The following is a 72,089-nucleotide window of genomic DNA, read 5'->3' as shown; positions in this document are numbered from 1 at the left end:
TGTCTACGAAATTAGTTTGGATTTAGCAATTAGTTTGCTACAGTAGAGTTTGTCGCTAATTAGCGACTATCGTTTAGCCTATTTCTTCTATGAAATTAGCTTTTATAAAAGTGATGGATTTACGACTATCTATTCGGTCGCTAAAAAAACTTTCCAATGAATTAGCGACTGTTGTGTTTGCCTCACTAATCTGCGACTTGTAATTAGCGAGGAAAGCATTAGTTGCTAGGCGATAACTAATTCGTCACAAATTATATTTTGCGTTAGATTAGCAACGATTTTACGATAATTTTTGTAGTAACTAATCGACCTTATTTTTGTAGTTAAATTTTAAAAAAATAAATTAAAAAATAGTTGATTGAATTAAAAAAACAAATAGAAAAACAAGAGACAATAATTTTTTTTAACTAAATTAATCTATATTTATTGTATTTAATTAAAATAAGTAATAAATCTTCTATGTTATTATGTACCTTATAAATTAATAAATTAAAATAATCGATATAATAAATTAAAATTAATTGATTGATATAAATTATAATAAATTGTGTGATATTTAAATATCTAATCAAATCAATTAGTTGATATAATTAATTTATCGTAATGAATTGTATTTAAAGAATTAAAAAAATAAGAGTAAAGGACAAATAGGTCCTTGACCTTTTTTTTCGCAGACATTTTCGTCCTTAAGGAAGGAAAAATACATTCAAGTCCCTTACCCCCAAAAAACGTGGACATTTTTGTCCTTCCGTTGACCTGGCAGAGGTGGCGCTGACCTGGCCGTTACGGAGGCCACGTGGCAGGGAGCATTTCGAAACAGGACATATAAGTCCCTGGAGATGAAAAAGAAGCCGTTTTTGTAACCTCCCCCAATCTTTCAAATTTCCCTGTTCTTTTCTTCTTTCTTCGTCCTTTTTTCCTACCATTCTTCTTCCTCGGCCCCTGCCTCCATCACTGCCGCAGAGCGGCGCCTCCGTCAGCCACCATCAACACCAGCGACTGATGCGTGAGCATCTTGTCTATCTTTTTCTAGTGAATTTGAATCTAATTTGTTGAGTTTAATTAAGAATTAATTATATTTTAGCCATTATGGATGCTATTTTGAGTTTTGTGCAATTTTATTTATTTTAGGTAGCATTCGGAGGGATTTGATGAAGTTTCTGCAGAAAAAAAGAAGAAACCAAAGAGATGACCAGCGAAGACCGACACGGACGCATGGCTCACGCGACCGCGCGGAATGGAGAAATCGCAATGACGCGATCGCGTGCCTGACGCGAACGCATGGACTGGAATCTGCACAAATGACGCGAGCGCGTGGACGACACGGACACGTCACACGCGCGATCTGCAAAAATACAGAAAACGCTGGGAGCAATTTTTGGGCTGTTTCGACCCAGTTTCCAGCCCAGAAAACACAGATTAGAAGCTGCAGAATGGACAAATCAAGTGGTCTTCACCCATCAACTGAAGATCTGTTAATTAATTCGAATTTAAATTTGAATCTTATCTTTTAGGAAAAGATATTATTTTTAATTTTAGATTTTAAACCTATTAGGATTAGTAATAAATAGGAACTCTGTATATTCATATCAGAAACAGTTTACCTAAATCCTAGTTTTCTACTCTGAACCATGAGCAACTAATCCTTCATTGTTAAGATTAGGAGTTCTGTCTATTTTCATGGATTGATTCGTTTGATCTTTTTAATTTAATTCATGTCTTGATTTATATTTCAATAATTATTTTCGTTCTTTATTCTATGAACATTGGGTGGAACGGAAGTATGACCCATGTTCTAATTGAGTTCTTGTAAAACTTGGAAAAGCTCTTTACTTGAACAACAGCTTGAAAACATATTATACTGAATTTTTAATTGTTTGTATTTAAAGGGATACGTGACATATAATCCCCTTATTTGTGGATAATTATGATTCTTTTGGCATATAAACTAGAAATTGATCATCAGCCTCTAATTGGAATTAATTGTCCAAGGAATTGGCAATTAATAAATTTTAGAGGAGACTAGGAAGGTCTAAGGAATTAGGGTCTAGTCACATATAGTTTGCCATGAAAGTAAATCTTGCATGATTAAATTAATTAGTAATAAAAGTTAATCCGGAAATTAGATAACTCTGAAACCTTAACTGTTTTCTCCATATTTTATTCCCAACTTATTTATTTGTCTATCCTTTTGATATTCTGAGTTCGAACTTAAACCTTTTGAACATCTCAAAACCAATTTCTGCTTGCCTAACTAAGCCAATCAATCAACCATTGTTGCTTGATCCATCAATCCTCGTGGGATCGACCCTTACTCACGTAAGGTATTACTTGGTACGACCCGGTGCACTTGCCGGTAAGTTTGTGGGTTGTAAAATACCGCACCAGCGACCTCCTCCTTCCTCTCTTCTCGCGTCTTCTTCCCTTTCTCACTCCCTTACTCCCATTAGTCTCTCTCTCTTCTCACCCTCCTTCCACCCACCATTCATCCGTGACAACCTTCTCAGCAACCCACTGCCGCCGCGCCGCCGCCTCTCTACCGGCGCACTACCGTCGCTATTAGGGCCTAACCATCATTTCCTCTCTCTCTCTCTCTCTCTCTCTCTCTCTCTCTCTCTCTCTCTCATTACCACCCATGTGCTTCCCAGGTCTTCTTTCTCTCTGTTTAATTCACTCTGTTATTATAATTAGTTAATTAATATTGTTTAGTTAGTTTTGTTTAGCTAATTTCAATTAGGTTAGATTAGTTAGTTACATTAGGTTATTAGAGAATCTGGCGTGGATAGTGGATTAGGTCTTGCTTACTTAATGCTGCTGTCTGTGCAATCACTGTTTGTAGTTCATTATATTTAGTTTGTTCAATTGTTCTTGAGTTGTTAGGATTAGGGTTGGTTAATGGAAATTGCTGAGACTGATATTTTACATTGCTGCTGTATAAATTCTCATTGCCTGTTTTGGTTAACAATGAACTCTTATGTGCTCATTTTGCTATCTGATGCTACGTCTCTGTTTTAAAATGAGCTAATTCCTTTAATTCAATGATGCACTTTTGTTAGGTTTCATGTAGCTTACTTTTGATATAATTGTTGAACTCGATGAGAATTGCTGCTTGAATTTGGTGCTTTTGTTCTTTGTGTTGTATTTCAAGCCATTGTGCTATACTTATGTTGATTGTGCTACTTGGTTTTCACTATGCTTGATTATGGTTCATGTTACTTGTTTTTGTTCTTGCTTAGTAATGCTGAATTCTTAATGCATATTGAACTTTAATTTTGATTTAGTGAGACTTGATTATTTGATCTACACTCTCTACCTATAATTGACTGTTGAATTCATTGTTTGTTTGACTTTGGAAAATGTACTATGTACTACTGATATGCTGTCGAATTTTAGAAAAGTTTTATTTTCAAAACTCAATCTTCACTTTGATTAATTGACATGGTATGCACGCTTTTCGATTTGAATGTTGCCAAGGCCAATTAATCACTACCTTGGCTTGTCATTTCTCTGTTTAGTTGAGATTTTCCATTCTTATATTTCACTAAGCTGCTTAATATTCCTTATTTTCACTCATCTTTGAAGAGTTTTTGTGTGATGCTTTGATGTTTGATGTGTACTTCTTCATTCAACCTCTTTTTGCAATGTGAATTACATGAATGGCCACATGTATATTCAAATTTTTACTTGAGGTTTATCAGCTTCGGTTTTTCTGTCAATGTGCATCACTCATTCTTCATTCAATTCCACCACCGTATAGTTTTGAATGGTTGCATTGTATGAGTGTGAATTGTGTAGAGGTCCTACTTGTGAGCTGCTTGTGATCTGCCAAAGGAAAGAAATCAACTGGAAAGGGAAACAACTAGCTAAAGAGAGCACTGGTCTCTTCTCTGATCTCGACATGAGAGTTCCGGCAGAGGACACATCTAACTTTCCGACATCTGAGGAGCAGCCTACCACCACAGCACCACAGCACCACAGCCTTCTACCTCACTACCAGCTGCACCACCTTCCGATTTTCAGGGTCTCATGACTCAAGAGTTAGGGGTTCAAAAGAGAGGAAGGAGGAGGTCGTCGGCGTTGATGGTGGCTGACGGAGGCGCCGATGGAGGCAGGGACCGAGGAAGAAGAATGGAAGGGAAAAAGGAAGAAGGAAGAAGAAAAGGGCAGAGAAATTTGAAAGATTGGGGGAGGTTACAAAAACGGCGTCGTTTTCATCTCCAGGAACTTATATGTCCTGTTTCGAAATGCTCCCTGCTATGTGGCCTACGTAACGGCTAGGTCAGACCTTTTCATCCCGTCCAAACGTCTGAATTCAACGGAAGGACATAAATGTCCACGTTTTTCGGGGGTGAGAGACTTGAATGTATTTTCTCTTTCTTAAGGCTGAAAATGTATGTCTGCGAAAAAAAAAGGTCAGGAACCTATTTATTCTTTACTCAAAAAATAAATTGAAAAACACGCTTAGAAGCATGTCACATCAACTTTGTCATTAAATATAAAAATTCAATTTTTATATAATAAAATAGATTAAATAAACATATCACTGAATCACTTTCAGCTATATTTATTACTGAATTGTGATGTTTATCTCTATACTTTCATTTTCATTGTTAGTGGGGGAGTGTCCCGTTTTACTCAAATTTGAAAATAATTTTTCTCTTATATATCATGTTTTTGACAATCTAAATATTAGTTTTTCTGAATTTTTCGTTAACTACTTTTTAGATCCTCCACTCCATTATTGTTAAAATTTTATATCTTAGCTTTTTCCAACAAAAATTATTAAAATTTAATAAATAATAAATTAACCAAATTATAAGAAAAATAATATTGAATGAGGAGTCAATCATTAAAAAATATGTAATATTATTAACTTTCAGACATAAAAAAAATCTAACAACAAATAACGAAAATATAAATGATTTACAATATATATTATTTAAATCTATTTTATTAAATATAAGAAATAGTTGTACATAATAAATGCTGATAAAATAATTTATCTATTGTATTTGTTATTATTGAATTAAAACCAATAGAAACATTTTTAAATATAATTTTATTTTTAATTTCTCTGTGTTATAAGTGTCAACAAAATTCTTGGTTTTTTTTTTCAAAGTTGATAATTTTATAAAAAATTTAAATTAAATCATGTATAAAGATAATAAATGTTCTAAAAAGAATTTTGAAAATTTTATTTAATTTTACACGTACCTCGTGGGAAGCAAGGCGGTGCATGCAGCTGTTTGTGATAAGCATGCATGATGCAAAATTGAAGAAACAAAATTGAACCAGCCAACTAATAATAACCATATATTATGACATATCATCATTTCAATAATTGTGGACGGACGGGGCGAGTGGGGCTTTGGCCCTCCAACTGTTTTTTAAAAGATTAATAGTAATAATAAATTATTATATATAATTTAATTTTTTAAAAAAATTTATTTAATATTTAATTTAGTATAAACAAAAATTTAATCTAATTTAAATATTAATGATTTCTAATATTTAAAAAGTAAGTAAAAATATTAAAAAAATTTAAAAATTATATTATTACTAATATTTTTTTATTAAATAAAAATTTTTAAATCTTATAAAGTGAATTTTTTTGTGATTATTTTTTTATTTATTTGGTATTAATTCTTTTTATTTTAATTCCTACAACTAAAAAATCTTTTTTAATTATGAATATTGTGAAAAATAACTCAAAAACAAAATAAAGATGAATTTAGTGCTAATTGTCTTTTAATTATATTGAAAAAAATTGCTAAAAAATTTGACACAAATTCTATTATTGATGAATTTTATGATTCGAAGAATCGAACACTTCGCTAGTAAAAAATAGACACATATTTTTTGTATTTTAAAATATATTCTCTATCGGTATATTTTTGTAATATATCTTATATAATTTTTTACGTAATTTTTAATATTATATATGTTATTGACCTCCCATTATAATATTTTTGGATCCGTCCTTATATATATATATAATGTTTTTTTCATAATAATTTTAAATGTATTTATTAAATGTTATTAAAATAAAAAATCATTTTAAATATAATAAATATAAAATAATAAATATTATATATATAAAATTATAGATATTAAATTAAAATAAATAAATTTATATTATTATCTTTAATATTAATATATATACGTATAAAATTATCTTTCTCATCCTAATTTGTATATATGTTATTTTTATATGTTATTTTCTCATATATATGTTTAATTTAGTTTGTTATGTTAATTGAGCTGTTTTACTTGGTTGAAATTTCTTTAAATTAATTGAAAAATAAAAAAATTAAAGTTTAATAAAAATACTTTGTCAAATTAGGTAAAATAATAAAAAATTTAAAATTTTAATAGAAAATTTAAATTTGGCGGTGGTTAAAAACCGCCGCAATACAGTAGTATTGTCCTCTTTTCTGGCATTTAGTAATAGTTATTCTAGTGGTTGATTAAAATCGCCGCTATCCGTTTTGTCGTGCTTCATCTTCCAGCGGTTCATGAAACCGTTGTAAAATATTTCGTGGTGGTTCAAAACCGCCGCTAAATACCGATTTTGTTGTAGTGGTTAAACACTGGACTTTGGTCATGCATAGGTAATTATCATTAATTATTTTACTCCCCTGTTTTATTTTATTTTATTTTTTACATGTCATTGTCATTTTTTATGTATGTTTAAATTATGTGCAAGTACACTTAAATATATTAACACAGGTTAATGTATAACATGGTCCCTAAAACACTACAAGAGGCGCGGGACTTAACAGCCCCAAATTGTCGGCCGTTCTCCCCAACCGCTCCAAATTGCCTTATTTGTTGCGATTTCTGCTGCGTTAATACTCCCCCGCTCCAAATAAACTGAACCGGGGTGTTACCTGCGGTAAAATACCAGCCCTTTTTCTAGAGCACTGCAGTTCGAGTGAGCTGCTGCAGTTCTTCATGCGTTTTGATGGTCCGCCTCCAACAAATCCAAAATGGTTGCGCTCTTTGTCCCAACCGCATCTAATAATAAGGTGGGAGAAGTGGGTTATTTCATTAAAGAACCACAACCAATACATTAAGGCGCCAATAACTTTCCCTCTTTTTGGCGTGAACCCTAGCAGAGCATAGCGCCAATCGCGGGTCTCCTTCCACCACCGTCGTGACGTCGTCGGCAGCCTTCCCCCTTGCCCTTGCCCTGCTGTGCGCCGATCGCCCCCTCTCCCCTCTCTCAGGTTCGTTCTTGTCCCCTCCCCCAATTTAATTTGAGTGGCTGTTCATAAATTAATTTCAACATCAATTTAATCCCTGTGCCATGTGAACTTTTGGTGTCAAAAGCCTGTGAGGAACGATCCTCTCCCTCGTATGTTCCAATTTTCTCTCCTAATTTAGTGAGAAGATTTGATTTTCTTTTCCCAATTTCTGAATCCCTGAGTTTTGATACGTTTGTGCTTAGTGCAATTTCATATTGGAATCCAGTTTTGCACTTTTAATTTGGATTAAACTAATGTACTTCCTGTGGGACTGTGTGGTTGACTAAATTAAGTAGAATCCACTTTTAGTAAGCAAGAATATCTGCCATTTTTGTGTTTCTGTGTTCCAAGTTTGCTCCTCTATTCAAAGTATGAACCTTCCGAAAATAGCTCTATTTATGATGTTTATTGATAGAAAATTAAATGAAAGAGTAACTTTGTGAAGCAGATTTATCAAAGGAGCAAGAGTAAACACACGGTGATAGTAGGATCAATTTAGTGGCACCAAGTGCAAATAATGGAAAACTATAGGAAACAATTTGAAAGATAGCATTTTTGTTACAAGACAATGAGAGAAGGTACCATTTGATATATCTAAGTAAATACAAATAGCTTTCAAGCAGACCTTTACACCTTCAGGAAAGCAAAAGGAGCATAACTCCTTCCGAGGTACTGTTAGCTTCTTTCCAAGAGGATATTTGAAAAGTATCTGCATTTTCATTAAAAGATATTATCAACAATGAACCTTATTGATCCATAGGAATAGGCTAAGTTGAAATGATAAAGAGGGAGGACATGTTTAAGTCTGTACTATCAAATTATTTGCTTGTGACCTCACTTGGAACGTAGCAGCATATTATACGCTCAAAAATTCCATCCATCATCAAAGTGCAGACATACCTCTAATATCCCAATATCTTTCAAAACTCGTGAAATTAATAAAACTCCTAAGAGAACCAAACACCTGACACTAACCATGCCTATAAAACCTATCTTTTACAAAGCTACTGAAATTAACATTAAATATTTATCAATAGATAACTACAAACAACTTTTAAATTATCCTTTATATTTCTGATATGCTGAGATAGGCCAGTTAATTTCTTTATTCTTTGTTTATCATCACTTTCTCTGTTTTGGGGGATATCTCATCTAGCCCTTAAACTAATTTGGATTTTTCTGAGAATTATGATGTTTATGTATTTTATTTAAAATGAAGAGATGATAAAGCATTTTGTGAATTTTTGGCTTTTCTTGTCTTCATGGTAGACCAAGTGAAAGTGACTTGTATATTACTGCAAAAGATTTTATCTTCTTTTCTATTATTAGAACAATTGATAACAAGTTAATGGAATTTGTATAACCCAAAAACTGTACCTCTAACTTAGTGATGTGCATTAAGCCGTTTTCTTAATTTATTGTATTTTATTTTCCTGTTTCAAAGGCCAATGATTAGTTTAGTATTAGCCAGACTCAAGTCTTTGCTAATGACTTACACCTATAAAACTTGTCAAAATTAGCTGTAACAATTATTTTTTGATCAGATGTTTAATGTGGTTAAATGTTCATGTTCATTGATACTCAAAAATCTAATTTCTAGGTTAATGTGATTTTTGTTGATTTCTCATAATGTGGGCATTTGTTTATTTTCTGATGATATGAATCTCCCTTATTTTTCTTTTTTCATTTTCAAGGAAAACAATGAAACAAAGAGTTTTGGAGTCCATTGTTCTGCATCTGTCACAATCCAATTGCATCTTTATGGTTATTTTTGGTTGCACAAGAATAAATATATTTATAGTTACTTTCACATGTATGTGATCACATATGACACTTCCATCATATAATGTTATGGGAGGATATTAAGAATATATATATATATATATATATATATATATATATATATATATATATATATATATATATAGCTAGCTAGTTACTACAAAATTAGAAGCTTTATGTGCAAATTTAAAGTTTAAAGTGGTCCTGCACACTTTATTCAAGCTTTATGTGTTATCTGCAAATTTAAATTTGAAGGGTGATTGATTGTGAGTGTTCATGATGTTTGGTGCAGGAAAATTCAATCATGCTTACCAATATTATTTCCTGTTTTGTTATTGCTAAATCTCAACGTGTTAAATAAATTTTTTGTTCCAGTAAAACCGATAATTTCTGGTTTTAGTCTCGTTGTAATTTTTTTTTATTTTGATCCTAATATTTTTAAAGGTGAGTAACCAGTTTTACAGCCTTTTTCTCACTTTTGAAAATATTTGGAACAAAGAAATAAGAAAATCTAATATTGACAAAACTATTAATCATTAATATTATTACATGGATAAAATTTTATTTGAAATAAGATTAAATCAACGTTTGCAACCATACGGTAGATGGGATCCTAGGGAGAAGGTGGGATGATGATATTAGATTTGCATATTTAAAACGAAGAGGAAAAGAGACATACAAACTGTCATGTTACATTACTCAAAGTAAAATCAGGTGGTTGATCAGAGTCTTGTGTTTAATATTATTATTGAGTGGAGTGAATTAGTGTGTTTGTCCATTTCTTCCCAGTCTTTTTATTGGGTTGTTGCCATTTTTAATTTGGTATCCAAATATGCTATGACTATGTTTGCTATTTATTTTTAGCATACTTGCCTTTTTTTTAAACTGAGTATTGCTATACATCAAAAAATTATTTTTATGCTACTTTTATGGCTGATAAATAATTAAGGGTTACTGGCACACTTATTGAATTATAATGACATATGCAAGCTTAATGAATTAGATAGTAGTGACTCTAACAATATATTTTTAGATTGCACTACTAGTACTTCAAATATATAATTAAGTGGTTTCTCTGTTTATAATATTTTTAAAAGTTGGAACATTTAAGATGAATGGCAACAACACTGGTGGAGAAAGTTATGAATGTTTGCATCTGTTTCTTTACTAGATCATTTACCAGTTTAGTAACATCTTTTCCAGAATCTGTTATGAATGTTTATTTTTCATGGTTTTAATCTCAAGATCTCTCATCAGCTTATCAATATCTTGGTTACCATTGTTCAGTGTTTCCTCTAATTCTCGGAGTTAAATTCTGACTTTCTCTGAACTTAATTTGTTTGCATTGAATCAGGTTCTCTGACGAGCGGGTATATCGGAGCTCTGAAATAATTTACTTGGGGTGTATTCCTGTACCTGCAGCTGTGACAGGTATTATCAATAGAGTAGAACCAAAAAGTCTTGCACAAAGTCTTTTCGGGAATTTATTAAGTATTCATTTTTAATCTAAAGACTTATAAATTAATGGCAAACGACTAGTGATTGACTCATTAGTGAGGTTGTATTTCGAATTGGTCCACTTTAATCCTTTTCTTCTTGATTTGGTACCATTTTTCTTTTTTTTTTTACGCTGTATCTATATTATTGTTTCCATGTTTAGTATTTTGCTTTTATTTGGTTGTACTTGTCTGTTCAATATCTACTTTCTCTGGTAAGGACCACTTCTATTACTTGGTGCTCTATGCTTATGTGGTCAGCCTTCCTGGCGACCTAATAGCCTTTTATATGTTGCTGAATAGCTTCTTCCACTCAATGGTTTTGGACATGTAATGATTGCAGGCCATCAATGCTCACGGACTTTATTGTGTTCCTTTGTATGATACCTTAGGTATGTGCAGACACAGACCTTGTTGAGCATTTTTCATGGTGACTCTTTTACTCAACTGCAAGCATAGTTTCGTTTTCCAATATGTTTTCACAGGACTTGTGATAAAACTGAAAAATGTGTGGCCTTGTGGGGCTCATGTAACTCTTACATTTAATAAATGAATTCACTAATCCATTTGCAATTTTTTTTGAATAATTTATCTTTGGTGAACAAGAATTATTCAAGGGCTAATTCACACTTGCATTGGGAACTCCCATGGTTATTTAGCAGTTCTTACATTATTTCCAAATAAAATTATCAAGAAATAAGTTAGTTCACGAATTTGTGTTTTTGAAATCTTAACCAATTTATGAATAAAGCTACATTGTGTTTGGAAATTTTGTAATTATTAAGCATGCACCGAAACCTGTCACACCAAATGTGGTAACTTATCTTTCAAAACAATGACGACATTTAAAATTTAACAGCATGCAGAAAAATTGAAACTCTACATTAAAGAACATCCAATTGTACAGATATTGATAATCAATTACAAGTTGTTTAGGTTCTATATCAGGCTTAAGGTTCAAGGATGGATATATGTGGCATCCTAATACTTTCTCTAATTATAATGACCATTGTTTTTGACACACGGATATGACTTAGGTGCTGTGGCTGTAGAGTTTATTATATGCCATGCAGAGGTATCTGTATCATTTGTAGAAGAAAAGAAAATACCGGATGTTCGCCTATTAAAATACCTTCTTTTTTTATATTGGTTTACTATTTTTGAAAGATTAGCTACTATGTACAATACATTGACTCTTATCTATCTATCTTTTTCCTGAAAATGTTTTAGCTATTGAAGACATTTCCAAATACCACAAAGTATCTCAAGAGTAAGAAGTTTCTTTGATTCTATCCATTCCTTCAGATATTTGTACAGAAAAATATATTCATGAAAAAGAAGCAATCACCTCTTTTTCTTTGTGCAGCGCCTGTGAGCTTTGGGAAGGTTACACCTGAACAAAAGCAAGAAGTTGAAAAGTTTGGGTTGGCAATATATTCGTGGGATGAACTTATAACTAAAAGAGCAGACAAGCAGGTCAGTTATTGGTGATGAGTTTGGAAAAATCTTATTAAATTTTGATGATAAACAAACATTATTAAAATATTAAATTACAAAATTATTAATGTGATCTTAATTCATATTTGCTTAATTAATAATTTTGTTGTGCAGATTTTACCTTGGGCCGGAAAACAAAGATGTTGCTAGCCCAAAATTGAAAATCAGCATTGCTACATGAGGCTGAATTATTAAATGGGCCAGAATAAATATTATTGTTGCAAGCCCAAACAAATACTTTCCTATGTGCTCTATGCTTGATCCGAAATCAATTTTATCAGGAAAGCAAATGTTAACCAAATGGGCTAGTATTAATCTCAATGTTACAAGCCCAAATTCTATTAGTGATAAAGGGTTCCAATCTTGGTCCGAAACCAAGGAAAAATGAAAGCAAAGTGCTTCCAACGGAACCAAGTCTTTAACCATGTGATGGATTTCAAAATCTATTACATTGTTAATTAATGCATGGGGAACATGAGAGAGAAATTCAGCTGATTTGATTGATGGCTATTATGACAAACACGCCACTCTAAGCTAAGGGGAGTAAAAGCAAGCTATTCTCAAATTAATGTGTTTAACCACTCTACATTGCTTTTCTTCAGATTCTTTCATTCTCTCTCATCTCTTTCTTCTTCTTTCTTCGGTCCTTGTCCAGGAAACAATGGAAGAAATGTTCTTCAACCAAGAAAAGGAAGAAGCTGCATGCATCAAGACCATCAAGCTAATGATGGCAAGAAAAAAATAAAAGTGAGCTGTGGCTAAGATACTTACCAAATGTGGTTAGATTTGGTGAGGCTATCTTGAGCCTTACATGCTCAAAAATGGACGTTGAAGATTCGGCCAAGAGGAGAGATTCTTGAAGCATGGCTTGTCTTTGATTCTGCTCAACCACCACAGGGAGTAGCTAGAGTGGTGAAGTGATGGTTGAAGGCAGAGATTGAAGCAGATGAAGTCATCATCATCATGAAGCATCAAGGGCCAGAAATCCATCTTGGAGAGGAAGCAAAGGATGGAGTGCCCAGATTGATGAAGAGTGATGATCAAGGAAGGACTAGAGGTAATTGCATGTTGGGTTTTGCATGGTTATCTCTTCTCTCTCTAAGTGGCCGAACCGGTTTTGTGTTGTTGAAGGAGGAAGAAGTTGGTTCGGTTTTGGCTTCAAGTGTGGAGGCTTTCCTCTTCTTTAAAAAGGGGGAACAACCACTGTTTGAAGCAAGGAGAAAATTTGAGAGTGCAAGGCACAGAGTTCTCAGAGCTACCTGAGCTAACAGTTTTCTCTTCTCCTTCAATGTATTCTGTTTAATATTTTTCTGTTTAATTTTGTCATGTCTTGAGTCTCATGGAAAAAGGCAAACAGTGAGGTTTGTAAGAAAAAGTCATAGAGCGGAAAAAGACAGAGAGTGCAAAATTAAAAGAAAAAGCCATAGATGTCTTAGAGTTCCTTTGTTCATCTATGTTGTGTATCATGATTCTGTGGGAATCCCCTTGTAAGTTGGGTTAGCACTTTACAAGTTGTAATCAGATTGATTATAGTGAAATTCTATCATGTTTGTGATGGAGACTGGATGTAGGCTGCACTGCACTTAGCAGCCGAACCAGGATATATCTGGGTGCAATCTTCTTCTCCTTTCTACTCCATTTCTGTTTTCTACTACACAGGAGCAAAAACCAGAATTATCTCGTGCCAAGTGACGAGACAAAAAGAAAAGTCTCGTGGCAAGGGACGAGACAAAACAAAGTTGCTCGTGTCCAGTAACGAGCAAAAAACAGAAAAGTCTTCTCTGAAGGTCAGCAAGTGTTAGCATCGAAAAAGGGGGCTAAGATTCAACCCCCCTTCTCTTAGCCACTGAAACCATCAATTAGTTATCACCCTTGAATGCTAATATCCATATGTCGTTCAGTGTTGTAAACTCTGGATCATACTTTGACCTTTTTCCTTCCTTTGTTTTTCCTTTGTCATTAAACTATTAAGATAGTTGTCTGATCATTATTTTAGAGGAGCATACTAACAATTCTTTTGACTTTTTTAACAATTTCCAAACAGTCCATGCTCCTGTTAGTGGCTTTTAACAAAGACAGGGCATCTTTACCTCAACCTCTGCTAATTAGAATTTAGGTGAAAATAATTACAACTTCACAAGATGCACAAAATAATGAGTCAATCCTATGTATTCCATACTCAAAATAAGTCATTTCTTTAATTGAAAAGGAAGGCAGTGGAGAATGAAGTAGCAGCCGAGAAGACTAAAAGACAGGCGGTGGAGGATGAAGTAGCATCTGAGAAGACCAAAAGACAGGGAGTGGAGGATGAAGTAGCAGTTGGGAAGGTCAGGATGCAGGCAATGGAGAGTGCTTTGTTATGTCTACTTCAAGGGCAAGGTAGGAAGCTGCCATCAGACGTCGCCACATGGATGAGTGCGTTGGAGGGACAGAATAAAAAGTAGATCTTAGGATTGTGGAACCTTTTCTTCTTTCAGATATATACACTTTTATTTTGTTGATTATGCAACTCTTAGTAAGGAGTACACTTTGTTGATATTCGAATAATTATATTAATTAAATTAATGGTTTTGCTATTGTCATTTACCCTGCAATTTATTTTTTGGGATTTTAAATAATTTAACTTACTAATATTAAGAACGATTTAAAAAAAACGAAAAAAATGTACATTGAAATAAAAAACAGCGTGGATTGCCAGTGTACAAAATAGTATTTTTGCGGCCATTTGACCGGAAAATAGTGGCGGTTGCGTACTAGCCGTTAGAAATTTGAAAAATCAGGTTAAGAGATAGCGGCGGTTTAAAACCGCCGCCAGTTACATTTCAAAAATCATTGGCCGTTAAACCGCGACGTTTTTAAACCGCCGGTAAATACATTAGTCTTTAAACCGTGGCCATTAAACGGCGGTGGTTTCAAACCGCCGAACATTTCGTGTCGATCACAGATTTCCAGATCGCAGCGGTTTTAAACCGCCGCTAAACATTACGACGCTAATCTTGGGTTTTGCGGCGGTTGTGCCAACGGTTCCTGAGAAGCGCCGCAAAATCATATAACCACCCCCTAATAGACGACGCTTAACAAACCGCTGGAATCCCGTTTCGCGGCGGTCGAAAACCGCCGCAAATCACTCCAGGAACCGCCGCTATTTCCCGGTTCCCTTGTAGTGAAAGAATACGAATAAGTAGTCCATTTAATTCCGAAAACAAATTCAACTACTCAATTTTTCTCTAACATTAAAGCGATACTCATGTTAAGTTAGTTTGTTGGCATGTCACTGGTAATTGCTGACGTGTAAGATGAAATTTGTTGCCACAAGTTGGGGGTAATATATCAGCAGAAAATTATTAAAAAGTCTAATTTAACCTATATTAATATGTTTTAGAATAAAATTAAATTGTTAAATTTTTCAAACACTAAATTTTTTTATAAATGCCACCAACTCTACCAATTAGCATTTGGATAAGGGATCAATTTGGACAAATAAAAAATTATGTTTAGTTAAAATATGTCACCTATTAAACAAATACTTATATAAAATTGGTTAAAAATTAAGACAGTAAAAATATTATACGAAATACTTGGGTTTACCCATTTTTGTTGGTAGATTGAAGATGCAGATTTTTAATTTCGCCTAAAAATGTATTTGAAAAAAATCTAAAGAGATGGAAGGAGAAAAATTTTTCAAAGGTAAAAAAAAAGTTCTAATTAAAATTGTGGTCCAAACAATTTCATTTCAACTATTTAGGAGTCTCTGGTAATAAATTGAGAGCTTAATAAGTAATTTTTATTGGGACAGTAACACGGGAAAAAAAATTTATTAGGTTGGCTGGACAAAGCTCTGTAAAGCTAAACAGAAAGCAGCTTGGAATTTCAAAATTTTGAGGCTTTTAATCAAGTTTTATTGGTCAATTAAGTAGGGCTGGCGGCTTATCCAAACACCAGAAACACTAGCTGCTAGAGTACTCAAGACAAAATATTATAATCAGATAACCTTTTTGAGATCAGCTATTCGATACCATCCAAGTTATACATGGCGCAGCATATGGTCTTCAAGATGGGTACTAAATTTAAGAGATTATATTCTTGGAGGATAAGATCCGGTACAACTATTCGTATTTGGGGTGATCTGTGACTTCCTAATTAGAACGATTTTAAAATTTGGAGTCCGTGTTCTTATTTTGATTAGGAAGCAACAGTGACAATCTTATTGACAACGATACCTTGTATTGGAAAGAGAGCCTAATCAGACACATATTTTATGACTTTGAAGCAATACAAATTACAAATCCTAAGTCTACCCATTAACATCAATCAGCAACAAGATGATTTTGTATGAAAAAACACAAACACCAAGCTATATGTAGTAAAAAATGCTATTATCATCTTATACGTACGATCACAGCTGCAACATGCTGCAGAATTTAGTGAACACCATTTTAGGCCTCAGTCCAATGGAAAATGTTATGGATGATACAAACTCCAAGACACACACTTACTTTTGTTTGATGATTACTCTTATAAGGTCTACCCACTAAGAAAAATCTACAAAAAAGAAGTATTAGTAATTCCACCCTATGTCCCAAATGTTATCTTGAAGAGGAAACTGAAACTCACATTTTTAAAGACTGTGAATGGTCTCGTCAATTTTGGTATCTCTCTTCTTTTACTCTCCAAACAGCACACTCTGCAGATCAAATAATACAACAATGAATTAGTTCACTGCTTTATCGTTTTGATAACAATGAGAGAAAAAATTTTTTTGGAGTGCCTTCATGCTTTGTGGTGAAATAGAAATCAAATAATTTTTAAAAACCATACCTTCGATTCAATGCATTTGGTGCGCAATGTGGTACATATGGCCACGGATTACGCCGCTGCCCAACAACGCCAACAAACTCTCTTCCGTAGCACCTGCATCTGACAGTAACAATCACACTACCTGAAAACCACCTCCACCGCATATATATATATATATATATATATATATATATATATATATATATAATCAATTTCGATGCCTCTTTTTTTACGGACGAAAATGCAAGAACGGGATTGGTGGGAGGCAATACCGGAGCAGCGACGATGATTCGCAGTGATGATGGTAACATCATGATTGCAGCAACATAGTTCCTCCAAAAAATAACATCAGCGAAGAAGGCAGAGGCTTCTGCGTGTTTTTTTGCACTCAAATTAGTATTAGATCATGGTTTTTTTAACATTGTACTAGAGAGGGATAATCTTCAAGTAGTGCAAGCCCTAATGCACACTTATCTCCAAAATAATTAATTTGGACTCACTATTTCTAATTGTAAAATTATTTTGAGAGATTTCAGATTTCATAATATTTCACATGTAAAAAGGAAAGGTAACTTAGTGGTCCATAAGTTGGTATGATTGTCTTTCTCTATCCCCAAAGAGATTTGGATATAAATGGCTCTTCACGATATTTTTAATTTGGCCTATTTAGATGTTTTAAGTCACTATATATAGCTTCTTTTTAAAAAAAGTAATTTATATGTGATCTTTTAAAGATTAATAGAAATATGATGTAATATATTGACTTAAGATATATATAAAAAAAACAACAAAAATAATTAAAAAATAACAATAAAATATTATCTTATTATTCGAGATTGGCTACATAGGTCTAATATTGAATCTTATCATGTATTACATGTTTATAATGAAATTGTTTACAAATAAAAAAATTTAGTTAACATATATATATCTTATAAGACCAGAATATAAATTAAAATTGTTATTAATAAAAATTTTAATCTTTTTATTTTAATAAATACACAACAATTACGTTAGAAACTAAACTTTATACATCTTTTCTATAATACTAAACCCTAAAAAAAGTAGAGACATACATGAACGAACTTGTAAGAAATAAAAGATTAATGATTAGTAATTTTGTAAATTAATATAGTCTTTGTTATGGCTATATTCAGCTTAATTGATTGTATGATGAAATCAAACAACAGATGGTAAGAGATAATTACTCGTAAGGAAAGTGTTGAAGCCATTGATGAGGAGATAATGACACCACATAGAAGCTCTACGATGGAGATATCGCGGTAAAGACTAGAAGGTCTTTAAGCTCATCCTTCAAGTGAGTCACAAAGTTGATGGCGGTGCTTATGTTAAATGCACCATTGAATATGAGAAAATTAGGAGGATGTTGAAGCTCCGATCCATATGAAATTATTTGTGATCGACAATGTCACGAAAGTATTTGTCCTAAAATTTTAAATTTATAAAAAAGTATAATATAAATAATTATATCTATAACAAAATTTTAAAGCTCTTCTTTCATGTGATTGAAAAAGAATGATGGTCAAGCTGCCTCCTCAGTTAAATTTACTCTTTGAGTACGAGAATATCAATGAGAATATTGAAACTCCATATAGCTTCTTGGATATCTTTGACAAGACTGCTAAAAATCTTGTTGTTCATCTTCTCAAGGCAGCATAGAGCTCCATGCAACAGCTCTTTATTATGAAGAATCTCGTCAACCAAATAAAAAATGTCTTCTGGTTATTAAGAACTTTTCTCTATTAAATAATAATTACAATAATATAATCTATCTTGGACATGAACAAATAAACAAGGATGTTTGGTTCATCTTTAATTTTCACCATCCTTGGTGATTTGCAGTTGTACTCTCATATTATTCTTATGTATGCGCATTACACTTTAATTTTCTTTTTCAAAAGTTTAAAACTGTTTTAAACTTGTTAGTCTCTTTTTTTTTTTTTATCTTCTCCACCATTATTGCTACCACCTCTTGTTCATCCCCTAAATCTGTTTCACGGTTGCACCATCATCCTACACCACCCAAGATCTGTCGAGTTGTCGACACTATAAAGCTCCTCTCTCTCTCCCCGTCATATTTGTCTTTGTTGCATATCTAGCACCAAATTTGTCAAAATAGACAAAATTCATTGGTCCAATACGTTTATTTTGGTTTAAACGGATAAATTTTTGTCACTAAAATAATAAAAAGATTATTTATACACTAAAATTAATTATTAAAATCAACTATTAATGTATTTGTATATAAACATACGTATAATTTAATTTATTTTTAATGTATATTTTTAATATGTATTTTATATTAATTACTGATTTTAGTGACAAATTTTAATATACACGTAGCATAATTTTTAAAATTAGGCCAGTAAAAATTAAATGCTAAATGACTTCGGTCGATTAACCTGTAAAATAATGAGTTAAAAATGAGCTAACATGCAACTAACCGTATGTATAATCTATTTAATTATTTTACATTTTTAACAAAAAATTAGTCCAATTCTAATTTTTCTTTTAAGTCGATCTAAAACCTGATTCATCAACTAAAAATGTTTTTTTAAAAAAAGAAAAAATATTTTTTTTAATTTAAAAAAAACATAAAAATAAATAGACTAATTTGAATAACTCGCAAATTTAATTAGATAGATCGGATGGACCATCCCTATTTAATACTGTCACAACACGCGTATACAAAGATTGAAAAAAAAAATTCGTTGACGAGCATTGATATCATGCAAAGAAGCAAGGTCTTGACACCTTTGCTGATGTCGACCTTTTCTTATCATCTCTTTCTCTTTTTATGTTTTTTTTTTTTTAACCTAAGGTGTTTTTGTGTTTTTGAACTTAATATAAAGCTTAACAGTCATACAAAAATATAAGGTTTCTGTTGTTTCTTCGTCACACACTTTTTGGGTATATACAGTTAAGGAACTAAAGCCCTAAAGAAATCACAAAATAACAAAAAAGAAGTGTTCCTAACTCCTAGCATTGCATTGCACCCCTAACATCAATTCCCTCTTGGAGAGGCCTAAGTGGCCATGTCAGTTTCCCGAAGAAAGTTAGAATGGTGTTTGGTATGCATTTTTATTATTTTATTTTATAATATTTTCTGTTTTTAGGATTAACATAATTAAAAATTTTAAAATAAAATAAAAAATTTAATTATTCTATCATTTTTTATTATTTTATTAAATTTATAATTAAATTTTTATTTTTTTCAATTAAATTTTTACACTGCTTTTAATTTTATAATTAAATTCTTTCTTAAAAATGTTAGAGTTAAATTTTTTTTGTAAATTAAAAAATCACTATAATTAATAATTTAATTAGATATTTAATTACATATTTTTTGATAAATATTTTATTAATTTTAATATTTTTTTATAAAAATGACTTAATTACAATATTAAAAATAGTGTAAGAATCTAATTTAATTTAAAAAAAGTATATAGAGACCTAATTACAAATTTAGTAAAATTATAAAGATTAATAGAATAATTAAATCTAAAATAAATTGATCTAATTTAAACTATAAACTTTTAATTGATATTTTGATCTATTTTTAGTTTAATAATTATACTTAGTTATATTTTATTAGTTTAAATGAATGAAACAGTAAAATAAAACAGGAGAAAAGTCACAGCCTTATAATCGAACACATTACATAGGTAATAATAATCTTTCTACGATATCGATTCTATATTGAGATGGCAATATTTTTATTTGTTTTAAGGTTTGCATCGTTTGAAAGCCTTCAACCACATCTTTGGTAGGTAGGAGTGGTGGACTGGAGCATCATTCAATTTCTAAATCTCATCTGTTCTGAAATTTTCATTGAAATTCATGTGCTTATATTTCATTCAATTTACGTGCTTATATGAATAGAGTCTTGTTGTTACTTGTTAATGAGTGTTGTTAGAGAATAAATTAGAATTATTTAGATTAATTAATATTTATTATAAGATATTATGTCTTTATTATTTCGATTTTTTTAGTATTTATAAATATTCTTTTATATTATATTATTCTAGATAATTTGAATACATACAAATTCTTTTTTTACTCTTTTTTCTTACCCTTTCTAACAAGTGTGTTAGGAACAATTATTTAGGCATTTAAAAGAAGAATTAGAAAAGCTAAATTATTAACATTTTTAATGTATTTATTAAAAAAATTTAAAATTTTCTACAACAAAACTCATATTAGTAATGTTATAAAAGATTACTATATATTGCACTTAATAATTATAGACCTAATATATAAAAGATGAGAAATGTTAGGGCTAACACTTTCTATTAATATCAAAGTTAATTTATTTTAATAAAATGATGATCAGCCAACAAAATTATATAGATGTATTGATTCTAATTTAATTACAGGTTTATCCTATTTAAATTTATGTAAATCGAATCAAATAAACTCGATTTATACATTCACACATAAATCAAATAATACAAATTTGATTTATACTTAAAAGTTTGAATTTATATAAATTAAATTAAGCCAATACAATTTAATAGTGTAAGAAAAAAGTACTTGTTTTTTAGAATTTAGAATTTTATTTGCTAATATAAGGTTAAATTGAAAGAGGTCAATTTGACGTACACATAGCAAGAGATGAAGCCAATTCGATTTATTAAGAGTATTTGATCTAATTCAAAATGAAAAAATTAAAATTTAATTTTGATCTCATATTTAATTTAATAATCTTACTTAGCTATGTTTTGTTATTTTAAATTAATAAACAATAATACTTTTTTTTTTTCAGTAATTTGACTCTGAAGAAAATAGTAAATTACATCTAAGTAAATTATTTGTTCAACTTTAAACGTAATTAAGGATGGCAATTTTTCTCAGCGGGGCGGGTATCCGCGGAAATTTACTCGTCGGGGGACGGAGATGGGGACATTTTTTCACCCGTGGGAGGCGGGGACGGGATCCGCAAAATAAACGGGTCCCCACCCCATGGAGACCTGTATAATACCCGCATATACAAAATTACTAAAATATCCCTAGTATATATATATTAGTTATGATTTCTGAAACCCTAACTCCTAACCTCTCTTCTCTACTGGCCGTCACTCACTCACTCTCCTCTCAAAACTCAGATTCTCCTTCTCCCTCTCCATCCCTCCTCCATGCTCATCGCTGCTCACCGCCTTTATCCACTCTCACTGCCTTCACGCTCACCGCTGCTCACCGTTGCTCATCACCCTTGTCCTAGTTCCTTTCCTTTTCTTAGATTTACTCTGCCACCCTCTTCACTTAGACACTCTCTCTGCTACCCTCCTTCACTCAGACACTCTCTCTGCCGTCCAGCACCTTCGTTCGCACTCACTCGCGCGCCTGACATCCAACCCTAGGCAGCGATAGAAGCGTTCTTTGCCGTCGCTGTCTTCATTTTGTTCGCAGAGACGAAAGCTATTTTTCTTCAGTGATTTTGTAATTTTCATCTACTTGAAGTATTTTTTATTTCTTTCATTAATTATCTTGTGGTTTCTGTGATTTTTTTTATTTTATTTGAATTTCAATCAATTATCTTGTGATTTTACTTCATATATATATGTCCTTCTATTTTTTTGACAATTCAGTGGCTAAAAAAAATTGAAATTGATGAATATTTGAAGTTAATTGTTATGTTGTGAGGATATATGATTTATGGATAGTTGAATATTTGAAATATTAATTTTTGAATATTTGAAAGATTTGGTTATGTTTTTTATGAAGGTTGAGGTGGGTTTGCAGAAGATTTTTTATGGTTGATGGGTGGTTTATGAATTTTGTGTAAATTTTGTTTTTGGATTAGTGATGGATGAATGTAAATTGCTGTTTGATGTGGCTGGTTGATTAATTTAGTATATGGTTGTGTTAAAAATGGAAACATGAATATGAATGTTTTTATGGTTTGATTAATTTTTGGTGTTTGATTGATTTGGTTTGGGTATAGATTATGAACTTATGAGTTATGATTAAATATTGTTGGTGATGAAGATTATGATTGTAATGATAATTGAAGATTTTTGTTTATTTCTCTGAATTTTTTACTTTTTAAAGAATCCACGGATATCCGCGGAGACTCCGATCCCCGGCGGATACGGGGTTCCCGTTACCCGTTGCGGGGATGGGGCGGGGACGGAAACGGATTATGGGTGGCGGGGACGGCGGGCGGGAGGCATGTCCCCGCCCCTATGGGACCTGTTGCCATCCCTAAACGCAATATCGCGGCAGAAACGATGATTCTGGCAGCTCTGCGTTTTTGAGCGACGATTCCACACGATGCAGCTGAATTCTAGACGAGAAGCAAAACCAATACGAAAAGAGGATACAAAAACATGAAATTATACGTTTTTACGAGTTGAAACACGATTTTGATTATCCTGACTAAAAATATATTTTAATTTAAATTTAATTAAATAATATTATTTAAATTAAAAGATTGATTAAAGGCTGAATTTTAAAAGACACGTAACATTTTTTATTCAATAATTGGGACCAGCACACGTGATTTTATATGTTTTAGATTCTGCATCGTAAGAAGGCCTTCAATCATATTTTTGTAGATAGGGGTGGGGCGGAGCAGCATTCAAGTGCCAAATCTCATCTTCTGTTCTCAATATTTCATTGAATTCATGTGTTTATTCGGATAGAGTCTTATTAATGGGTGTGTTAAGAATACTTAGCTTGTTAAGATTAATATGGTTTAACAGAAAATCATTTTATGAAAAAGGGTTAGTGACTATGTTAAGAACATTCGTTTGTCTCACTTTTTTTTAAAAAAAATTTACATAATTTTAGTAATTTTTCATATATCCATACAAATAAAAAATATTTCACGTTCATATTTTCATAGTATCTAAAGTCTAAAAAATTAGTTAATAAATTTATAACAAAATAGTGCATAATATAAACTCTTTAAACTTTATATACCAAACATACAACAAAAAAATGGATAAATAAGCTAACTCGTACGTACTCAATTTAAATTTATTTAACTCGTTATAGTTATTCAGATTAAACTAAATTGATCAACTTTTAAATAAGACATGATTTTATTAACTTGATTCACTCGTTTTTATAAGCGAATTGATTCAATTTATGAGTCACTACTCGTTTTAAGGGATTTAAAATAGATGTACATAAATAATTACGTATAGCTAAAAATCTTTATGGCAATATAGTCTTTTTCTATATAAGTCTCCATAAGACTTGAACTTGTTTTACAACCTCTCATTCTAGATCTAGTGATCTCTATCTCTACATTATCTCTTAATTGCTTCATATTAATTATTTGGTTTTCTTGAAACATGGCAATATCTGGTAAAATTAGTGTTGAAGTTGTGATCCAAGTACCAGTTTCAAAGTTCTTCCACATTTTGGCAAAGGAATTCCACACTGTCCAAAACATTTGTGAAAGAGTGCATGGAGGCAACTTGCACCAAGGTGATGATTGGCATTGCACTGATTCGGTCAAAAATTGGACTTGTCTAGTAGGTAATTAAGCTTTGTTTCATTAATAGAAATTATATTTGCATTATTTTAATTGTAGATGAGAGATTCATCTAGAAAAGCTAAAAGATTGATGAAATTCGTCTTTCTAATAATTTTTTATATAATTAATTATGTGAGATTATTTATATCTAGTTTAATTTAGTTTAGTTAAAAAGAGATTCCTAAGATGAGTCTTTTTTTCAGATTACATGAAGATAATATTTTTATATGGTAAAATTACTAAAATTTGTATGAAAATATTGATTATGTTATTAATATTTTGATATTTAGAGAATCAATATACTTTTATAAAATCTTTTACAATTTAAAGTAATTAAAATTTTCTTATAAATAATTAATAATATTTTTTTTAACTTAAAATGATACGGCTTTGGTTATAATCTTATTTTTTTGAAGTAAGATATCTCTCTTATCTTTGGTTATTTATCTTAATTAATTAATTTATTATGTAAAATAATAGATGGTAAGGTAATTACATTCAAAGAAAAAATTGAAGACATCGATGAAGAGAAGAAGTTGATTAAATACAGCATCTTTGATAGAGATATCGGTCAAAACTACAAACTCTTTAAGAGCAATGTTCAAGTGACTGAGACAAACAATGAGAGTGCTAATGTTAAATGGACTATTGAATACGAGAAGATCAATGAGGATGTTAAAACTCCATACGGCTTCTTGGAATTTTTAGAGAAGAGTACTATAGAAGTTGGTGACCATCTTCACAAGGCATAGCTCTCCAACCATTATAATTAAAGGAAAAAAGTATATCATCTATATCTATGAATAATAATTTATGTTGTGTTTGGCTTGAGGTTAAGTGTGTTTATCTAAATAACGCAGTGGTGCAATCATAAGATATGCATTAACAGTTGCTTCATCATCTGTTAATTCATCCTTTATTGGAATGGAATTAACTTATTTCATGTAATGTTAATGGTTTCTTGTTGAGTGTACCAAGTTATGTATACTAAAAAGATATTTTTATCCATTATTCATGTGTGCCTTTTGTGTTAGGTGGTTTTATATTACACTCAAATTGGTTTTCAATAATTTTAGATTTTAAACACTTTGACTTCTAATAAATTTTTATCATTTTAAAAAATCTCCAAACGTCAATTTTTGTGTGTGTTATTTTAATGGTTTAACTGCTATTATATCCAAAAATAATTATTCTAAGAGTAAAGACAGATTTAGAAATATTATCATGGGACTAATAATATATATAATATTAAAAAATTATGTAAAAAATTATATAATGTAAAATGTATTACAAAAATATACTGATAGAGAATATATTTTAAAGTACAAAAATATGTATATACTTTATATTAGCGAAGTGGTTGATTTTTCGTATCATAAAATTAATCGATAATAGAATCTGTGTCAAATTTTCAGCAATTTTTTTAAATATAATTAAAAGACAATTAGCAAGAAATTCATCTTTTATTTTGTTTCTGAGTTATTTTTCACAATATTCATAACTGAAAAAGATCTCTCGGTTGCAATGGTTAAAACAAAGAGAATTAATACCAAATGAATCAAAAAGGACACTCACAAAAAATAAAAAAATTCACTTTATGAAATTTGAAAATTTTTATTTAATTAAAAAATATTAGTAATAATATCTTTTCATATTTTTTTAATATTATTACTTACTTTTTAGATATTAGAAATCATTAATATTTATGTTAGACTGGACTTTTATTTATATTAGATTAAATATTAAATGAATTTTTTAAAATATTAAATCGTACTTAATAACTTATTACTATTAATTTTTTTTTTAAAAGTTGGGGTTAAGCCTCCACTCACCCGTATGTCCGTCCCTGTCTAAAAGATATCAGTCTTAAATCTGATAGAGAATTCAAAGAAGAAAGGAGAAAGTAAATAAGAGAGAATGATACACTATTATTGAACCAGCTTACACAATACAATTACACTATTATTATATACAGCAACTAAGTATAATTAACTAGTGCTGACTAAACATAACAAATTAATTAAATTTAACAACCATCTCATGCTCTAATTAGTATAAGCTACACTTTCATCTATATTAGCTACTGTGAACTCATAAACACTGTTATTTCCCCTCAAACTCAAGGTTGGTGAGGCTGCGACCTTGAGTTTGGCTCTGCAGTCAAGAAGCGATAAGGAAGGAACGACTTTAGTAAAAACATCCGCAACTTGAGTTGAGTCTAATATATGATTGACTCGAATGGTGCATGTTTTTGCATAGTCCCTGATAAAATAGAGATTTAGTTCAAAGTGTTTTGATTTCGAATGTAGAATTGGGTCAGCAGCTAACAACACATCACTTTGATTGTCACAAAAAAGCTAGCTAGGGAGTTGTATTTAAGGGACATTGTAGCTCAGCGAACAGGTTCCTTATCCAAATCATATTAGCCACTGCCAATGCCACGAATCGATACTTTGCCTTAGTTCATGCTTAGAGGACCACGAAACTGGATTGAGACCAAAGAAGACACAGGTACCACTAGTAGACTTTTGGTCGTCAAGGTCACTTCTCTAATCTGAATCACTATAGGTAAAGATAAGCAAATTCTATCCTTTCTTCAAATGTAAACCATGATGAAGGATTTCACTTAGATATTGAAGGATTCGCTTCACCATCTTCTAGTGATGATCTTCTGATGATGACTGTATAAATTGGCACACTCTATTAACTGAGTATGCAATTTTATGTCTGGTCATGGTGAGATATTGCTAGCTATCAACCACACTTTTATACAAAGAGGGATTATTAAAGGCAATACCTCCATTTGCAATGAGTTTCAGAGTAGATGACAAGGGAGTTTTGCAAAGTTTGCAGCTTTTCAGCCTTCTTTCTTTAGAATATCTTGAATAGTTAGATTTAAACCTCCATCTGTTGTCTTTGTCACTTCCACACCAATAAAAAAATGTAATTTCCCCAAATCTTTGAGAGCAAAGTTGAGTTTCGACTGATGAATAACTTGATCAATATCTGAGCTCGAATCACCAATTAAGATGATGTCATTGACGTAGACAAGAACATAAAGTCTGAATTGGATTGTAATCTTTGTGAAGAGTGAAGTATCGGATTTAGTGGGATAAAGCCTAAACGTTTGAAAGCTCCGATCAGCTTCACATACCAAGCTCGGAAAGCTTATTATTTCAGGCCATATAGAGTCTTGGTCAGCTTACAAACTATGGTGGCATCACCTTGTTCATACCTTCTTGGCAGGTGCATGTAAACATCCTTAGCCAAGTCACCATGAATAAAAGCATTGTTGATATCAAATTGTTTTATAGTTCAAGAGTTGGCAAATGCAACAGATAATATGATGCGAATTAAAGGCTGGTTTAACAACAGAGTTGTGCAATATGGTATCACTGTTCAGATATTTTTTATGTTTATGCTAAAAACTTAAAAATATGTATTAATTTATTTTTTTTAGTAGTTTCCAAATACTATGGAATTAACTTTGTCGAACAGGTTTTTGTATACTAAATTTTTATTAACCATCATGGAATTCGTTTACTAATCATATCTCGCCGCATTTGATTACGGTCCCTTATCACGGACAAATCAATATGAGAGTCCAATCAAAAGAGCGCCTCTTCGTGTATACCTATGACCATAACAAATCAATGGCCCATATATCTTCAATCGAGACATAAGTCTATAAAAAAAAAAAACCAACACAGATTGGAGCAAATGAATGCTAAATAGTAAATAGTAATGGAAACAAGACATTATGCAAAAGCATCTAGTTAAATACAAAATGTAAATTGCAAATTAAAATATATAATACCTGAAATAAAAATATATAGTTCCTCACATGCAAAAGGAATTAAATCAAATTAAACACGTCATAAAATATTATTTTTTAAAAAATAAAAAGTATTAGTATTTGAAATCAAAAGAACAACCATGAATAAAGAATTTTTTTTTCCTTAGAAGAAAAAGAAAACAAAAATCATTCATAAAATCAAATCAAAACTTATATACACATAAAAATTAGCAGAAGGGAAAACAAAATTATTTTTTATTTTTTAAATTTAACATAAAAATCAATAGAATCATGTATAGAGAGGAAAAATTAGAAACTCCTTATGTGTGCAAAGAAATTAAAGAAAAATAAGAAGATACATAATAAAAGTAAAGTATCTATCTTAATTGGAGAAGTCTATGGGACCAGCAGATTTGTTAAAATCTGATCAGCACTTAGTCAGCAAAATAAAAATGAATGATTCTCCACCATTAGATGAAATCTCACACCATTAAATACACTATTGATGGCTAATTGATGGCTACAACTCACAAAATCTGCTGTCCCCTAGCACTCCTCATCTTAATTTATCGAATTCTTTTACATCGGTGTAATATTGCTACTGACCACTGTTATTAGAGTGGAAACCATGTTAGACAAAAAAGTGGGGTGATGGTTCTCATATTTTGGGTATAATCAAAGAAACTGAGACATTTTAATATTGTTGCATTCACAAAATCATAAAAATAAGCAAAAGAAATCGTTGGTTATTTAATTTGGACAAAAACAAAGGCAAAAAATGTCTATATTTTTAATGTCGTACTTCACAGAAAGTAATTTCGTGCAACTAAATAATTTAATTGAATTTGGGATTTAAAACTGATTTTAAAAACTATTGTTATTCACTGAAAATACAATAAAATAAAATGGAGTAATTTTTTAAATATGTTTGACAGCTCCATTAAATGAAGCTCTTCTTGAGAGTTGCATCAAATATTTACCATCTTTCTATGATATCTATTCAATAATTGAAATCGCAATATGGCCAGCACGCGTGATTTTATTTGTTTTTGACTCTGCATCGTAAGAAAGTCTTCAATCATATTTTTGTAGATCAGATAGGGGTGGGGAAGCAGCATTCAATTGCTAAATCTCATTTTCTGTTCTGACTTCTGAATATTTCATTGAATTCATGTGTTTATATGGATAGAGTCTTATTAATGGGTGTGTTAAGAACACTTAGCTTGTTAAGATTAAGCTGGTTTAAAACAGAAAATCATTTTGTGAAAAGGGTTATATTAGTGAGTATGTTAAGAACATTCATTTGTGTTACTTTTTTTTCTTTTTTTTTTTAAAATTACTACATAATTTTAGCAATTTTTTCGCTTAATATCATACAAATAAAAAATATCATACGCTCATATACTTTGATAATAAATTATCTAAAAAGTAGTTAATAAATCTATAACAAAGTGCATAATATAAATTCCTTAAACTTAATATAGCAAACAAAAAATAGATAGATGAGCTAACTTGTACTTACTCGATTTGAACTTCTTTAATTTATTAGTTATTTGAACAAAATTAAATTAACCCACTTTTAAATAAGATATAATTTTACTAGCTAGCTTGACTCATTATCTGTTTTTACTAGGGTATACATGATTCGACCTGATCCGAAGATCCGACCTGACCCCGAACATTTTAAGGATTAATTTGGTGCAGCGTGTGATTTCATCGGATTTAGAGTTGGATAAGGATCTCAAAAATAGACCCGGTCATTATTTCGGGTCGGATCCGGACCATAGCTCGGGTCATCCGAATTCGGCCCGGTGGCCCGGTCATCATACACAATTAATATTTTGTGTTATTAGTGATGGATAATGACTATTTTTATGTGGAATTTAAGTATTGTAAACTTTAATATTTTGTGTTATTAGTCATTATATGACAATAAGTTATAAAGTGCATAAGACTTTAGACTAATGGCATAATAATATTATGTTATTTGTATTGATTTAAAAATTTGGTGTTATCAGACAATATTAGCATTGATTATAGCTATGCTTTAATTTTAGAGAACGGTTGGTTCTTGTTATTATATTTTTCTAAGTAATTTTTACCATGTCAAATAATAATTGAAGTATTGGAAATTTGGATACTTTCTGAAGGTTGTGGTAGGCTTAGAGAAGGGGGGGTTGAATCTATGCCTTCCTTTTAATTGCTTTTGTAACCCTTTTAAAACAAATTTTTAATTCAGGTTCTGTTTGAACTCAGCAGCGAAAATTTATGAGACAATTTATTTTTGTCTCATGAATATCAGAAAACAGAACTCAGCAGAGAAGATAAAAGCTAATACCAGCATGTATCCTGGTTCGGTTGCCTTGTGCTATACAACCTACATCCAGTCTCCTCCACAACTATGGAAGAATTTCACTATAGTTAATAGTATTACATACACCAATTTCACACTCAAGTTCTAACCTAACTTGTCATTGGCTATGCTAACTCCTAACTATTTACTCTTAGTGCTAACCCAACTAAGAAAGGGATACCAAACAGGTACAAGATACAAGACACTTAACTAACCTAAAGAAATCAGAAAATAACCCTTGGCTTTTCTCTCAAGTGTATCACTCAGCCTTTTTCCACTCATGGCTTTTACTTGAGCTTTCTCACAATGCCTTTTCTCACAAGAAATTACAGAAAGATAAACATAGAAAAGTACATTACAACCAGTAAAACATGAAGGAGATTGACTTCATCAGCAGCCTCTTTGCTATGTGCAAAACCAGATTTGCAAACCTCAGATATAGTTCTTCAGTGTTGGCTGAATGCTTCTTTGAAAGAGAGCATTATCCAAGTATAGAAACTTTACAGAACACAACTCATAAACTCTGGCTTTCTCTCCTTGTTTTTTGAATGAACATCAAGCTGCTTTTATCTCCTTGCATGTTACTGCGTTCTTCTTCCAAGGTCAACACCTTGAGCTTTGATCTTCACCAACCCACAGATTTACTTTTTCTCCTTAATCTTTAGATTAGAAACTTTCCTTCTGACTTCCTTATCATGACCGAAAGCCATAATGCAGCAACAATAGAAATCTTCCCATTGTCAACTTGATCTAAGCCCTTGAAAACTAACTTGGTCCCCAAGTCTTGTTTAAGACCGTAGATACACAGCAGAGAAGAACAGAAATTCTCTTTCTCTTGTATCCCATTTCGGATAGAACAGAGTGTTGGGAAGAAGAGATGAAGATTTGATGCATGCAAGAGAAAATGGGTTACCTTTAATCAAAGCTAGATTTGGTTTGATCTGGATGATTTGATATTTGCCTTTCTAGCTTAATCTTTCTCTTTCTCTCTTCTTCGGTGAAAGGCTTATGGAAGAAGCTCTCTCTCTTTCTCTTTCTTACTTTTCTGAACCTTGTGATTTGACATGATCAGAGAGGAAAGTAACGTTGAGTTTGTGAAAGCAAGTGAGAGGGAAAAAGCTTGCTGAACTCAATTCGGGCTTGGGTATGAATATGATTTGCTTGGCCCGTTTTAATTTCTTTGGCTTTGTTTCTTTTGGGCTTCTGTTTTTGCTTTTCAGCCCACCAGGTTGGTTATTTTAATTTTCATTCCATTTGGGCTGTAATTCATATTTTGGCCTGTAATAATTTATAAGTAATTAGTAACATGTAATTATAATTAATCAACATTAATTATTTATTTTGCCCAAAAATAATGTTTGTCATCACTTAATTTATTTAGTTAATTTCTTAACTCAACAATCTCCCTCTTGATGACAAACATAATTTAAGCAATAATCAAAAGGACATGAATTTGTGTAAGGTTTAGAAACTCCCTTTGATTTTTCTCATTTGCTCTTATGTTGCTCCCCCTTTCCTTTTCAAGATTAGCTCCCCCTGGATTTAAGCTTTCCTCTTTGTTCCTGTTTTGCATAGTACTCAAAGAGAATGATATATTGAGCTATGCACAATAATTTTGTTTAAAGAATATCACACAAGCAACATCTCATTATTAGCCCAACATCCAGCTAATATTAGCAGCCAAAAGATTCAACATGTGATCTTAAAATTAATGCAACAGTCAGACAAAAATCCCAAAAGAAATACTAATAGCTGCAGTAATGCCAAAAAATTTCTAAGGACACACATCACATCATATTGCTTTTACTCCCCCTTTTGTCATCAAGAGAGGATAATAAGCATTATCAACAGAGGCAATGCCTTGTATCCTGCAGAAAAGAGTTAGATCACAGTTCAAAAAACTAACTAAATAACCAAAAGTGCAGCAGTATCTAGAGTTATTACAGTCATCCAAGACAACAAAAGTATACCAAACAGTATCAAAATAAAACAGAGTTCATGAGACAAAAGGAGAGTAGCTGTAGCAGTTTTTATGAGACAAATCTTAGGCATCAGAACTATTTCCCTCCGAAACATCTTCCTCCTCAACATCAGTGGCAATGTCTTCATTATTTTGAAGATTATCGATGAAGGTCATGAGCACAGCCACCCTATCCCTTGATTTCTTTAGGAAGTTCTCATGATTGCTTGCTAGCTTCCTTTGTTCCTTGCTTATGGCAATCATGTGATTTGATTGGGAAACAAACTCTTGAGCGACATCCTTGACCACATTCGGTAAAGCGAATTTCTTCCCAGTAGAAATGAAAGTACCCTCAGTGGAAGGAGAAGGAGAGTCATCTGGGATGTACTCTTCATCATCATCATCTAGAACCACTCTCTCAGATCGAGTTGGTCCTTTTTACTGTTTCACTGAACCACCCCCTTTTAGGTATGAATGTTTATTTTCATAATCCTCATTTGACAGGTCAACACCAAAAGTCTCAAATATGCAAGTCAAAAATATGCCATAAGGTAGTGCTTTATCTTTCACACTTCTAACAGAATCAAACATGTATCTAGCCATCAAATAGGCAAAAGAGATTGCTGTTTTAGTGATTAGGGCATATAAAATAAGTGTGTCTGTGTAAGAAACCCTTTGATATGAACCGCTTTGAGGAATTAAGATGTGGTTGACAATACGATGCAACTGAGCACGTTCATATCCTAGGGCTTTGTGAGTGGGTGTGATGCCATCAATTAAGGAAACATGTTCACAAATGTGAGCCAGAGCATTATGGTAAGAGATACCAACACCTTCATCCCACTTCACAGATGTATAAGCACACGGCCTAACATTAGTGTACTTCAAGGAATCACTGATAGTTTCATTATTCAAGATAATGTCTCTGCCCTTAACATAAGAATACACACTTCCTTCATGATAAGTCATGTTTGCATAAAATTCTTTGACTAACTGAGGATATACAGGTTTTTTGATTTTGAAAAGGTGATTCCAGTCTAAAAATTCCAAATTTTCAACAAAAGGAAAACCTTTCATTTTCAAATTAGGTAAATCAGTAAGAAAAGAGGACATAGATTACGATACTGAATAACTCCCTCATAAAAGTCATGGTTCATGGCAGATTTGAAAAAATGGGGTTATAGTCTGAGTGAGATGTCATGAAGTGTGATTTGTGAGCAAAAGGATCAATGTCTGGTTCTCTAACAGATTTGAGAGGGCGATGAGGGTTACCTCTTTGTGAACGCACTGGAACCGACCTGGATTTGGTTTGTGTTGGTTCGGGAATTGGTTCTTCAGTCGCCGGACGTTTTCCCTTGGAGGAGCTAGGCTTTGCAGAACTAGGTTTTGAGGAGCCTGGCTTGGAAGTTATGGCTTTCGGTGGTGGTGTCGGCTTGGCAGGGGCAGGGTACCTTGGCGTAGTCTTGGTCCGTGCCATGGGAGTAGTGCGAGGCGGAGAGGTAGGAGGAGAAGGTGATGGAGTAAAAGTGGTGTCTTGAGAACGAGTTGATGGTCTAGGATATCCTGGAAGTTTATGGATTTTCTCACGTGGTGCTCTTTTAGCAATAACTTTCTTCCCCATTTTGGTTAGATTTAGGCTTTTGATGGAAGAGAGACATTGGAGTGAGAGGGAAGAAACCGAAGGGTTTGAGGAGAAGTTATGGAGGGAAGAGAGGGAGTGTTGGTAACCGTACCCAAAAGTGGATTTCCAAAATCATGCAACTGCATCACCTTTTGAAATGACATGAAAAGACCTGACCTCATAAAATAAAGATTTGATTTGATTTGAAAATAAAATAGGAAATGAAGTTTAAATTTTGAAAAACCAAAAAATTAAACTGAAAAATCTTTTTAGATTATAAACATTAAATGAAAAGTTATTTCAAAAAATAAACACACAGCCCATCAATCAAAAAAATGTAACATTCATATATGGGCCCAGAGATAGTTGGATTTAAGGAAACACATTGGACCACTCTAGATCTGATTTTGAGGTTGGCCCAGATTATCTTTCATTTAAAACAAGCCTAGAACACTCTGAATTGAAGAGAACGTTCATCACCTGCCCAGAATTGTCTCATACATGTTTATGAGACAAAAAGCTCCAGCAACTACATCAGCATTTTTCAAATAAGGAATCATAACTCAAAATTTCTAGACAAGTCCTAAGCATGCAGAATCTATCCTCAGCTAATAGTTTTATGAAAATATCTGCTAATTGCTCCTCAGATTTAACAAATTGAATACTAATATCCCCTTTTTGGACATGTTCTCTTATTGAGTGAAATTTCACTTCAATATGCTTAGTCCTAGAGTGCAAAACTGGATTTTTAGAAATATTGATGGCACTCATATTATCACACATTAAGGAAATATTTTCAGCATTTAATTTGTAATCAGCAAGCTGTGTTTTTAACCATAAAAGCTGAGAACAACAAGAAGAAGCAGCTATATACTCAGCCTCTGCAGTGGATAAGGCCACTGTTGGTTGCTTCTTACTTGACTAAACATTTAAGGACTTCCCAAGAAAACAACATATGCCTGAAGTGCTCATTCTATCAACTCTATCACCAGCAAAATCTGCATCATAATAACCAACTATAGAAAAATCATCAATCTTAGGATACCAAAGACCAAGATTGGATGTTCCATGAACATATCTAATGATCCTTTTAATTGCTGAAAGATGTGACTCTTTAGATTTGGATTGGAACCTAGAACACAATCCAACACTTTGCACAATGTCGGGTCTAGAGGATGTTAAGTACATAAGAGAACCAATCATTCCTCTATACCTAGTCTCATCTACATCTTTCTCAGTTTCTCCTTTATCTAATTTAGAATTAGGATGCATGGGGGTTCCCATGGGTTTGGCATTTTCCATACCAAATTTCTTAACTAATTCCTTGGCATACTTCTCTTAATGAATGAAAATAACATTTTCAGTTTGTTTAATTTGTAGCCCAAGAAAGAAATTAAGTTCACCCATCATACTCATGTCAAATTCACTTGTCATGAGTTTTCCAAATTCAGAACAAAGGAATTCATTCGCTGATCCAAAAATAATGTCATCAACATATATTTGGACTAGAATAAAAGAATCATTAGAATTCTTGATAAATAGAGTTGTGTCGGTGGTGCCTCTTTGAAGACCATTTTTCAAAAGAAAAGAGCTAAGTCTCTCATACCAAGCTCTAGGAGCTTGTCTTAAACCATAGAGAGCTTTAGATAATTTGAAAACATAGTCAAAATGCTCTTTATTTTCAAAACCAGGAGGCTGCTCCACATACACTTCTCTATCTATCACTCCATTTAAAAATGCACATTTCACATCCATTTGATATAATTTAAAACCACAATGTGCAGCATAAGCTAAGAGAAGTCTTATGGCTTCCATTCGGGCAACAGGGGCAAAGGATTCATCAAAGTCTATTTCTTCTTTTTGGTCGTATCCTTGTGCCACTAGCCTTGCCTTGTTTCTTGCAATGCTACCATCTTCTCCCAACTTGTTCCGAAAAATTCACTTGGTGCTGGTCACTTTCTTTCCACTTGGCCTTGGAACCAAAGTCCATACTTGGTTCTTTTCAAACTCAAGAAGCTCATCCTCTATAGCTTTAACCCAAGAAGGGTCACTGAGTGCTTCCTTGATGTTTTGAGACTCAATTTGTGAAAGAAGGGCAATGTTTGATCCTTCATTTGCCTTTCTAGTGGAAGACCTTGTTTGCACTCCATGAGAGACGTCCCCAATGACAAATTCCTTAGGATAATTCTTCAAGAATCTCCATTCACGAGGTCTGGTGGACTTGGATACAGATTGAGATACCAAAGGATTCTGGGTGCTGTTGGCTTCAGGATTTCCTTCAGATTCATGAGACAATGGAATTGTCTCTCGAATTTTCAGCAGTTGCAGTTTCTGGTTCATTTTGACCAGAATGTCCTTTCTCTTGATTTTGCACAGTTTCAACTTCCTTTTGAGCTTGATTTCCTGTATCACAATCTTCCAAAATGCTTTGTACCAAGTTAGTATCACAAAATATAACATGTATGGACTCCTCAATAATTCTAGCATCTTGATGATAAATCCTATATGCTTTATTAATTGTGAAATATCCTACAAACAAACACTCATAAGCCTTTGGATCAAATTTACCCAAATTATCCTTGTTATTTAAAACAAAACACTTGCATCCAAAGATGTGTAAGTAGTCTAAGTTTGGTGGATAGCCTTTCCAAAGTTCATAAGGGATTTTCTTCAAAAAATTTTTTATGATTGTTCTATTCAAAATGTGGCAAGCCGTGTTAACCGCTTCAGCCCAAAGAAATTTTGGAACATTGCTCTCACAAAGCATAGCTCTTGTCATCTCTTGTATGCTTCTATTTCTCCTTTCCACCACACTATTTTGTTGTGGTGTCCTTGGACAAGAGAAGTTGTGAGATATTCCAAATTCCTCACAAAAGGATTCAAATAACTTATTTTCAAATTCAGTTCCATGATCACTTCATATAGAAGAGATTTTTAAATCCTTTTCATTTTGAATTTTCTTGCAAAAAGGTTCAAAGGCCGAAAAGGCTTCATTTTTGTGTGCAAGAAATAAAACCCAACCAAACCTAGTATAGTCATCCACAATTACTAAACCATAATGTTTACCACCTAGGCTTTGAGTTCTTGTTGGACCAAATAAATCAATGTGTAGCAACTCAAGTGGTCTTTTAGTAGAGATGTCTTCCTTTGGTTTAAAAAAACTTTTTTTTTGTTTTCCCATTTGGCAAGCATCACAAGTGATGTCTTTGTCAAACTTTATCAACGGAAGACCTCTTACTAATTCTTTCTTTACAAGTTTGTTTATTTGAAACATACTTGCATGCCCCAATCTTTTGTGCCATAACCACTTTTCAGATTCTTTAGAGTGAAGACAAGCTACATTTTGATCCTTTAGTTCATCAAGAGTAAGTCCATACATATTATTAAAACGCTTGGCAACAAACATTACTTCATTTGTCTTTTCATTCACAACACAACATTCAGATCTTTTGAAAGTCACTAAATATCCTAAATCACACAGCTGACTTATACTCAAAAGATTGTGTTTCAAACCACATACCAAAAGTACCTTATCAATGAAAGTTGATTGCTCATTACCTACTTTTCCAACAGCAATGATTTTACCTTTACCATCATCTCCAAAGGTCACAAAACCTCCATCATACTTGTTTAGTTTGATGAAGTAGGTTGACCTTCCAATCATGTGCCTTGAACATCCACTATCCATGTACCACATGTCCTTTTTGTTCTTAGATGCTAGGCAAATCTCATCAAGATTATTGTTTCTAGCCATGAAGCAGTCTTTGTCATCTCCTTCAGATTCTTCTTCTTCATTTGAGTCATTTTCAAGATCCCCCCAAGCTGCCATGAGTACTCTCTTCTTTTTCTTCTTTCCTTTGTCCTCCTTTTTAAACTTTGGACAGTTTAGCTTGAAGTGTCCAGCCTCCTTGCAGTGATGGCACGTCACTTTGCTCAAGTCGATCTTGTGCTCTTTTGAACTTGAACCTTTGTATTTGCCCTTGTTCTTCATCATTCTTCTAAATCTCCTAGCAAAAAACAAAAGCTCGTCATCTGAAATACCATCACTAGACTCACTCTCTTTCGGTTCTATTTGTGACTTGAGGGCTATTCCCTTTTTCTTTGAGTCTGTGTTTCTGTGTGTGGCTTCATAGGCAAGGAGTTTTTCTCTCAGCTCATCATAGGTTATGGGACTTATGTTGTTACTCTCGGTTAGGACAGTGGCAGTGTTTTCTCATTCTTTTGTGAGGCTTCTAAGGAGTTTTCTCACCAAGGTTTGTTCTGCATAGTTTGTACCCATAGCATCAAGGTTGTTGATTATGATTGAGAATCTCTCAAACGCTTCATCAATGCTTTCTCCATCCTTCATGCTAAGCATCTCATACTCTTTTCGCAGCATATCAATCCTCATTTCTTTTACTTGTTTGGTGCCTTTATGTGTAACCTGGAGTTTTTCCCAGATTTCTTTGGCTGTCTTGCATCTAGACACCTTCCGGTACTCTTCAAAGCTAATAGCACAGTGAAAAAGGTTGATTGCTTTAGCATTCAGCTCTATCTTCTTCTTGTCATCCTCATTCCATTCAGCTTCTTCTTTTGGAGTCACCACTCCATCAGCACTTGTTTTTGTTGGGATCTTTGGACCGCTCACGACAATCTTCTATATGTTGTAGTCAATGGATTGAATGAAAATCCTTATCCTTTCTTTCCAGTAGGAGTAGTTCTTTCCGTTGAAGAAAGGTGGCCGGTTGTTTGACTGGCCTTCAGTGAGGGTATAGGCAACTGTGGTTGTGCCCAAGTTGTTCGCCATTGGATCTTTGCTCCAAGCGGTTAAGCTTGATTCTTGAGACCTTAGCTCCTGATACCAATTGAAGGTTGTGGTAGGCTTAGAGAAGAGGGTTGAATCTATGCCTTCTTTTTAATTGCTTTTGTAACCCTTTTAAAACAAATTTTTAATTCAGGTTCTGTTTGAACTCAACAGCGGAAATTTATGAGACAATTTATTTTTGTCTCATGAATATCAGAAAATAGAACTCAGCAGAGAAGATAAAAGCTAATACCAGCATGTATCCTGGTTTGGTTGCATTGTGCTATGCAACCTACATCCAATCTCCTCCACAACTATGGAAGAATTTCACTATAGTTAACAGTATTACATACACCAATTTCACACTCAAGTTCTAACCTAACTTATCATTGGCTATGCTAACTCCTAACTATTTACTCTTAGTGCTAACCCAACTAAGAAATGGATACCAAACAAATACAAGATACAAGACACTTAACCAACCTAAAGAAATCAGAAAATAACTCTAGACTTTTCTCTCAAGGGTATCACTCAACCTTTTTCCACTCATGGCTTTTACTTGAGCTTTCTCACAATGCCTTTTCTCACAAGAAATTACAGAAAGATAAACATAGAAAAGTACATTACAATCAGTAAAACATGAAGGAGATTGACTTCATCAGCAGCCTCTTTGCTATGTGCAAAACCAGATTTGCAAACCTCAGATACAGTTCTTCAGTGTTGGCCGAATGCTTCTTTGAAAGAGAGCATTATCCAAGTATAGGAACTTTATAGAACACAACTCACAAACTCTGGTTTTCTCTTCTTGTTTTCTGAATGAACATCAAGCTGCTTTTATCTCCTTGCATGTTGTTGGGTTCTTCTTCCAAGGTCAACACCTTGAGCTTTGATCTTCACCAACCCACAAATTTACTTTTTCTCCTTAATCTTCAGGTTAGAAACTTTCCTTCTGACTTCCTTATCTTGACCGAAAGCCATAATGCAGCAACCATAGAAATCTTCTCATTGTCAACTTGATCTGAGCCCTTGAAAACCAACTTGGTCCCCAAGTCTTGTTTAAGACCGTAGATACACAGCATAGAAGAACAGAAATCCTCTTTCTCTTGTATCCCATTTTGGATAGAGCAGAGTGTTGGGAAGAAGAGATGAAGATTTGATGCATGCAAGAGGAAATGGGTTACCTTTAATCAAAGCTAGATTTGGTTTGATCTGGATGATTTGATATTTGCCTTTCTAGCTTAATCTTTCTCTTTCTCTCTTCTTCGGTGAAAGGCTTATGGAAGAAGCTCTCTCTCTTTCTCTTTCTTACTTTTCTAAACCTTGTGATTTGACATGATCAGAGAGGAAAGTAACGTTGAGTTTGTGAAAGCAAGTGAGAGGGAAAAAGCTTCCTGAACTTAATTCGGGCTTGGGTATGAATATGATTTGCTTGGCCCGTTTTAATTTCTTTGGCTTTGTTTCTTTTGGGCTTCTGTTTTTGCTTTTCAGCCCACCAGGTTGGTTATTTTAATTTTCATTCCATTTGGGCTGTAATTCATATTTTGGCCTACAACAATTTATAAGTAATTAGTAACATGTAATTATAATTAATCAACATTAATTATTTATTTTGCCTAAAAATAATGTTTGTCATCACTTAATTTATTTAGTTAATTTCTTAACTCAACACTTTCACATGCTAGCTTACAAGGAGATATCAAGGTAATGTAATGTTAATGACCTGGTTTTTACCCAGTTTTTACTCGGTATAATCGTGACCCGAAAGTGTGGAAGTTTTATAGGGTCTAGGATGGAATTCGAGTCTAACAAATAGACCCAATATATATTTCGGGTCAGATATAGATCACATCAAACCCGATTTTACCCGACCCATGATCACCCTTAATTTTTACAGACAAACTGAATTGATTTATGAATCACAACTCATTTTAATAAATCTAAAATAGATGCACATAAATAATTACGAATAGTTAAAAATCTTTCTTCAATCAATAATTGATATGGCAATATAGTCTTTTTCTATATAATCTCCACAAGGCTTGAACTTGTTTTACAACCTCTCATTCCTAGTGATCTCTATCTCTACATTATCTCTTGCTTCATATTAATTATTTGCTTTTCTTGAAACATGGCAATATCTGGTAAAATTAGTGTTGAAGTTGTGATCCAAGTACCAGGTTCAAAGTTCTTCCAAATTTTGGCAAAGGAACTCCACAATATCCAAAACATTTGTGAAGGAGTGCATGGAGCCAACTTGCACGAAGGTGATGACTGGCACTGCACTGATTCGGTCAAAAATTGGACTTGTCTAGTAGGTAATTAAGCTTTATTTCATTAATAGAAATTATATTTGCATTATTTTAATTGTAAATGAGAGATTCATTTAGAAAAGCTAAAAGATTAATGAAATTCGTCTTTCTAATAATTTTGTATATAATTAATTATGTGAGATTATTTATATCTAGTTTAATTTAGTTTATTTAAAAAGTGATTCCTAAGATGATTTTTTTTTTCAGATTACATAAAGACAATATTTTTATATGGTAAAATTACTAAAATTTGTATGAAAATATTGATTATGTTATTAATATTTTGATATTTAGAGAGTCAATATAATTTTATAAAATCTTTTACAATTTAAAATAATCAAAATTTTTTTACAAATAATTAATAATAATTTCTTAAAATGATAAAGCTTTGGTTATAATCTTATTTTTTGAAGTAAGATATCTCTTTATCTTTGGTTATTTATCTTAATTAATTAATTATTGTGTAAAATAATAGATAATAAAGTAATTACATGTAAAGAGAAAATTGAAGCCATCGATGAAGAGAAGAAGTTGATTCAATTCAGCATCTTTGATGGAGATATCGGTCAAAACTACAAACTCTTTAAGAGCAATGTTCAAGTGACTGAGACAAACAATGAAAGTGCTAGTGTTAAATGGACTATTGAATATGAAAAGATCAATGAGGATGTTAAAACTCCATACGGCTACTTGGAACTTTTAGAGAAGGTTACTATAGAAGTTGGTGATCATCTTCACAAGGCATAGCTATCCAACCATTATAATTAAAGGAAAAAAAGTATAACATCTATATCTATAAATAATAATTTATGTTGTGTTTGGTTTGAGGTTAAGTGTGTTTATCTAAGTAACGCAGTGGTGCAATCATGGATATGCATTAATATTTGCTTCATCATCTGTTAATTCATCCTTTGTTGGAATGGAATAATTAACTTATTTCATGTATGTTAATGGTTTCTTGTTGAGTGTACCAAGTTATGTATACTAAAAGGATATTTTTATCCATTATTCATGTGTGCCTTTTGTGTTAGGTGGTTTTATATTACACTCAAATTGGCTTTTAAATAATTTTAGATTTTAGACACTTTTACTTCTAATAATTTTTATCATTTTAAAAAATTTCCAAACGTCAAATTTTTTTTTAAACAATAATTGTTTTGTGTTATTTCAGCGGTTTAATTGTTATTATATCCAGAAATAATAACTCTAAAAGATATCGGTCTTAAATTTGATAAAGAGTTCAGAAAAGAGAGAAAATGTAAAAAAATGATAAACTGTTGTTAAACCAGCTTACACAATACAATTACACTATTACTATATAAAGCAACTGAGTATAACTAACTGGTGCTGACTAAATATAACAAACTTAACAACTATCTCATGTTTTAATTAGTATAAGCTAAACTCTCGTCTATATTAGCTACTGTAGACTCATATACATTGTCATTCCCCCTCAAATTCGAGATTGGTGAGGCTGCAACCTTGAGTTTGGCTCTGCAGTCAAGAAACGGTGAGAAAGGAACGACTTTAGTAAGAACATCTGCAACTTGAGATAAGCCTGGTATATGGTTGATTCAAATGGTGCATTTTTTTCATAGTCCTTGACAAATGGAGATTTAGCTCAAAGTGCTTTGATTTCGAATGAAGAATTGGGTCAGCAGCTAACAACACATCACTTTGATTGTCGCAAAAGAGCTAGGGAGTTGTACTTAAGGGACGTTGTAGCTCATCCAGCAGGTTTCTTATCTAGATCACATTAGCCACTGCCAATGCCATGGATCGATATTTTGCCTCGGTACTAGAGCACGCTACAACACTTTGTTTCTTAGAGGACCACGAAACTGAATTGAGACCAAGGAAGACACATGTACCACTAGTAGACTTTCAGTTGTCAGGGTCACTTTTTTAATCTGAATCACAATAGGCAAGGATAGGCAAATTCTTCCCTTTCTTCAGATGTAAACCATGACGAAGGATACCACTTAGGTATTGGAGGATTCACTTCACCACCTTCTAGTGATCTTCTGATGGTGACTGTATAAATTGGCATACTCTATTAACTTAGTATGCAATTTTAAGCTTGGTCATGGGAAGATATTGCAATCTACCAACCACACTTCTATACAAAGAGGGATTATCAAAGGCAATACCTCCATTTGTAGTGAGTTTCAAAGTAGATGACAAAGGAGTTTTGTAAGGTTTGCAACTTTTCAGCCCTGCTTTCTTACCTTTATCTGTTGTCTTTGTCATTTATACACCAAGAAAGAAATGTAATTTCTCCAAATCTTTGAGAACAAAGTTGAGTTTCAGCTGATGAATAACAGTGCAATATTTTGCATTCCTTTCATTTTATGGTGATACACATGACTTCTTTCTATTGGGCTGATTTTTTTGCTTATAGAAAGAAGCCATGTGTATCACCATGAAATGGAAGGAATGCAAAATATTACACTACTATGGATCAAAGACAAAACGTGATTTATGTTTTATATTTATTAAATATTTTTTAATTTTAAAATAAAATAAACGTAGCTTACGTTTTGGCTTTTTAAATTTTTTTAAATTTATTTTTAGTTGGCTTTTAAAAAAATGCACCTTGTATTTTTGTGTAACGACCTTTAGTTTTAGAAATATAAATATAAATAAGTTATAATTTATTTTATAAAATTAGAATTTTTTATTTTTAGAAATTTTTTTTATTATTAATAATTAAATTAATTTTATAATAATTTAAATTTAATCAAATCCATATTATTATTATTATTATTATTATTATTATTATTATTATTATTATTATTATTATTATATATAATTGGCGTAAGTATTAAATTGGATTATAAGTTTATATATATATTACATTCATTGCATTACTATTATTATTACTATTATTACGTTTATTATTATTATTACATGACCATCATTACTATTGCTAGTATCATTATTACTATTATTAACTATAAAGCATAGAAAATAAAAGGTTGTTTATACTTTGCATTAGGTTACGTGTGTGTGTATATATATTATCATTATCGTTATGTATACATATACATATAATATTAAGTTTTGTAATATAATATTATGCTATTATAATTCATTCTTAGCTTTCTTCTAGTATAAGTATAATCTATTACTATAATTTTCTTTCACAAAGTGTATATATAATATATATAAAGCTAAGGCGGCATATTTGTATTAATCATACATATATATATATAACGTATGCGAGAGGAAAGAAAAGAAAGAAAACGGAGAGAAAAGACTGAGAAAGAACGTACATAAATCCTTCTGAACTTTCGGCTTCAATTTCTTGAAATTCGTAACTCCAATAAAAAATCTAATTCGATAAGAGTATTCGTAATCTTTTCTTCTACATGTTGACACCATTTTTTTATTAGTGGAAGTTGACAGTGATGTAACTTCTCTTTCCTTTGGGTTTGGCCAACGAGAGTTTTAGGAGACATAGACGATTCTGGACATTTTCTTCTTCGATAGCTCAGTCAGAAAGCTTCTCCGGAACTTTGAATATTTTGATTCCGTACGAAGGTATGGTTTTGGTTTCTCGTAGTTAATGTTTAATGTCACGTGAAAACATAGGCTAGAAGACCTTAAGATAGGAGTGAAATGAATGAATAATTGATGGATTGTGTATATGATATAAAATGTGAGGTTTAGCTGTTGTCAATAATTTACTGTTGAAGTTGGTCGGTTTGGAAAAAGATTTAATATTGGTATTTGTTTGATTATGAAATAATTTGTTACTGGAAATAATTTGAGTGACTGAGAGGTGTTTGGTTTGATAGTTGGGACCTTTGAAGGGTGGCAGAAATTTAGTCTTAGAGGAGATATTGCCAAAATTTCTTTAAGAATTGGAGTTTTGATTTGAGGTAATATTTTAAAAGGGAAAGAGATTATTATGTGGCTTGTGTATTTGAGACTATTTGTTGACCCTCTGTCGCAAGATGTGACCGGGCACTTTAATTCCCCGGATTCCCCCATGGGCATGCATATAAATATGAATATCGAATATTATTTGAGCTTGGAGTTTAACTCCATGGAATACTATATTATTGAGCTTGGAGTGTGACTCCATGGAATATTATATTCGAGCTTGGAGTTTGACTCCATGGAATATTATTGAGCTTAGGGATGCGCGCACAGAGGGACTGTCCAATGGTTAACTACCAGGACTTGTCGGGTTGGCTGTATAACCGACAGATGAGACTCATCAACCATAGGACAAGCATACATCATATGCATTTGTTTGTTTGCTTGAGTGTGCATTGTTTTGGTTTGCTTAACCGTTTAATTCTGCTTATCCGCTACTTGTTCTACTTGCTGTAAATGCTTCTCTATCTGTGTTTTCCTTGTTTGAACTGTATGTGTATGTTTTCTTAGAAATTTCTCTTGACGAAAGTGTGAGGAGAGAGGGTTGTTCCACCAATGTCTCAGAGGATTGGAGGAGTCAGAAAGTGAAGTATTAAGTTAAAGTTAGATTCAGAACTAGAATACCTTAGATAGCTTACCTAACTTTTGGTTTAGTTTATTTTCCTTAAGAATGATTCTGAGTGTCGGAGTTATAGGAATGCCTCTGGCTCTCCCGGGGCCTTTTATATTAACTATGCGGGCACCTTTACCATACTGAGAACCTCCGGTTCTCATTCCATACTATATTGTTGTTTTTCAGATGCATGTCGAAAGGTATCTCATTAGGCGTCTGGACACCTAAAGCGAAGTGGTTACTGGGTTATTTTGGTGTGTAGTGATGTATATACACGTACTTAGCTTTCTCTCCGCATAACTTATTCTTTTTGATCCTCCTAGAGGTTTATGGAGAGGCATGGTTTTGTTTATGTACATTTTGGGTTTTGGATATGTATATATATATGTAAATACTCTCCGGCCAGCCTTGACTTCGCAGACTGAGTGAGGAGCTTGTTATTTTGTACCTTTAGCTTTCTATTCATACTTTTATTATCTTACGTTTGATAGTTATAGTTTGACTCACACGCAAGTTGTTCCGTTTCCGGAGCGTGGCGCTTTTCATTTTGCGATTTTGTTTTACCCATTTTTCAAGGCTCCTAGTCTATTATCTTCTTTATACTACTATAAGTATGTATTTTATTTCTTTTAGAAGTCGTAATACCTCGCCACCTCTGATTTACGACTTAAGCGTAAGGCTCTGTGTGGTAGGGCGTTACATTATGGTATCAGAGCAGTTCGTTCCTGTAGAGCCTGAGGGATGGACTTATTATGCTTCTGGGCATACTCTGGGTGTGTGTATGTGCTATTAGGATATCTGATTGATATATGTGGCATAAACATTCATGAGCATGCATTTGGAACTTGAAGCATTAGACTTGCGATATTGAGACTGATCAACTTAATATCACTTGTTTGGTGTGTGAAGGGACCAGATGTCGACTCACGGACGCGGTCGCGGGCGAGGTAGAGGTAGGATAGGCACCGTTACTCCTAGCCCGGCAGGGAATGATCCAGTAGACTTCATGACTGCCCTGGGAAATATGGCTGCGGCTATGCAGGCGACAGCCGAGGCACTGGGTAATCAGATAAACCAGGGTAATCACAGAAACAATAATGATGAGGACGGTCCCATGACACTTGCTACATTTCTGAAAGTTCACCCTCCGACCTTCAGGGGAACCTTAAATCCCACTGATGCAGACAATTGGATTCAGGCTATGAAACGGGCACTGCAGGCTCAGCAGGTTCCTGAGGAGCAATGGGTTGAGTTTGGAACTTATCAGTTGCAGGGTGAGGCTCAGTATTGGTGGCAGGGGACACGACGTATCCTGCAGTCAGATGGCGCTGTGATTCCTTGGGAGGTTTTCCGAACAGAGTTCTATAAGAAATACTTTCCTAATTCAGCCAGAAATGCCAAGAAACTTGAACTGATGCAGTTAAAGCAGGGACAAATGACTGTTACTGAGTATACTAGTAGGTTTGAGGAGTTATGTCGCTTTTCTCGTATCTGTCAAGGTGCGCCTGAAGATTTTGCTGAGTGGAAATGTATTAAGTATGAAGGAGGTCTTCGAAGTGATATTCTGAGCTTCGTTGCACCAATTGAGATCAGAGTGTTTTTGAAACTGGTAAACAAAAGTAGAGTTGCTGAGGATTGTCTGAGAAAGGCGACATCAAATAAGAGTGATCAGCAAAATTTTGTTAGGAGAGATCAGGGAAGGAACTTCGCCCCTAGAGGACAAGATTTTAAGCGAGGCGGTTACACCCCACAACCACATTTGGGTCAGAATAACTTCCAGAGATTCAGTAATAATAACAGCCAGGGAAGAGGCAAAGGAAAGCAAGCTCAGACCCCACCAAATGATTTAACTTGTAGGAGGTGTGGAAAGTACCACCCGAATACTCCGTGCATGGCTGGTTTAGGTGTATGCTTTTACTGTGGTGAAACTGGGCATTTGTCTTGGAATTGTCCAGAAAAGAAGAAGAATCAAGAAGCTGGAAAGGAACAACATCAGGGACGCGTGTTCACTATGACAACGGATGGTGCTGGAAGCGCAGATACTCCGATTAGAGGTAATCATGAACTGATAATCGAAATTTTCGACTGCCTTGCATAGTAAATAACACGTAGCATTCATTGTAGTACATTACCGAGTTGTGAGCCTTGTGATTTTCAACTGAGCGATCGACTAAAGACCTCCGAATGGTGAGACAAAACGATAGTGGTCAGCCTAGAAAAGTGACTCAATTCTTGGAGGATAATAACAAGAGTGGCGCAGCAGTAGTGCATCGAACTATTATGAGTATACAACTTAAGTTATACATATGGGACCGGAAATGTTGAGAGCTGTGCGGGACAATTACCTGAAATCCAGAGATGGTAAGTTATGAGGAAGAGACATGACATAGATTGAACCCATAATTGATAATCTGTTAGGTGTCAAGAGAAAGAGTAAGTTGTGATAAATTCAGCGTCAGAGGCTGAACCAGTTTCAATTGTATTACGTAAGGTGACACCAATAGAATTGGCAGAACTTAAGAGCTAGATAAAGTAAGTATTAGAAGTGATAAACCCGTCGTTCTAATACCAACCTGCCTTATAACCTTTCTGCATCGAGTCTATCTTGTATCTTCCGTTTTGCATAGACTTTTAAGCCATAAGAATATTCTGGATTTACAAACAAAGCATGTCAAATCTTTCTATTTTTCTTTGACATGTTCAAGAAGGGAAGCTACATTAGTATGAATTCTTTTTATTTTATATCAATTTTCGAAGGCAAAAATTTTTATAAGGTGGGTAGAATGTAGCGACCCTCAGTTTTAAAAATATAAATATAAATAAGTTATAATTTATTTTATAAAATTAAAATTTCTTATTTTTAGAAAAAATATTTTTATTATCAGTAATTGAATTAATTTTATAATAATTTAAATTTAATCAAATCCATATTATTATTATTATTATTATTATTATTATTATTATAAACATTGTATATAATTGCTGTAAGTATTAAATTGCATTATAAATTTATATATATTATATTTATTGCATTACTATTATTATTACTATTATTACGTTTATTATTATTATTATTACATGACCATCATTACTATTACTAGTATTATTATTACTATTATTAACTATAAAGCATAAAAAATAAAAAGTTGTTTATACTTTGTATTAGGTTACATATATATTATTATTATCATTATGCATTAGGTTACGTGTGTGTATATATATATATATTATCATTATCGTTATGTATACATATACATATAATATTAAGTTTTGTAATATAATATTATGCTATTATAATTCATTCTTAGCTTTCTTCTAGTATAAGTATAATCTATTACTATAATTTTCTTTCACAAAGTGTATATTATAATATAAATAGAGCTAAGGCGGCGTATTTGTATTAATCATATATATATATATATATATATATATATATATATATATATATATATATATCATTAACGTATGCGAGAGGAAAGAAAAGAAAGAAAACGGAGAGAGAAGACTGAGAGAGAACGTACATAAATCCTTCTGAACTTCCGGCTTCAATTTCTTGAAATTCGTAACTCCAATAAAAAATCTAATCCGGTAAGAGTATTTGTAACCTTCTCCTCTACACGTTCGCACCATTTTTTTTTAGTAAAAGTTGACAGTGACGTAACTCCTCTTTCCTTTGGGTTTGGCCAACGAGAGTTTTAGGAGGCATAGACGATTCTGGACATTTTCTTCTTCGATAGCTCAGTCAGAAAGCTTCTCCGGAGCTTTGAATATTTTGATTCCGTACGAAGGTATGGTTTTGGTTTCTCGTAGTTAATGTTTAATGTCACGTGAAAACATAGGCTAGAAGACCTTAAGATAGGAGTGAAATGAATGAATAATTGATGGATTGTGTATATGATATAAAATGTGAGGTTTAGCTGTTGTCAATAATTTGCTATTGAAGTTGGTCGGTTTGGAAAAAGATTTAATATTGGTATTTGTTTGATTATGAAATAATTTGTTATTGGAAATGATTTGAGTGACTGAGAGGTGTTTGGTTTGATAGTTGGGACCCTTGAAGGGTGGCAGAAATTTGAGTCTTAGAGGAGATATTGCCAAAATTTCTTTACGAATTGGAGTTTTGATTTGAGGTAATATTTTAAAAGGGAAAGAGATTATTATGTGGCTTGTGTATTTGAGACTATTTGTTGACCCTCTGTCGCAAGATGTGACCGGGCACTTTAACTCCCCGGATTTTCCCATGGGCATGCATATAAATATGAATATCGAATATTATTTGAGCTTGGAGTTTAACTCCATGGAATACTATATTATTGAGCTTGGAGTGTGACTCCATGGAATATTATATTCGAGCTTGGAGTTTGACTCCATGGAATATTATTGAGCTTAGGGATGCGCGCACAGAGGGACTGTCCAATGGTTAACTACCAGGACTTGTCGGGTTGGCTGTATAACCGACAGATGAGACTCATCAACCATAGGACAAGCATACATCATATACATTTGTTTGTTTGCTTGAGTGTGCATTGTTTTGGTTTGCTTAACTGTTTAATTCTGCTTATCCGCTACTTGTTCTACTTGCTGTAAATGCTTCTCTATCTGTGTTTTCCTTGTTTGAACTGTATGTGTATGTTTTCTTAGAAATTCCTCTTGACGAAAGTGTGAGGAGAGAGGGTTGTTCCACCAATGTCTCAGAGGATTGGAGGAGTCAGAAAGTGAAGTATTAAGTTAAAGTTAGATTCAGAACTAGAATACCTTAGATAGCTTACCTAACTTTTGGTTTAGTTTATTTTCCTTAAGAATGATTCTGAGTGTCGGAGTTATAGGAATGCCTCTGGCTCTCCCGGGGCCTTTTATATTAACTATGCGGGCACCTTTACCATACTGAGAACCTCCGGTTCTCATTCCATACTATATTGTTATTTTTCAGATGCAGGTCGAAAGGTATCTCATTAGGCGTCTGGACACCTAAAGCGAAGTGGTTACTGGGTTATTTTGGTGTGTAGTGATGTATATACACGTACTTAGCTTTCTCTCCACATAACTTATTCTTTTTGATCCTCCTAGAGGTTTATGGAGAGGCAGGGTTTTGTTTATGTACATTTTGGGTTTTGGATATGTATATATATATATATATATATATATATATATATATATATATATATATATATATATATATATATATATATATATATGTAAATACTCTCCGACCAGCCTTGACTTCGCGGACTGAGTGAGGAGCTTGTTATTTTGTACCTTTAGCTTTCTATTCATACTTTTATTATCTTACGTTTGATAGTTATAGTTTGACTCACACGCAAGTTGTTCTGTTTCCAGAGCGTGGCGCTTTTCATTTTGCGATTTTGTTTTACCCATTTTTCAAGACTCCTAGTCTATTATCTTCTTTCTACTACTATAAGTATGTATTTTATTTTTTTTAGAAGTCGTAATACCTCGCCACCTCTGCTTTACGACTTAAGCGTAAGGCTCTGTGTGGTAGGGTGTTACATTTTGCACCTGAAAATGCTGAATTTTTTTTTTAAACCCACAAAATGCAGGTTGCGTTTTGTTAGTGTTAGAAACTTTTTCTTGGAAGTCCAAAAACGCAGCCTGCATTTTGTGTACATAATAATATTTAAATCAACAAGTTTGCCTATAAATACGAAGTCCGGTTTCATTTTTCTTCATCTTCACTTCTCCTCTTGGTTTTTCTTTCATAAAGTCCTCAATAGGGTGTTTTTTGGCAGATAACTGTGTCAAAAAAATAGAGTTAGTTGAGGCTGAAGTTATGGAAGGTGTTGCAAACTTTCGAGTATATTATAACGGTGAGGTTATAACAAACACACATGAAGGAGTGACCTTTGTTTGTGATTGTCCATTGTCATTTGCCATTTCATGTACCATGAGTTTTGTCGAGTTGCAAAATGGTCTTTGTAATAACATTCAAAGCCACATTTTGAAAAGGGTGAGCCATCTTTTATACAGAAGTCCTGTGCAAGCATTTGGTGGGCTAATACAGTTTCAAATAATTCCCATCACTGACGATGCCAGTATGCAGCAAATGTTTTATATTTATCAGCAAACCCGATCTCAAGTGCCGATGATAGAGCTGTACGTTGAGTTTGAACAGCAGTCGGGGATGAGTACGGTCGGCGAGGAGGTCAATATTGATGAGCTAACTCTGAAGTCGATGACAAAAACGATGACAGAGACTTGGCAGGCAATCCGGCGGTGCAAAATGAAGCGAATGCCGTTGTAAGCCAACACCCGTTTGGTGTTCCGTCTTTTATGCGGACTCTAGATCTCGAAGCCATGCATGCCCCGGAATTTCCTGAGTATGCGAATATGGGTATGTTGTGATTATTAACTCAAGTTTCCTGTAGTGCTTAAATAATTTGCCTTGTCTGAAATTGATGCTGGTGCGCACGTCGTAGGTGAAGGCAACGTTGCGATGGAAGATGGCGAGTTTAGTGTCGGAATGGAATTTGGTTCGAGAGAGTCAGTGATATCTGCAATCAAAAGCTACACCATCTCTAGAGGAGTTGATTACACTGTGTATGAGTCTGAGCCGCAGACATTCTATGCGAAATGCAAGGGGTATGGTGCCGGGTGCGACTGGCTTATCCGAGCTAGCTTGATTCGAAAAAAAGCTTGTTGGGAGATCAGGAGATACAATGGGAAGCACACGTGCACCATGGGCACGATTTCACAAGATCATGCCAAGTTGGACTCAGACACAATTGCAGATGCCATTAGGCCGTTGGTCGAAGCAGACCATTCGATAAAGGTGAAGTCCGTTATTGCAGAAGTTCAAGGCAGGTTCAACTACACTGTGAGTTACCGCAAGGCTTGGTTGGCAAAGCAGAAAGCTGTCGTAAAAGTTTTTGGTGATTGGGAAGTTTCTTACCAGACTCTGCCAGTGTGGTTGAAAGCAATGACAGTGAAGATGCCAAGGTCTCGTGTTCAAATTAAAACGCTCCCCGTTTACCGTGAAAGTGAGGAGGTTCAAGGTGTAAGAGTTCTGCACTGCGTTTTTGGGAGCTTCTATTCGAGTATTGTAGCATCCAGACACTGCAAGCCACTGGTGCAGGTTGATGGCTCGCACCTGTACGAAAAATATAAAGGTTCACTTCTGGTAGCTGTTGCACAGGATGGGAATCAAAACATTGTGCCTATTGCATTTGCAATTGTCGAGGGCGAGACAGCAGACGCGTGGGAGTTTTTCCTAACCAATTTACGGAGATATGTTGTTACCATTGATGGTGTGGGTATTATTTCTGACCGCCATACCACCATTGACGCTGCAATAGCTCGCAGTAACGGTGCATGGTCACCACCAAGGGCGTGGCACATGTACTGCATCAGCCACATCGGGTCCAACTTCTTAAGGAGGTTCAAGGCTCCATATTTGCGTAAACTCGTGGTCAACACAGGTATTTCAACTTGCTATTATGGTTCTATTCATAGTAAATTTGTGGCACCTACTTATAATTAAATGGTTTGTTCAACAGGCTATTCTAGGACGGGGCTCCCGACCAAAACACGCCATGCATTTCTCCACCAAAAAATGGTGACTGCTGTCTGATCTACCTGTAACGGCCTCCCCATTAATCGGGAGACCAAGAATATAGCTCACATCTTCCAGCGTCACCGTCACCTCACCGACCGGAAGATGGAATGTGTGAGTCTCCGGCCTCCAGCGTTCTACCAAAGCACTCAGTAGTGCAGAATAACCTCTCATTTCGCCGACTCGCGAAACGAGTTGAAACCCAGTCAATGCCAGTGCCGCAACAACTACCTCGTTAAAAGTATCTGGCGGATCAAGTTTTTTGGACAACAAATTCCTGATACCCTACAACAAGAAAATTGATAGCTATTAAAATTCTAAATAATATCAGTTAATATTTTAATCAAAAAAAGAGTTAGCAATAATAATTATTAAAATAATAATAACTTAGTACACTAACATAACAAACCAGCATTATAAACAAATAATAATATACCAATCATAACAATAATTACTCAAATATAACAATAATAACCATAACAATAACTATTTATTATATTGATTTTTTTAATAACAATAACAATAACAATTAATAATTTTTTTTTTAATTAAACAAACATCGTTTAAAAAAACCGTTTAGTACGGCATTATTATCATTATCATAAAAAATACCAACAAATCACTAACAAATAATAATAACTTAGTACACTATCTGATTTATTATTAAAAAATATTATTAAATTATTCTCATGGTCATATCCACTATTATAAACAAATAATAATGTAATATTAATAATAATAATAACAATAATAATAATAACATAATAATAATAATAATAATACTACCAAAAAAATTAAACGATTATGAGAAATAAATAATAACATAATATTAGTAATAGTAATATTACTAACCACAGCATTAATTACAAACAAAATTTAAATAAATATATATTAAAATAAAAAATTTACTTACCCATTGAGGATGATCCAAATATTTAATAATGTGATCTTCAGATTTAGTAAAATCACGAACTATTTTTCAAATGATGGTCTTCGCTCTAACCAGCCCCGTTTTGCTTTTCTTCTTCCTCACTAAACCACTAGCAAGCCTCCAAGGGTACCCCTCACCATTGCCTCTCTCTCTCAACAAGCCTTTCACTTTACAAAATTTTCTTCCTGCATTTTACATTGCACTCGCGTTTATAGCCCCTGGAACTGATGTCCTGAACACGTGTCATGCATGTAGCAGGGGAGCCTTCAAAACGCAACCTGCGTTTTTTCCTGACAGCTTCAAAACGCATCTTCCGTTTTGATTCTCCAATGCGGTCAAAAAAGCAATCTTGGTCTGCATGCAGGGGGCACAGGGACACATTTCGCTTGTTGGAGCTACTCCCCTTCAAAACGCATCCTGCATTTTGCAGCATGCTAATAGCTTTCAGAATTCCTCATGCAGGCAAAACGTTTCCTGCGTTTTGCTTTTCCTGCCACTTGCAGATCCACATTCCAGTATTACACGCCATGCAACAATATACTTGAACATCACCATTTTTTTCCCCATTCATTAATTAATTTCTGAGGCCGGCTGATTTTTTTGCTTATGGAAAGAAGCCATGTGTATCACCATGAAATGGGAAGAATGCAAAATATTGCACTGCTATGGGTCAGAGACAAAACGTGACTTACGTTTTATATTTGTTAAATATTTTTTAATTTTGAAATAAAATAAACTTAGCTTACGTTTTGGCTTTTTAATTTTTTTTAATTTCTTTTTAGTTGGCTTTTAAAAAAACGCACCTTGCGTTTTCGCACCTGAAAAGGCTGAATTTTTTTTTAAACCCACAAAACGCAGGTTGCGTTTTGTTAGTGTCAGAAACTTTTTCTTGGAAGTCCAAAAACGCAGCATGCGTTTTGTGCACATAATAATATTTAAATCCACAAGTTTGCCTATAAATACGAAGTCCGGTTTCGTTTTTCTTCATCTTCACTTCTCCTCTTGGTTTTTCTTTCATAAAGTCCTCAATAGGGTGTTTTTTTGGCAGATAACTGTGTCAAAAAATAGAGTTAGTTGAGGCTGAAGTTATGGAAGGTGTTGCAAACTTGCGAGTATATTATAACGGTGAGGTTATAACAAACACACATGAAGGAGTGACCTTTGTTTGTGAATGTCCATTGTCATTTGCCATTTCATGTACCATGAGTTTTGTCGAGTTGTAAAATGGTCTTTGTAATAACATTCAAAGCCACATTTTGAAAAGGGTGAGCAATCTTTTATACAGAAGACCTGTGCAAGTATTTGGTGGGCTAATACAGTTTCAAATAATTCCCATCACTGACGATGCCAGTATGCAGCAGATGTTTTATATTTATCAACAAACCCGATCTCAAGTGCCGATGATAGAGCTGTACGTTGAGTTTGAACAGAAGTCGGGGATGTGTACGGTCGGCGAGGAGGTCAATGTTGATGAGCTCGGGGATATAGATTGGGAAGAAGATAATAATGATAGCGAAGAGGAATTCGAAGCAAACTATGAAGTCGATGACGAAAACGATGACGGAGACTTGGCAGGCAATCCGGCGATGCAAAATGAAGCGAATGCCGTTGTAAGCCAACACCCGTTTGGTGTTCCGTCTTTTATGCGGACTCTAGATCTCGAAGCCATGCATGCCCCGGAATTTCCTGAGTATGCGAATATGGGTATGTTATGATTATTAACTCAAGTTTCCTGTAGTGCTTAAATAATTTGCCTTGTCTGAAATTGATGCTGGTGCGCACGTCGTAGGTGAAGGCAATGTTGCGATGGAAGATGGCGAGTTTAGTGTCGGAATGGAATTTGGTTCGAGAGAGTCAGTGATATCTGCAATCAAAAGCTACACCATCTCTAGAGGAGTTGATTACACTGTGTATGAGTCTGAGCCGCAGACATTCTATGCGAAATGCAAGGGGTATGGTGCCGGGTGCGACTGGCTTATCCGAGCTAGCTTGATTCGAAAAAAGCTTGTTGGGAGATCAGGAGATACAATGGGAAGCACACGTGCACCATGGGCACGATTTCACAAGATCATGCCAAGTTGGACTCAGACACAATTGCAGATGCCATTAGGCCGTTGGTCGAAGCAGACCATTCGATAAAGGTGAAGTCCGTTATTGCAGAAGTTCAAGGCAGGTTCAACTACACTGTGAGTTACCGCAAGGCTTGGTTGGCAAAGCAGAAAGCTGTCGTAAAAGTTTTTGGTGATTGGGAAGTTTCTTACCAGACTCTACCAGTGTGGTTGAAAGCAATGACAGTGAAGATGCCAAGGTCTCGTGTTCAAATTAAAACGCTCCCCGTTTACCGTGAGAGTGAGGAGGTTCAAGGTGTAAGAGTTCTGCACCGCGTTTTTTGGAGCTTCTATCCGTGTATTGTAGCATTCAGACACTGCAAACCACTGGTGCAGGTTGATGGCACGCACCTGTACGGAAAATATAAAAGTTCACTTCTGGTAGCTGTTGCACAGGATGGGAATCAAAACATTGTGCCTATTGCATTTGCGATTGTCGAGGGCGAGACAGCAGACGCGTGAGAGTTTTTCCTAACCAATTTGCGGAGATATGTTGTTACCATTAATTTAAGTTTTTTTTTTAACTATGGTTGGACTTGAAATCTCTAGTCCATACTCTAATAAATATGCATAACATGTGTTCAAAAGAATATAAAACCTAAAACTTAAAAACAAGAACATATCATGAGTCATATTTGTAAAACAAGAATATTATTTCTCTTGTAGTGACATTAAATTTATTATCCTTAAATCAACTTATGAACTCCATCATCTCCAAGATCGCTTATTGTAACACCCTACCATACAGAGTCTTATGCTTAAGTCATAATTCAGAGATGGCAAGGTATTACGACCTCTAAAATAAAAATTTAGTACGTATAGTAGTATGAATGATTGATTATAACTAGGAGCCTTTGTAGAAAAAGGGGTAAACAAAAAAAATCGCAACTCTAAAGCGCAACACTCCGATCGATAACGTAACGAACAAGGATAACCAACGCGTGATCATATATATACAAAGGAGTGTCAAAAACAGGAATATCAAGACTCAAAATCCGGCTGCGAAGATAACCGGTCCGAGCATACAATATATACATATGATAAAATAAGGAAAACCCCAAAGGAAACCCAAAGGGACACAAATACATAAAACCTATTCTCCAAAATTCTCCCATAAGAGGAGTCATCATAGTTAGTATTATTTAATGGAGAATAAAGTATCTAAGCAAAACATATAAACCCAAAACATAGCCCCGAGAACAAAGGATCTTCGCAATTATAGAAGTCTCCAGCATGCCTCAACGGGAAACATCACGTCCTGCATCTGAAAACCACAAAATCCGCATGGGTGAGAACCAGAGGTCCCCAGCATGGTAACAGCTTCCACATATATAATACATAATAATAGAGGAAAGCCGAAGGCAATCCTAGAACTTCCTCCAAATAATATCAAAGCTTATAAACAAACTAAACCATAAAGGGCATCTAACTAAAGATACTTCAGTCTAACTAATACTTCCCTTTCCAATTCCTTCAGACCTCCCAACCACCAGCAGGAGTATAATATAGCAAACACAGTTATATCAAGCAAGAAATATACAGTTAGGAACAAGTAAGGCATATAGACAATTAGCAAGTAATATGCAGTCAAATAGGCAATCTCAAACAATTCATATAGTATGCATATGATGAATGCCTGTCCCTAGTGGCTGATGATATCATCGTGTCGGTTATAGAGCCAACCCGACAAGTCCTGGTCGCTAACCATTGGACTGTCCCTCTGTCACGCATCCCCAACTCGAGTTATACTCGTCATAAACTTGATCATAATCATGATCTATATCCATCACCCTCACTGGTGAATATTTACGGGGGCAAGCTCATCCGGGTCTTTCACAGTGCCCGGCCACACTTATGACATAGGGTCAACAGAGTATCAAGTCTCAACCTGGAGCACGTGGTGGCTAGCCACTGCTACTACCCAGGGAAACTCGTATCTCAGATAGTGGAAGTGCAAATCACAATTATCAATAATTCAGCATAAACATGCATGAATTCTCATCCATGGATCAACATCCATATCAGCCATCCGGCTCACGGTTCAGTCCAGAACCAGCCAATATTCATATCATACACAGCCATTCCGGCTCACGGTTAAATCCATACCCAGCCCATTGCCATCACGGTTAAATCCATAACCAGCCATCTCATTAACAAATACGGCCTTTCGGCCCATGGCATAACAAGCACTTCCACCACCATCCTCCGCATCTCACATAATCATGCTTGATCCTCAATGATCATTCATTTTCTCCTTGCTTCACTCGCAAGTTACCACATCCACTAGCTCCTTCTCTCATAGCTAGGCATATCATAATGATTTAAGATATAAGTGGTGAGATCGGAGACTTAGAAGTATGAAATTTGGCTTTTAAAACTCAAAAATCAACTTTGGGATGAAAACAGGGACACGCGTACGCGCCCTCCACGCGCACGCGTGGATGGCCTCAAAAACTCATCGACACGCAAGCGTCATGCACGCTGACGCGTGGATTAAAAATTGCCAATCGACGCGCACGCGTCAACCACGCGTACGCGTGGGTGTTCTCGTGCCCCAGGCACAACACTTGCACAGTTTTGGCATAACTCTCTGGAAAATGGCTGGGCATAGGGTGCAGCACCATCGGCGCGCCCGCAAACATCACGCGCACGCGTGGATGGCATTTTCTGGAAGAACGGCGCGCACGCGCCAAGTGCGCCCACACGCAAGGGGTCATTCTGCTAAAAATTTTCTAAGTTAAAAGCTGCAGAATTCACCAATTTAAACCCCAATCTTCCAACGGACATAACTTTCTCATTTTAAATCGTTTTTCACCCGTTCTTCAAACGGCATGGACATCCCGGATCCAATTTCATTTCTAAACAGATTTGGCACAAAACAGAGATCCGTAGTCCAAGTTATGTCCCACCAAAGTATGCCCAAAAACCATATTTTTCATAAAAACCACAAAGTGCCATTTGCAAACAAGCCATTTCCAACTCTTTTCAAAATCAATCAAAATATGCCATTTTCATCCCTTTTCTTTGAAATCAATCAAAAATATATCAATTTCAACATCAAGCCTCCTCAACTCACACATTGAGATTTTACCACAATATACAAAATCACTATCTCATCATTCTAACCCACTTCACCCAAGTGGCTCAACTCAAATATATTGACATATCGTATACTCCTACTCATGCCAATTCTTAACAACACAATTTCCAATAAATCATCATTGTACACAATCAATATCATACTTACCATCAACATGGTTCAACCCACAATTCAACCATAACCAATCATCAAGCATATATCACAACATGCATATTCCTCATACATCATACCATCAAGGCATCATTAATCATCATCACATATATGACCACATCATATATCTCAATCATTCAACAACATCAACCATTCAATGCCTATCTTAGGGCCTCTAGCCTAAGTATTTCCTACCACATTACATATTAGATACGGGAAACCGAAACCATACCTTAGCCGATTTTCCCAAGCTCCACCGGAGCACTTCCAAATCACTTATCCACAAGCTCTCAAGGTCTCAATACCTCCAAGAACAGATTTTTCGCCACCAAACCCTTTCCAAGCTTTTCAAAATCACCAATCAAGCTCCAATATTCACACATACACAACCTAAGCCACAATCATCATACCCATACACAACATCTCAATACCTAACATCATAAAACAACAAAATTACACTAGGCTTGAGAATCTTACCACACCCAAGATCCAAGGAGACAAGATTAACCTTCTCCTTCAAGAGAGTTGGGTCCTATAACATCAAAGAATCTAAAATCTCAACATTTCACCCATGAAACTCGAAAATAAGGGCTGGAATTTCGAACAGCAAAACGTGGTTTACCTCAAGATTGATTGTATGGGTTTTGTAGAGCTCTCCACGGTGAACGTGTGGCCGCAAACGGAGCGACAATCGGAGCTCTAGATCAAAAGTTATGGTGGTTTGAAGATCAAGAGAGAGAAAGAACTTGAGAGACTGTTCTTCCCTCCATGGCCTCCATTTTCAGCATGTGAGTGTGGCTAATGAGGAGAGAGAGTGCTAAAAACTAGGGTTTTGGTTTAGTTATATTGGGCCAAGGGCCCACTTTGGGTCCGGTTGGCCCGGTTTGGCCCGTTCGGTCCAATCTTGGTCCGAATTCTATAAAATTGGTACCAAAATTCTCGTCTCAATCTCCTCCATCATATTTAGCCACAAAAATCACATTTTGGGCTTTCTAGAATAAATTCTCATTTATGGGTTAATTAGCTGTTAATTAACTGGGTTTTATATTCTACCCACCTAATTAGGAATTTTGCCCACAAAATTCAAATGCAATTACCTGAGAATAAATGCGGATAATCCGTTCGCATCTCCGACTCGAGTTCCCAAGTGTGTTCCTCAACACCGCCTCGACTCCAAGCCACTTTGACTAATGAAACCTCTTTTCCACGCAACCGTTTGATACTAGTATCATCAATTCTGACTGGAGCCACTGGAAGCGTCAAATCTTCCCTTAACTGAACCGACTCAGGTTCTAACACATGGCTAGCATCAGGAGTGTACTTCCGAAGCTGCGACACGTGAAACACGTCGTGCAGATTTGAAAGATGAGGTGGTAGAGCCATCCGATACGCCACCGGTCCAATCCTCTCTAGGATCTGAAATGGACCAATGTATCGAGGATTCAACTTCTTTGCCTTAATCGCCCTACCTACCCCTGTAGTCGGAGTAACCTTAAGGAAAACATGATCTCCTTCCTCAAATTCTAAGGGCTTTCGCCTCTGATCGGCGTAACTCTTTTGACGACTCTGCGCCGTAAGCATCCTATCACGAATTTTCTTGACTTGTTCTGTAGTCTCAGCTATCATTTCCGGCCCTAACAAGCTTTTCTCTCCAGCTTCATACCAACATAGCGGAGATTGACATTTCCTCCCATACAAGGCCTCATACGGAGCCATTCCGATGCTCGCATGATAACTATTATTGTATGCAAACTCCACTAATGGCATATACCGATCCCAACTCACCGGTTGGTCCAAAACACAAGCTCTCAACATATCCTCTAGTGTTTGGATCGTCCTTTCAGATTGACCATCTGTTTGAGGATGGTAAGCCGTGCTCAAGCTTAATCGGGTTCCAAAAGCTTTCTGAAATGCACCCCAAAACCTTGAAGTGAAACGAGGATCTCTATCAGAGATTATAGTAGCAGGTACACCATGAAGTCTCACAATCTCCTTTATGTATAACCGTGCTAGCTCCTCAAGGGTGTAAGTCATCCGAATGGGCAAAAAGTGAGCTGACTTCGTCAGTTGGTCCACAATCACCCAGATAGCATCAAAACCAGCCCTAGTCCTTGGCAATCCAGACACAAAGTCCATTGCAATACTTTCCCACTTCCATTGCGGAATCTCTAAAGGTTGCAACATCCCGGAAGGTCTTTGATGTTCAATCTTTACCTTTTGACAAGTTAAGCACTTTGAAACATATTCCGCCACATCATTCTTCATACCCGGCCACCAAAACATCGCCTTTAAATCATGGTACATCTTAGTACTTCCCGGGTGAATGGAGAATCCACTTTTGTGTGCCTCCTTTAAAATATCTTGCCTCAAAGTGCCAACATCCGGCACAATGATCCTACCCTTGAATCTCCATAACCCATCTTTTTCTTCCGACACTCTCCATTGTTTTCCTTGCTCAATGGCCGGTAACACCTTCCATAAAGCTTCATCATTCTGATGAGCCCTTAGGAGTTCGGACTTAAAGTCACTTGAGATTTCTAATCGGCTCAAACACAAAGTTTCGGATACTTCTCGAGCACCAATTTTCATACTCTCGAATCCCTTGAGCAACTTCTCCTCTTGAAGCATCATCCAGGCCGCATATAGCGACTTCCGACTTAACGCATCCGCCACTACGTTCGCCTTTCCCGGATGGTAATGCAACTCAAAGTCGTAGTCCTTCAACAATTCCATCCACCTTCTCTGCCTCATATTAAGCTCTTTCTGATCAAAGAGGTACTTCAAGCTCTTATGATCAGAGAAAACTTGGAACTTAACCCCATAGAGGTAATGCCTCCACACCTTCAAGGCAAACACAACCGCAGCGAGTTCCAAATCGTGCGTAGGGTAATTCACTTCATGCGGTCTCAACTGTCGTGAGGCATACGCCACCACATTATGATGCTGCATCAGCACGCACCCTAGACCCTTCAATGAGGCATCACAATACACCTCAAATGGCTCATTCGGCTCGGGTAACACTAACACAGGTGCAGTGGTCAACTTTTTCTTCAATGTCTGAAAGCTCTCCTCGCACTCAGGAGTCCAAACAAACGGAGTGTCTTTGCGAGTTAACTTTGTCATTGGCAAAGCTTTCTGTGAAAAGCCCTTGATAAACCTTCGGTAATAGCCAGCTAAACCCAGGAAACTCCTTATCTCCGTCACGGTGGTTGGTTGCTTCCAATCCATCACAGCCTCCACCTTAGTTGGATCTACGGCTATTCCCTTCTTACTCACCACGTGACCCAAAAACTTCACCTCACTCTTCCAAAACTCACACTTAGACAGTTTTGCATAGAGTTTCTTCTCCTTTAGAATCTGCAACACGGTCCTCAAGTGTTCTGCATGCTCTTCTTCAGTCTTGGAATAAATCAGTATGTCATCAGTGAAGACAACAACGAATTTATCCAGAAACGGACGGAAAACTCTATTCATGTAGTCCATAAACACTGCAGGAGCGTTCGTCAACCCGAAAGACATTACAGTGTACTCGTAATGACCATAACGAGTCCTGAAAGCGGTCTTAGGGATATCCTCACCCCTCACCCTTATCTGGTGATAACCGGATCGCAAATTAATCTTGGAGAAAACTCCAGCTCCTTGTAACTGATCCATGAGATCATCAATTCTCGGCAATGGGTACTTATTCTTTATTGTAACCTTGTTCAGTTGCCTGTAATCCACACAGAGCCGCATACTCCCATCCTTCTTCTTCACCAGTAACACTGGAGCACCCCACGGAGAGACACTTGGTCGTATAAAATTCTTTCCCAACAAATCCTCTAACTGAGACTTTAGCTCGTTCATCTCTAACGGTGACATCCTATAAGGAGCACTTGAGATTGGTCCCGCCCCGGGCACCAAGTCAATCGCAAACTCAACCTCTCGGTTAGGTGAAAACTCATCAATATCATCAAGAAACACTTCCAGAAACTCACACACAACCGGAATCTGTTCCAACCTTTGGTCATCACCCGAAACGCCCGCGGTTAACAACATGATACCCTGACATTCGGTTCTGGAACAGTTCACCATCATCGAATTCAAGTAATAATTATTCACCACGACCGGCCCTTCAGTATCTTCCGGCATAAAGTACACCGACTTTGTAGAACAATCTAGCAGAACATGGTTCTTTGATAACCAGTCCAATCCCAAGATAAGATCAAAACCAATCATCGGCAAGCAGACTAAATTATGAACAAAATCGCGCTGCTTGAACCTAAAGGAAACTTCCGGGCATCCTAGCCAAGTTACCATGGCTTCATGGGTAGCATTGTACACTCTTAGATCATAACCTAAAGTTACAATCTTCAGTCCTAACTCATGGGCTTTCTCAAATGCAATGAATGAATGTGATGCTCCCGAATCAAATAAAGCATTTAAAGTTTGACCAGCCAGTTCACAGTTACCTCTAATGAGTGTCTCAGATCCCTCAACTCCTACAGTTAAAGTGGTGAACACCCGACCAGTCTGTTGTGCTTTCCCAGCACCTTGTTTCTGCTTCTCAGGACAATTTGCGGCTTTATGCCCCGCCTTTCCACAAGTGTAGCACAAACCCCATCCGGCCTTGCATGGTGCTCCCGGATGGTGACTCCCACATCTAGCACAAGCTTGATCATTTTGAGGCTGCTTCCCATACCTTTTTTCTTGGGAGTTGTTGTTGTTGTTGGACCTCCTAAAAGAGCTTCCCCTCTTGAAAGACAGACCTCTAGGTGCAAAGCTCTTCCCTCGGTTTTGTGGGAATGATCCCTTTTGACTCCCTTTCTCAACGGTTGCCCTCTTCACACACTCTTCAGCAACCCTACACTTGTTTACCAACTCGGAGAAAGTCCTGATCTCCATTGGTCCCACTGAACTGAAGATATCGCTCCGGAGTCCTCCTTCATATTTAACACACTTCCATTCCTCATATTCCACCGGAGTCCCTTGGCACATACGAGAGAACCTGAACAACTCCTCAAACTTGTCAGTATACTCTGATATGGACATAGTACCCTGCTTCAGCTGTAACAATTTAAGCTCCTTGGCCGTCCTAGCAGAAGTCGGAAAGCACTTCTTATAGAACTCCTCTTGGAAAACATTCCAAGTGATATAGTCATCACCCTGCTGCAGAAGACGTCGGATACCTTGCCACTAATGCGACGCTTCATCGACAAGCATATAGGTAGCAAACTCGACACGCTGTCCTTCAGGCACCACTTGCGCTTGCAACGCTCGCTCTATAGCCTGAAACCATGTATTAGCCTCAGTCGGGCTAGCAGTTCCCTTGAACTTAGGTGGATTAACCTTCAAAAAGTTTGCCAGTGTCATCGGGCCCTGAACTCCACCTCCATCATTACCATGGTTGTTCATCTGTTGACCAAGAGCCTCAGCAGTGGCTTGCATAGCAGCAGCCATGTTCTCCAACGTAGTCATAAAGTTCACCGGGTCATTAGGGTTATTCTCTGGTGCACGAGCATTCATACGACCTCTCGCACTACCTCTACCGCGTCCACGAGGCGCCATCTGGTTCCTATACACACCAAACAATCGATATTAAGTTGATCAGTCTCAATATCGGAAGTCTAGTGCTTCAAAGTCCCAAATGCATGCTCATGAACGTTTATGCCAATTATATCAAGTAGATATACTAATAGCACATAACACACTCACAGAGAATGCACAGAAGCATAGTCAGTCCATCCCTCAGGCTCTACAGGAACGAACTGCTCTGATACCATAATGTAACACCCTACCATACAGAGTCTTATGCTTAAGTCATAATTCAGAGATGGCAAGGTATTACGACCTCTAAAATAAAAATTTAGTACGTATAGTAGTATGAATAATTGATTATAACTAGGAGCCTTTGTAGAAAAAGGGGTAAACAAAAAAAAAATCGCAACTCTAAAGCGCAACACTACATCGATAACGTAACGAACAAGGATAACCAACGCGTGATCATATATATACAAAGGAGTGTCAAAAACAGGAATATCAAGACTCAAAATCCGGCTGCGAAGATAACCGGTCCGAGCATACAATATATACATATGATAAAATAAGGAAAACCCCAAAGGAAACCCAAAGGGACACAAATACATAAAACCTATTCTCCAAAATTCTCCCATAAGAGGAGTCATCACAGTTAGTATTATTTAATGGAGAATAAAGTATCTAAGCAAAACATATAAACCCAAAACATAGCCCCGAGAACAAAGGATCTTCGCAATTATAGAAGTCTCCAGCATGCCTCAACAGGAAACATCACGTCCTGCATCTGAAAACCACAAAATTCGCATGGGTGAGAACCAGAGGTCCCCAGCATGGTAACAACTTCCACATATATAATACATAATAATAGAGGAAAGCCGAAGGCAATCCTAGAACTTCCTCCAAATAATATCAAAGCTTATAAACAAACTAAACCATAAAGGGCATCTGACTAAAGATACTTCAGTCTAACTAATACTTCCCTTTCCAATTCCTTCAAACCTCCCAACCACCAGCAGGAGTATAATATAGCAAACACAGTTATATCAAGCAAGAAATATACAGTTAGGAACACGTAAGGCATTTAGACAATTAGCAAGTAATATGCAGTCAAATAGGCAATCTCAAATAATTCATATAGTATGCATATGATGAATGCCTGTCCCTAGTGGCTGATGATATCATCTTGTCGGTTATAGAGCCAACCCGACAAGTCCTGGTCGCTAACCATTGGACTGTCCCTCTGTCACGCATCCCCAACTCGAGTTATACTCGTCATAAACTTGATCATAATCATGATCTATATCCATCACCTCACTGGTGAATATTTACGGGGGCGAGCTCATCCGGGTCTTTCACAGTGCCCGGCCACACTTATGACATAGGGTCAACAGAGTATCAAGTCTCAACCTGGAGCACGTGGTGGCTAGCCACTGCTACTACCCAGGGAAACTCGTATCTCAGATAGTGGAAGTGCAAATCACAATTATCAATAATTCAGCATAAACATGCATGAATTCTCATCCATGGATCAACATCCATATCAGCCATCCGGCTCACGGTTCAGTCCAGAACCAGCCAATATTCATATCATACACAGCCATTCCGGCTCACGGTTAAATCCATACCCAGCCCATTGGCATCACGGTTAAATCCATAACCAGCCATCTCATTAACAAATATGGCCTTTCGGCCCATGGCATAACAAGCACTTCCACCACCATCCTCCGCATCTCACATAATCATGCTTGATCCTCAATGATCATTCATTTTCTCGTTGCTTCACTCGCAAGTTACCACATCCACTAGCTCCTTCTCTCATAGCTAGGCATATCATAATGATTTAAGATATAAGTGGTGAGATCGGAGGCTTAGAAGTATGAAATTTGGCTTTTAAAACTCAAAAATCAACTTTGGGATGAAAACAGGGCCACGTGTACGCGCCCTCCACGCGCACGCGTGGATGGCCTCAAAAACTCATCGACGTGCAAGCGTCATGCACGCTGACGCGTGGATTAAAAATTGCCAATCGACGCGCACGCGTCAACCACGCGTACGCGTGGGTGTTCTCGTGTCCCAGGCACAACACTTGCACAGTTCTGGCATAACTCTCTAGAAAATGGCTGGGCATAGGGTGCAGCACCATCGGCGCACCCGCGCACATCACGCGCATGCGTGGATGGCATTTTCTGGAAGAACGGCGCGCACGCGCCAAGTGCGCCCACGCGCAAGGGGTCATTCTGCTAAAAATTTTCTAAGTTAAAAGCTGCAGAATTCACCAATTTAAACCCCAATCTTCCAACGGACATAACTTTCTCATTTTAAATCGTTTTTCACCCGTTCTTCAAACGGCATGGACATCCCGGATCCAATTTCATTTCTAAACAGATTTGGCACAAAACAGAGATCCGTAGTCCAAGTTATGTCCCACCAAAGTATGCCCAAAAACCATGTTTTTCATAAAAACCACAAAGTGCCATTTGCAAACAAGCCATTTCCAACTCTTTTCAAAATCAATCAAAATATGCCATTTTCATCCCTTTTCTTTGAAATCAATCAAAAATATATCAATTTCAACATCAAGCCTCCTCAACTCACACATTGTGATTTTACCACAATATACAAAATCACTATCTCATCATTCTAACCCACTTCACCCAAGTGGCTCAACTCAAATATATTGACATATCGTATACTCCTACTCATGCCAATTCTTAACAACACAATTTCCAATAAATCATCATTGTACACAATCAATATCATACTCACCATCAACATGGTTCAACCCACAATTCAACCATAACCAATCATCAAGCATATATCACAACATGCATATTCCTCATACATCATACCATCAAGGCATCATTAATCATCATCACATATATGACCACATCATATATCTCAATCATTCAACAACATCAACCATTCAATGCCTATCTTAGGGCCTCTAGGCTAAGTATTTCCTACCACATTACATATTAGATACGAGAAACCGAAACCATACCTTAGCCGATTTTCCCAAGCTCCACCGGAGCACTTCCAAATCACTTATCCACAAGCTCTCAAGGTCTCAATACCTCCAAGAACAGATTTTTCGCCACCAAACCCTTTCCAAACTTTTCAAAATCACCAATCAAGCTCCAATATTCACACATACACAACCTAAGCCACAATCATCATACCCATACACAACATCTCAATACCTAACATCATAAAACAACAAAATTACACTAGGCTTGAGAATCTTACCACACCCAAGGTCCAAGGAGACAAGATTAACCTTCTCCTTCAAGAGAGTTGGGTCCTATAACATCAAAGAACCCAAAATCTCAACATTTCACCCATGAAACTCGAAAATAAGGGCTGGAATTTCGAACAGCAAAATGTTGCTTACCTCAAGATTGATTGTATGGGTTTTGTAGAGCTCTCCGCGGTGAACACGTGGCCGCAAACGGAGCGACAATCGGAGCTCTAGATCAAAAGTTATGGTGGTTTGAAGATCAAGAGAGAGAAAGAACTTGAGAGAGCGTTCTTCCCTCCATGGCCTCCATTTTCAGCATGTGAGTGTGGCTAATGAGGAGAGAGAGTGCTGAAAACTAGGGTTTTGGTTTAGTTATGTTGAGCCAAGAGCCCACTTTGGGTCCGGTTGGCCCGGTTTGGCCCGTTCGGTCCAATCTTGGTCCGAATTCTATAAAATTGGTACCAAAATTCTCGTCTCAATCTCCTCTACCATATTTAGCCACAAAAATCACATTTTGGGCTTTCTAGAATAAATTCTCATTTATGGGTTAATTAGCCGTTAATTAACCGGATTTTACACTTATCGATTTCCTTTACCTTTAAATTTAAAAAGTATCTATAATGCATGTTAAATAATAGGGTGTGTGCAAATAACTAATAAAATCACTTTTCTAAAAGTATTATAATTATAAACCAGTTTTAAAAATAATATTCTTATTAATAAATAAGGATGAATATATCACTAGTCATATAATTATCAAAAATATTATTTATACACTAAAATTAGTTACTCAAATCGATTATATATTTTGTATTTATAAATAAATATATGTGTTATTTAATTTATTTTTAATGTTTATTTTATATTTTAACATATATTTTATATTAATGACTGATTTTAGTGACTGATTTTAATGTATACGTAAGATAATTGTATTGTTATTATTATGATTATACTGAAAATATACCAGTGCGTGCTAAATATATTATGGAGAATAATGCTTACTGAGAAACTCCATTTTAATACAAACAAATAATATTGAGCAAGCCAACTAATATAATAATTTTCTATTCTATCGATTCAATAATTGAGATGGCAACTTAGCCATATAGTGCATAGCTCTTTTCCTATATAAGGCTGAATATGTTTCCAAATCTCTCATTATTATTCTAGTAAAATATCTTGCTTCATATTAACTATAATTATTATTTGCTTTTCTTGAAACATGGATCTTTCTGGAAAAATTAGTATTGAAGTTGGGATCCAAGTTCCAGCTGCAAAGTTCTTCGATGTTTTGGCAAAGCAATTCCACAAAGTTCAAAACATTTGTGGAAGAATCCAAGGAGCCAAATTGCATGAAGGTGATGACTGGCACTGCACTCATTCGGTTAAACAATGGACTTCTGTCGTAGGTAATTTAATTTAGCTTCTAATTAAGTTCTGAATATAAATAACTAAAAATATCAATAATTAATTATTTTTCTTTCATAATATGCTTATTTGTAAAAAAAAAACACAGATAGTAACAATCAATCTGGTCTCTAACAAATCCTCCATACACAATCTTTTAATCTACAAGAAATAGTTTATTAATATAAAAGAACAGTTAGTTAGTTCATATTAATAAAATTTTTATTGTAAAATTCTTTTATTCATTTTTTAGATGATTTAGAATTTAGGATTAAAATTTAGTTTTTTGAATCTATAATTTAAAATTTAAATTTAAAATAAAAAAATAATTTTAAAAAATTAGCTTATATTAGTTAAAAAATGATAATGATAAATTTATAAATTTGTCATTTTTAAATCTTAAAAAACTATATCTAATCTAATCTCGTAGTTTTTTTATTTGGGACAAAAACAAAAATTTATGCTTATTTTAATTGACCATGTGAAACACAGATGGTAAGGTCATTACATATAAGGAGAGAATTGAAGTTCTTGATGAGGAGAACAAGTTAATCACATACAAAATCTTTGATGATGATGTCAATGAACACTATAAGGACCTTAAGATAACCCTTCAAGTGACTGAGAAGGATGATGAACATGGTTGTATTAAATGGACTATTGAATATGAGAAGATTGACGATGATGTTGAAGTTCCATATGGCTTTGTGGAACTTTGTTACAAAAGTTCTAAGGATATTGTTGCTCATCTTCTCAAGGCATAGCTCCAACTACAAAATAATAATGTGATTGGTTAAATGTTAAGTGTGTTTATGTCAATAATGTTTGCTTCGATTGCTTGAATTGAGTGAAATGTAACTTGTTTTCTAAGTTTGTTAACGATCTTGTTGAATGCATTGAATGATGCATCACAATAAATGGGGACTGGGGAGTTCTTGTAATTTAAAATACGTAGTTATTGTTATCCATTCATGTTTGCTTTTACTACAAAGGCACCGATGAAGAATTAATTTATGTGTTTCAGAAAAATTAATATCCGTTGTCAATGAACATAATCGAATGGATAAAATCAGTGGAAGAAAAGAATAAGATTAAAGTGATAATTCGATTCACGAAAATTTTAGTCTCACATCAATTAGTTTCTAAAAAAATTAGGTGGAAACACAGGTACAGTCAACTTCATGTGAAGTTGATACCTGAGAGCCGTTAAATGATTTGACTGATTTGACTAAATTTTCATCTAATGATTCCGAGATATCAACTTCACATGAAATCGTCTTCACCTGAGTTTTTATCAAAAAATTATTACTTAAGTCGTTTACCATAATAAATGATAGATAAGTTATGTCTTGGTTTACAAATAGTACATAACGTAATGAAATTATTTGTGTTTTATTATCTACAGTGATGTATTTCATTAGAAAAGGTATTAGTATCTAAGAGAATATCTGCCAATTTTTTACAACAATAATTAATTATTATTTTTTTTAAATTAAAATTCGAATATTCAACCGCAGTAAACACATTCCAATTCAAATAATAAGGATTAGGTAAATAAGGCAACAATACCTCCCCTAAACATCTTCATCTCTTTCATCGATCACGAGATCTCCACATTCCAAAGTGCTCCGACTCCCATCGCACAGACCGTCGCATCGCCACAGTGTGCCGTACACATCGCCACTCTCCCGTCGCACCGCCGTCTGATCCGCACCGCACTCGCACCCACACCGCTCGCCTGTGGCATTCTCGCCGCTCGCATTCAATTCCCAGGCCAACCCCGCGTTTGCACTGTTGGGGCCTCCACCTTAGTGATTCTTTGGGCACTGCCGGTGTCCTCTGCAACCGATTTCTGTCACCACAATGCGCGCTTTGTATGTGCAGTTTTCTCTTCTGCAGGACCACCGCGGTACCGCATCCTCCTCGCGATCTGCATCAACCGTCCACCGCAGCGCGCTTTCTCCATCTCGTTTCCATCTTTTCACTCCGATCAAAGACACTTACACTAGAAGACAAATATATAATGAGACACATGTAGGAGACGCATCCACAAAAACACTTCCATTAGACACGGTCCAATTAAAAAAACACTTCCATTAGAAATCCGGTGCAGCGTGTGTGGAGGCCGAGTAGCGGCGACAGTGACCTTCGTGTGGAGCGACAATGGTGGCGTTGAGCACGGCCGTGGTAAAAAAAGGTAGGAAAAAGTGGTAAAATATAATTTTAAATTATGATAAATTTTAGTAATTGAGGTGTGTTTTGTTTTTGTTTTTGTGGGCTTTAAAATTTAGTCCAACAAGAATTGGTAGAAGTTAGCATAATCTTTTTTGGTTACCTAACGCAATTGATTTTATTATTGTTATATGAGTACGGCAAAAATAATATCAATTTACACAATAAAACATTTGTTATCTTTTAAATT

The 72,089-nt window shown here is 34.9% G+C and overlaps 2 protein-coding genes and 2 long non-coding RNA genes across 16 annotated transcripts; all 4 read left to right on the top strand.

The window, feature by feature from the left end:
* Window positions 1–6,725: 6,725 nt before the first annotated feature.
* LOC112702307 (uncharacterized) lies at window positions 6,726–14,591 on the top strand. Of its 13 annotated transcripts, none has more exons than XR_011863611.1 (8): window positions 6,740–7,028; window positions 7,119–7,229; window positions 10,384–10,460; window positions 10,869–10,917; window positions 11,756–11,795; window positions 11,892–12,001; window positions 12,137–13,079; window positions 13,154–13,625. It is a non-coding gene; the product is annotated as an uncharacterized lncRNA (long non-coding RNA). The 13 variants fall into 13 exon arrangements; XR_011863610.1 differs by lacking the exons at window positions 12,137–13,079; window positions 13,154–13,625 and adding exons at window positions 7,696–7,916; window positions 14,236–14,591 and having other exon boundaries at window positions 6,745–7,028; window positions 10,869–10,955; XR_011863612.1 differs by lacking the exon at window positions 13,154–13,625 and adding an exon at window positions 7,696–7,916 and having other exon boundaries at window positions 6,745–7,028; window positions 12,137–12,323.
* A 9,412-nt stretch (window positions 14,592–24,003) lies between these two features.
* LOC112703946 (uncharacterized) lies at window positions 24,004–25,332 on the top strand. The gene is made up of 2 exons (XR_011863606.1): window positions 24,004–24,328; window positions 24,807–25,332. It is a non-coding gene; the product is annotated as an uncharacterized lncRNA (long non-coding RNA).
* A 15,508-nt stretch (window positions 25,333–40,840) lies between these two features.
* On the top strand, window positions 40,841–42,153 carry LOC112703945 (MLP-like protein 43). The gene is made up of 2 exons (XM_025755555.3): window positions 40,841–41,154; window positions 41,624–42,153. Exons 1-2 carry the CDS (start codon window positions 40,968–40,970, stop codon window positions 41,893–41,895), a joined length of 459 nt encoding a protein of 152 aa, XP_025611340.1. The 5' UTR covers window positions 40,841–40,967; the 3' UTR covers window positions 41,896–42,153.
* A 22,305-nt stretch (window positions 42,154–64,458) lies between these two features.
* Window positions 64,459–70,658, top strand: LOC112702306 (MLP-like protein 31). Its single transcript, XM_025753283.3, has 2 exons — window positions 64,459–69,669; window positions 70,160–70,658. Exons 1-2 carry the CDS (start codon window positions 69,483–69,485, stop codon window positions 70,429–70,431), a joined length of 459 nt encoding a protein of 152 aa, XP_025609068.1. The 5' UTR covers window positions 64,459–69,482; the 3' UTR covers window positions 70,432–70,658.
* Window positions 70,659–72,089: the final 1,431 nt, after the last annotated feature.

Source organism: Arachis hypogaea, chromosome 7 (genome assembly GCF_003086295.3).
Source record: "Arachis hypogaea cultivar Tifrunner chromosome 7, arahy.Tifrunner.gnm2.J5K5, whole genome shotgun sequence".
Lineage (NCBI taxonomy): Eukaryota > Viridiplantae > Streptophyta > Magnoliopsida > Fabales > Fabaceae > Arachis > Arachis hypogaea.
This window is presented reverse-complemented; position numbering and strand designations above follow the sequence as displayed.

What these genes read in the sequence shown, in the direction of transcription:
- LOC112703945 (XM_025755555.3), top strand. Translation starts at nt 40,968, where the DNA reads ATGGCAATATCTGGTAAAATTAGTGTTGAAGTTGTGATCCAAGTACCA. An exon ending in AAATTGGACTTGTCTAGTAG is followed by an intron (nt 41,155 to 41,623) that starts GTAATTAAGCTT and finishes GTAAAATAATAG; the next exon opens with ATAATAAAGTAATTACATGT.
- LOC112702306 (XM_025753283.3), top strand. Translation starts at nt 69,483, where the DNA reads ATGGATCTTTCTGGAAAAATTAGTATTGAAGTTGGGATCCAAGTTCCA. An exon ending in ACAATGGACTTCTGTCGTAG is followed by an intron (nt 69,670 to 70,159) that starts GTAATTTAATTT and finishes TGTGAAACACAG; the next exon opens with ATGGTAAGGTCATTACATAT.